General features: G+C 37.8%; 2 protein-coding genes across 2 annotated transcripts; one reads left to right on the plus strand and one right to left on the minus strand.

Annotated features, from left to right (window-relative positions):
• Positions 1–8,935: 8,935 nt before the first annotated feature.
• Positions 8,936–26,216, minus strand: MPHOSPH10 (M-phase phosphoprotein 10). The gene is made up of 11 exons (XM_046653615.1): positions 26,060–26,216; positions 23,715–24,393; positions 22,973–23,124; positions 22,280–22,451; positions 20,196–20,337; positions 19,317–19,384; positions 18,065–18,202; positions 15,511–15,621; positions 10,843–10,950; positions 9,541–9,771; positions 8,936–9,127 (listed from the first exon to the last, which is right to left on the minus strand). Exons 1-11 carry the CDS (start codon positions 26,146–26,148, stop codon positions 8,978–8,980), a joined length of 2,040 nt encoding a protein of 679 aa, XP_046509571.1. The 5' UTR covers positions 26,149–26,216; the 3' UTR covers positions 8,936–8,977.
• Positions 26,217–26,610: 394 nt separating this feature from the next.
• On the plus strand, positions 26,611–51,795 carry MCEE (methylmalonyl-CoA epimerase). Its single transcript, XM_046653616.1, has 3 exons — positions 26,611–26,720; positions 35,490–35,665; positions 51,385–51,795. The coding sequence occupies exons 1-3, from the start codon at positions 26,675–26,677 to the stop codon at positions 51,535–51,537; spliced, it is 375 nt and encodes a 124-aa protein (XP_046509572.1). The 5' UTR covers positions 26,611–26,674; the 3' UTR covers positions 51,538–51,795.
• The last annotated feature ends 20,294 nt before the right edge of the window (positions 51,796–72,089 follow it).

Here is a 72,089-nt window from a genome sequence, read left to right on the forward strand (position 1 = left end):
CCTAGCAAGTCTGAACACCGAGAAAACCACAAAGCCTGGAGCAGAAGGAGAGTGAGAGAAGTGGCAGACAGCAGATTGCGGTGGGGGGGGGGCAGGAGGCAAACTTTTTCCGTAGAGGGCCAGGAAGTAAATATTTTAGGCTATGCTGGCCATAGGGTCTCTGGTCACACTCTCCTCTTCACACTCTGCTGTTATAATGTGAAAGCAGCTGTAGACAATATGTAACAAATGAGTGTGGCTGTATTCCAGTAAAACTTTATTTACAAGTATAGTCAGCTGACCAGATTTGGCCTCTGCCTATAGTTTGCTCACACCTCATATAAGGCCATTCAGGTCATTATATGGATTTTAGCATTTACTTAGAGTGATGTGGAGGGACCACTCTGCCTGTTGTGTTAAACATGGATGATGAGGGGAGGGCAAAGGGTGAAAGAATGGGAGCAGGGAAAACAGAAGGCTAATGAAGTAATCCAAGGAGAGATGATGGTGGCTTGGGTCAAAGTGCTAGCACTGCAGTTGATAAGAAGTAGTCAGATTCTGGATACATTTAGAAGGTATAACTGACAGATTTTGTTCATGTTAAAGGATGTAAGGTATGAGAGGAGGATAAAACTCAAAGGCTACTCTTAAGTCTTTGGCCTATCAACTGGAAGGATGGAGGGGAAAGAGCAAGAGTTCAGACATCTGTCTTAGTCCATCCAGGCTGCTCTAACAAAATACCACAGACTGGGTGGCTTATGAACAACAGAAATTTATTTCTCACTGTTCTGGAAGCCGAAAGCCCAAGATCAGGGTGCCAGCATGGTGGACGAAGGCCTTCTTCTGGACCCCAGACTTCTCACTGTATCCTCACATGGTGGGAGGGGCTAGGGAGCCCTGTGGTGTCTGTTTCATAAGGGTACTAATCCCATTCATGAGGGCTCCACTCTCATGACCTAAGCACCTCTCCAAGGCTCCGCCTCCTAATACCATCACAATAGTCATAAGGATTTCAACAAATTTGGGAAGGACATAAACATTCAGACCACAGCAACGTGTACGTTTGAAATGCCAATAAGACATTCTTGTGGATGAAAAGACACTTGAATTTATTTATTAAATCAGGTCAGGAAATAGAAATTTGGGAGTCATCAGGGTTTATATGGTACAGGCTTTATATGGCACCAAGGTGTGCCTGTAAGATAATCAAATGGTCAGAAGACTGAACAGTGCAATAAAGAGAGAAGAGGGAGATGAGGGTGAGCCAGCAAAGGAGTATGAGAAGTTAGCAGCGAGGAAGGAGGGAAACAGAGAGTTGGCATCCAGAAAACCAGGTGAATAAAATGTGTTGAGGATTAGGGGGGTGTCAGATGCAGCTAGAAGGGAAGTAAGAAGAGGACTGAGAGCAGGCATTAGACCTAGCAATGTGGAAGGCATTTGGTAACTATGACAAAAGCCACTGTTGTGGAATGGTGGGATGACTGAAGAGAATTCAGGAAAGAATGGGGAGACAGGGATTGGAGATAACGTCGGGACCCATTCAGAACCCCAGTGTTGGCATGAAGATTACTTTAAGCCAAAGACATTTGGAATTCAACAGATGCAGAAAGAAGCCTTCTTGGAGCTTCCCTTATACGACTAAAAGCAGAAATTTTTGGGAAATGATGCTACCATAAATTCCCTCTTTGGGGTGGCTTTCATTAGGGAAGGAGACCAAGAGTAAACCTACCATAACTTCCCTCTCTGGGGGAATTTTAGGACCATGAGGATGGAAAGACCACTTGCACCTATGTGAACAAACATCACAAACTTTTTTATCTCCCATTTGTTCTTCTAGAAACCCATTTGCTCTTTCCCAAAGACCTTTTCTCCCCCAGCTCTTTTTCTCTATTAAGTTAGATTTATAAACCTCTAACTTGAATCATTTATCAATTCTTGCAATTCTTTTGTAAGCTCTCATAATGTATACAAATAATTTTCCTGTTAATCTGTCTTTTGTTGGTTTAATTCACAGGCTCCCAGGCACTAAACCTAAGAGGGTAGAGGAAAAGTTTTTCCTCTTCAACAACAGGAATTACAGACAACTCTTTCAAGAGGTTTTGCAGTGAAGGAGAGCAGAGAGGTAGGGCAGAGCTCAAGGGGGAATTGGGGTTAAGAGTGTTTATTTAAGATGGAAAAAATAATATGTTTATATACTGATACGAATTATCAAGGAGAGTGAAAATTTGATGAAGCAGGAGAGAGAAAGGAGACTTGCTGGAGGAGTGTTCTTAGGTTGGTGAGAGGACGGGATACAGTTCACAAGGGGCTGGCCTTAATTAAGAGTTCATCCATAGTAACAGGAGGCAAAGTGTGGCCACCAGTGGTGGTAGGATGGGCAGATATAGAGCAGAGAACTTGAGGAAGTTCTCTGATTACTTCTGTTTTCTCAAAGTCATCTGCCAAGAGTCAAGAGGAGCAGAGTGTTTGGAGATTTTAAGAAAAGGGGAAAGGTATGAAGTGGTCATTTAGGAGTGTGGGAGAGGGAAAGGGCAAAGCAAAGAGAAAATGACTGCCAACAGCATTGAGGACCCACCCGAAGTTAATGATCATGAATTTAAAGTGAGATCTAGCAAGAGAGTTGCATGTTTTTCTTGAGCCACATTTAGCCACACAAGTGCAGACAGAGAGAGGTACAAAGGTAGATTTAATCATAGTTGGGTTTTTCACCAAATAAGTATGAAGCAGCAAGGGAAAGCAAGAGAGTTGAGTGTTTATACAAAGAAAGAATTAAAATGATGGCTAAGGATGGAGTGCAAACATGCAGGCGATGGTGGACAAGGGACAATGAACAGATGGTTGGATCAGGGGACTGGATGACCCAGATGGGTTAAAGGATCGCTCAACTGGGATTTGAGAGTGAGAGCGCTAGTGGGATAGGAGGTGATGGTCAGAGAGTGGGATGTTTGGAATTAGGATAATGGGGGAGGTGCAGTTATAGGAATCACATTAAACTAATGTAAGATCACGCATGTGTATAGCTGAAATGGGGTGCAGGACAAGATCAATGAAGAGGTGGTCAGGGAACTGAGAAGCCAGGATAGAGGGAAGGATCCTGTAGATGAATACTGAAATCATCAAGAATTAAGACAGGACTAGTTTAGAGAGTGACTGTGCAAGGAATGAGAAGAAGTGATTGTGCTGGTGGGAGGACAAGGAAGTGGTCGGTAAATGACTGTAACAAAAAGAGAGCTAGCAATGACCTAATGACTTGAGATTCAAAGATGGGAGTGGAGGGGTTTAGAGAGGCAGAGAGAGTGGCCTGAAGTGGCAATGAGAAGCAAGGGTAACTAATCTATCCGTCTCCAGGCCAAGTGAAGACTGGGGGGACAAAAACGAGCCACCATTTGAAAAAGCTGTTCAAGAAGCAATGTCCTTGGGAGAGATTCTGGTTTTTCTTAGTTGTAGGGATTAGCAGACGTTTTACGCCATACAATCTTTTCCTGGTATGGTGAATCTTACTTATGTTCCCAGTTTCAAAATAATATTTTAAATTCATAAAATAGGCCGACTTCTGCTTCCAGATAGGCCAGAATAAAAGGAACCAAAGTTAACCTCCGGCTTTAAACAACTAGAAGTCCAGACAAAATATTATGAAATAATGGTTTTCAGATATTTGAAAGAGGCAGTGCAGGATTGTGGTCCCTGAGAGAGGGGAAACACGCGAACCCAATGATTGTACAAGCTCACCGTTGGGAGGCAGCTTCCAGGCCACAGCACAGGGTCTTGCTGAGTTTAGAGAAAGACTAGAATTCAGGGAAGCCAAAGTGGCTGGAGTTTGTGGGGCAGAATCCCTGAGAGGAGGAAGCTGCACCTCTCCAGGGCTCCAGAGATCTACAGGGCAGGGCCCCTTGAGACTTTGGCTGAATAATGATCTACATATACTTAGAGCTAGAGAGAGAACCGCCAGAGAAAAAATAGGCAGACCAACTCACAGAGCCCTAGACTAAATTCTGCCCTGCACTCACCATAATTAAGCTAAAAGCAAGTCTCAAAAGCATACGACCAATTCCAAGTAATGGAACTGCACAGCAGAACAAAATCCAACACTATTATGGGAATGCAATGAATCCAGTACCCAACACAGTAAATGGTACAGTGCACTGAGGAAAATCTGGCTAGTCTATCCAATAAATGGCTTTTAAGAACTGGTTACCTACGTGGAAAAATGAAATTGGGTCCCTATCTCATACCAAATACAAAGATTAAGGCTAGAAGTATTAAAGTAACAAACGTGAAAAGCAAAACATCAAAACTTCTAGAAGAAAATATAGGAGAGTAATTTTATTATCTTGAGGGTGTTATAGGATTCCTGAAATGAGATAAGAAGTGCTAACCATAATATAAGAGATGGATAAACATGACTGTAGTTAAATTAAGAGCCTTCTAGTCATGGCTATTTCCATTTCTAGTAAATGACCAATGTAGCTTGTATTTCATTAGGCTAAAAATCTTGCCGATAACAAGTATAAACAATGTGTAAATTATAAGCAATATAAAATTATATAAACAAATGTCTGGCTACAGTTTTAAACAAATTATAAGGAATATAAAAATAATGTTAAAAAAAGCCTATTTGAATAATCAAAAGCAGGCAGACACTGGAGGGTAGTAGCAAAAATAATGTATGGTAGGGTTTATAACATGTAGATGAATTATATATGACAACAAAGCAAAGAGGATGGGAGTGTAAATGTAACTATATTGCTGCCAAGGTCTCATATTTTATATGAAGTGATAAAATATTAACTCTAAGTAGACTGTGATAAGTTAAGGATGCACATTGTAATTCCTAAACAACTACAAATGAATGCAAAGAGGTAGAGCTAATGAATTAATAGAGAAATTCAAATAGAATATTAACATATTTTATTAACTTTATTTGATTACAAAGTAGGAAAAAAGGAACAGAGAAATAAAATTAGAAGGGAAGAAGAGAAAATAAATAGCAAACTGGTAAAACCAAATATAACCAAACCAATAACTACATGAAATGTGCATGGACTAAATACTCCAATTAAAAGACAGATCTTGTTAGATTAGACTTAAAAAGCAATCCCTAACTTCGTGACATATATAAGAGACAGATGGAATTTGAAAGTAAGAGAATGGAAAAAAACATACTATTCAAACACAGATCAAAAGAGCTGTATCATCATATTGAAAGTAGACTTCAAGACAAAGTACTACCAGAGAAAAAGAGGTCATGTTATAAAGTCAAAAGGGTCAATTCATGAGGAAGACATAAAAATCATAAATGGGTATATACCTAATAAAAGGGCTTCAAAATACATGAAGCAGAAACTGACAAAATTAAAGAAACAGACAAATCCACAATCCTAGTTAGAGATTTTAACATCCTTCCCTAATTCATAGAACTAAACCAAAGAAAATCAATAAAGATAACTGAACAAAACTATTAAAGCTTTGAACTAATTGAAATACAGAACATTACATTCAACAATGGTAGAATGCATATTTTTTCCTTTTCCCAGTGGTATAAGTTTAATAACTCTGAAACTACTTGTATATTCTAGGCTTGAGCAAATGAATAAATATATTGAAGATAACGAAAGCAAGATTTCTCACTGTTGGAAAACGCATTACAAATATGGAAAGAGTGAAAACTGGAATATAATCTGCAGTGGTATTGGATTTGAACTGGAGGTAGCGGTATCAAGTCATGCATGGAATACATCACACACAAACACACACACACTCACACACACACAAAACCACAATTTCCTGTCTGTTGAGTGGGCCTAGAAGCAGTAGTAGCAATGAGCGCACCTAGCACCTAGATCTTTGTTTGGAAATACCATTCTCCACTAAGAGGAACCAGGTTCTTTGGAAAAATGGTTGATGTCAGGGAAAGTAAAGGATAAGCCTTTACTTAAGGAATATTTACTTAAGGAATATTTTGTAGCACCAGAAAATAAAGAAATGCTCAAAAGAGTGATGGGGATACATCAGAACTCAGGAATCGGCTTTTTAAATTGAAATATATTTGATATATAACACTGTGAATTTAAGATGTACATGTTAATTTGATACATTGATGGAAGGGCCTTCCATTTGACAAGTCAGGCACAACTAGAGCATCAAAATGATACGAAAGGATTATAAAGCATTGAATAATATAAAAATCTGAGTCTATACTGATAAAAATGAATGAGAAGGGAAAGCTCTTCCTTACAGTAGAATGTCAATTAATAGACATAGAAGAAATGATCGAGTGAGAAAATCATCAATAGATGCTAAAAGTTTTGAGTGAAAGTTTGGTAAGGAACAGGATATTTACAGCATCAAAGTATCTCCCTCACAAATTACTTACTAATTAAAAAGGAAAAGTATACTGGGGAGACGTGGTAGTCGTCAAACTGCTGCTTTTCCTCACCAGCTTCGTTGGTACAAACTGCTATCCTGAACCTCTGTATATGCAGTACTGAAGACACACCAGTGCTTTGGTGTTCCTGCCAAAATTGCATCACCTGAATCTAATCTTGAGAAAACAGATAAATCCAATTTTGAGGGACATTCTATAAAATAACTGGCCTGTATACTTCAAAAAGGTTACAGTAAAGACAGACAAAGGCAGGCTCAGGGCTGTTCTGGATTACTGGAAGCTAGAGAGACATGACAGTCAAATACAATGAGTGATCTTGGAAGGATCCTGCACCAGGGAAAAGAGCTATAAAGGATATTATTGGGACAACTGACCAATTTGAGTATGGCCTGTGGATTAATAGCATTATATCAATGGTAAATTTCCTCATTTTGGTAATTATTCTGTGGTTACAGAATTTTTTAATCCTGCCAATACCAAGTGCTGACAAAGATATGATTAAGTGCAAATTTGTAAAACTACTTTGAAAAACAACTTGGCATTATCTTTTGGACTCTACCCACCAATTCTACTCTAAAGTACATTAAAGACTAGAGTGTAGACTAGCACTGTGTGGGAAGAAGATGTTCAAAAGGCGTTATTCAATAGTGTAAAACTGGAAATAAATGTCTTAAAGAGAATAGGTAAATAAAACTGTAGTACATGCATCAAGTATTATGCAGCAGTGAAAATGAACAAACAGCATTATGGATGAATTTGAGGGAAATCAACAGTGAAGAAGCAAGCCATAGATGAGTACATATAGTACTGTTTTCATAAAATTCAAGTACTAGCAAAATTAAACAATACATTACTAGGGATACATGCATATGGAGTAAAATATATATAAATGTGAAGGAATGGTAAAACCAATGCAGAACCATGGTTCCCTCTGTACATAGGCAAGTGAAGCAGATGGAGAAGAGCATATATTGGTTTGTGCTTTAGGTAAAAGGTGGTTTCACAGATACTATATTATGCTTCTAATTTATACAGAAAAAGTGTGTACATATTCCACCAGAATGCACACTTCATAAGTGTAGGAATTGTTATGTTTTGCTCCATTATATCCCTGGTTCTTAGAACTGTGCCTGGCACAAAGCAAGTATTTAAAACAAATATAACCTTCAGAATGTATCAAATATTATCTTTAAAAAGTGAATGAACTGATACATCTCACCTAGATGTGGGGGAAAAAAGGGAAGATAAAAGTGACTTTTTTTTTAAAGATTGGCACCTGCGTACCATCTGTTACCAATCTTTTTTTTTTCTTCTTCTTCTTCTCCCCTAAGCCCCCTGGTACCTAGTTGTATATTCTAGTTGTGAGTGCCTCTGGTTGTGCTATATGGGATGCCGCCTCAAGATGACCTGACGAGTGGTGCCACATCTGCGCCCAGGATCCGAACCAGCGAAACCCTGGGTCGCTGAAGCAGAGCACGTGAACTTAACCACTGGGCCACGGGGCCGGCCCCTGATAAAAGTGATTTTAACTCTGCAATGATCAAACTGCCCTTGTACAAATAAAATGAATCATCACTCCAGGGTCAAACATCCTGATCCCAACAAATTATTATGAAAGAAACAAACAAGGGAAAGAGAACTAAGCTAGTAGTGAGATGGGACTGGCAAATTGAATTTAAAGAGAAAATAGGAACTGCTAGGGGCATATAATACTCAAATCACCACCAAAAAAAAGACCTTTCCCCTAAGGTTAGAGATCAGGGGGTTACTCAAACTGTTAGAAGACAAAGGCACACTGGTGAAGAGAACTCCACCTGAATACAACTCGCAATAAATCACCACTCAGTACTGACTGGGGCCCAGTTCAGGACGGGTCTACCCCAGGTGGCCAGCTTCTGAATTAGTAAGCAGCAATGCAGGGTGCAAACCTCCACGGGCTCCTCTTGACCACTGTATTGTCCTCGGTAGATGAAAACCCATAAGGGCTTGTCCTATTGCTTCAACTGAAGCTCAGTTCTCATTTTCTACCCATCTGGAGGAAGGCTTAAGGCATTTCCATCAAAGCACAATATGACATCCTGTCAGACAAAAGGCAGTTTTCCCTGGAAGGGGAGGTTGAACCAAAGAGCACCTGGGGATCCTGGAAGATCCTCCACAGATTGTCAGTCTACCTTCCTAGCTGTGTTCACCTCCTATCACATCAGGATCACACCTGTCCTCTATGTACCTGACTGGACAGTGCTCTACAGCCTAAGTGAAGCTGTGCTCAGGTGACATCAGATCATTTCCCAAGGGGAAGGATGTAAGGCCTCAAATCTCACTGTTTTGTGAAAGATAACAGGGGAGTGAGAGAAGAAAATCAAGACCACTGGCCTTCACATCGGCCCCAGTGAGAGCACACTGTGGGAAGGGCCTTGAGAACTAGGTCCCGCTTCACACCTAGAGAAAGCAAGACAGGGCTTTCCAAAGACAGTGTGGAGTTTGTCTTTTCAACCTGTGGAATTCTCAAATATCTGTCACCCACGCAAAGAAAAGTTCTCAAAAATTTTACTATAAAACAAAACAACAAAATATAAGCTTACACTTTAATATTTACCTTATATTCAACATATATTACAGCTTTAATTTATGAACAGAAATGTCCTGTCTTTTCTTCTTTTTCTTCTCTGTTTTCTTTGCATCATTAATTTGCATTTTGACTTGATCTTGTAACTTAGAAAAGAATGCTTGAGACGACTTTAAGGCTTTGTCTTTACCTTCATCCTGCAATTAAAAATAATACATGCTCATGCTATAAAATATGCTGAGTAAAAAAAAGCCAAATGATTACAATGTGTAAAAGTAGACATATGAAAAGGGACTAGAAGAAATCATGAGAAATGAAACCAGTGAGCATGGAGGTATCATATACATTCTATGCTGCTACACTCTTCTAGTTATTTAAGGGTGAAGGGAGTGAAGAAAAACTGCTGCCAGGACCCAGGAGACTGTGAGGACCCTCCATTAAAAACTCCAGACAGTGAGGCTGTTATTCCAGGCAGTCGCCAGTGGCCTCTCCGCCCACAGGTGGGCGGTGTCAATGGCTCAGTGGCTCCAGTGGAGCGCCATCACCTACAGCTCACCATCTGCTTCCTCCCAAAGGCCTCCTTCAGTAGTTTTCTCTCCTGCAGCCTTACCTTTAGCAGCAAAGCTCTGCCTGTTTTGGTCAGCTGTTTTATCTTCTCTGAAGCCACTGCCTTCGTGTATTTCCCTGCTTGGTCTGGGTTACTGTTTTCAAGCAGTTTTCTCCGCTTTTCCTTCTCCTTTATTTTCAAATGCTTTTGGTATTTCTTTTTCCTCCGTTCTCGTTTCTTGTCTGTAGCTGTTTTCTCAGCAGCTGTTTTTATATCTCCAGCTTTATTTTTTTCCTAAAAACAATAACCACCAGCATATTAGTTAATCGAACCTAGCATCAACTTAGGGAAGTGGAAGAGAAGCAATTCTACAGAATGTGGCCAAAGGGCTGTATGTCTGCAGCCAAGTGTGAATACACAGAGCAATCCCTACCTCTGTTCCAAAGAGCTTTGGTAACTCAGCTCTTTAAGATGTGGAATGCATTCTCTGACAGAACAGACTCTTACAGTGGCGGTTCAGTTCCCAAACTGCTTCATGAAGGCAGACGGGAGGGCTGGGTTGTCAAGATGACAGTCCTAGAGAAGCAAGCCTCCCCCAGCACTTAAGACTCCAGTCTGGGCTTCAGGGACATGCCTGAGGCAGCCCCAGTGCTAAGCTGCTGACAGCCACTGAGCTGACAGCAGGAGCTCCTGGAGACAAACAGGAAACACCTATCCAGTGAGATCAATTTCCTCTCTTTTCTCCTCAGCTGCCAGCCTAGCCTGCCAGGGCTGTCACCTGCAGAGATGGCAGAGGTTCTGAAGGGGTGGGTGTGGGTGTAGCAAAACAAGTGAGGAGGGAGAAAGAGGGCCGTGCTGCTTGGCCAGCCAGGAAGATGAGGTCCTGGCAGAAACCATCGTTACTGTGTAAGGCATGAGCTTCAATGTCCACAGGACAGGGACTGCCTGCAGTCTTCCAATACCCAAATGCTCTATTCCAGACCCTGATTCCATTACTGAAAATCACTAAATGGATAAAATAAGGGGGAAATGCTGATATTAAAGGATTACTAATATATAAGCAATTTATTTTAAACCTAACCACCACTAGTGTTCAAATTGGATTATAACAAGATACTGATATTAGAATATTTACAAATAAACTTCTATAATAATTCTTATACCTGAACCCTCATAATAATATCTGATTATAGAAGACTGGTATTCCAATATACATATTACATTATTAGTTTGATTATACTTAGGAACCACTGATACATTAGAATAAGAACTACAAACTCAAGGAAAATGACATTACATAAATGGAGATCTGGCTATAAACTAACTTTTTGACAGATACTTATTGTTTCAACACTGGGTTCTTACCTTGACTTCCTCTGGGGCCAGGAGAGCTGCATCACTAACGCTCACCGGGGCCACTTCCTCCATGGTTATGGCTGGCAGATTTGACACAACTTTAATCTCTGGAACAGGCTAGAAAAAAGAAACTACATTTAATAGGAAGTCAAAGGTCTAAAAAATATTTGTATTGTGAACCTATTAACTTATAACATATAAAATACTTTATGGAGATTATTTAAAATGTGAGATGTGTGGACAGCAAGTCTTAAGCTAACTGGAATGATGGCAGTGTTGGTGGGCAGCATGGGCTGCCTGAGGAATCTTATACCTGAGTATTTTAGGGTCTTCTCTGTCTCAATACTACACCAATAGCACTTATTTCTACACTTTTGCATGACATTTCTGCCATATTCAAACACTAGTTCTTCCATCTGTTACTAAACTATTTCCATCTGCCATGTATGTGGACATCCTCAAACAATCCTATCTACTGTTTAACAGAATCTATTGATTTCTGTGAATATTATCTTCCATTTGGTTATGGAAAAAAGCCTAGCTATAAAAAATATATGGAGGGGCCAGCCCCATGGCCAAGTGGTTAAGTTCATGTGCTCTGCTTCAGCGGCCCAGGGTTTCACCAGTTTGGATCCTGGGCAGACATGGCACCACTCACCAAGCCATGCTGAGGTAGCATCCCACATAGCACAACCAGAGGCACTCACAACCAGAATATACAACTATGTACTGGGGGCCTCTGGGGAGAAGGAGGAGGGAAGGGAAAAAAAAAGGATGACTGACAACAGATGTTAGTTCACATGCCAATCTTTAAAAAAAAAAAAAAGAAATATACGGAAAAGATGCAAGGAAAAATGTTTACCAGAACAAGAGTCAAAAAAGACTACAGTCACGCATCACTTAACAACGGGGATATATTCTGAGAAATGTGTCGTTAGGTGATTTCATCATAGTGAAAATATCAGAGTGTACTCACACAATAGATGGTACAGACTACTACACACCTAGGCTATATGATCCAGTCTTATGGGACCACCATCACATATGCAGTCTGTGGTTGACTGAAACGTTGTTATACAGCACATGACTGTACCTGATAAATTTTCTCATCTTCCAGCTAGTGAAAACGTATCTTTACAAACAGAAACGTGCAATGATGTTGAACTGTTTTGGAAAACTAAAACAGTATCAAAATAAATCCAACCTATCAATTATAAAAAGGAAAAAAGAATGCAACACTAGTCGAAGGGCCATTTTTTTGTTTTCCTTTTTTTGAAAGAACTGCCCAAGAAATTCAGAAATTAAAACAAGTTTCATACTGATCATGGTAATAAAAGGACAATGGTGACTATTTATCAAACACTTACAATAATGTCTTTACATTCTAACTCTCACACATCTCTGTGAGGGACACCCGGGGACAAGAACTGCTGGCCAGAGTAGGGTAACAGATGAAGTGTAGGAAAGAGCAGGTGTCCTGGAGAGAGCATGGGACTGAGACTCAGGAGAAAGGGCTCTACAGCAAAGCACATCACTGCCTCCTTCACAGACTTAGTCTCCTTGTCTCAGCCCTATGCTGTCCACATTCCAGTTAACTAGGCAGATATGTGCCCCAGGATACTTCAGAAGGAACAAAACAGCCATAAACACAACGGAATCCTGGATTCTAAATAAGAGAAAAACGGCAGAGTGTGGAGTAAATCATTTCTTCCACTGGACCACTGTTCAATTACTTATGAGGAACACTGTGCTCCATTCTAAAATTTAAAGAGAAATATGGAGAAAATGGAGACAACCCAAAAAAAATAACAAAAAAACATGACTAAGGTTAACAGAGTCTACAGAGATGGCTCATGAAATACCAACCTGAGAGGAAACTTATGCTCGAAAGTCTACATTTCTGAAGGGGAAAAAGGTAAGACAGGCTTTTAAAATGGGGCAGGTAGACACAAATACATTCACTTTTCAATTCCCAAGATTCCAAGGAATGTCTGAGTACTTCCCCACATCAGCCTCCATGCTAGTGTGACAAACACAGCAATGAAACAGCAGTGCTGGCTCAAAAACGAGTAGAGAACAATTAACAATCAACCAATGACTGCAACCGTACTATGGTACAATGAGGGAAAGGAGCATAGTAGTGACAAATGGAGGGAGAGAAAGGGAGGGTTTGGCCTGAGACTCCAGAGTTGGGAGGAGCCAGCCATGGAAAGGAGGAAGGGCAGCCTAAGGGGCCCAGGGAAGAGCCCAGCAGGAAGGCACAAGGAGGCACTGTGCCCACTGAAGGTATTGAAGACTAGTGTGGCGAGGGGATAGCAAGTTATGGAGAGCAGAGGGGCGGGAAGAAGCCAGATCACGTGGGGCCTTGTAAGGCACAGGAATGGATCAAGTCCTTCACGTCAGTAAGATTTTTTCACAGTAAGACCTGCTAGCCAAGAGAGGTTAAGAAATTCCTCTCTTCCCTTTATCTGTTTACTTTATACAGCCCAAACTAGACACTTTGGGAATCTAAAGATGGTTCCTGCCACCAAAAACTTACCATCATGTAAGTTACACTTCGATTAAACAAAAACAAAAAAGCAGGTGATAAAAGCTGATTCTGCTTGAGAAGACAAAATACTTGCACCGAAAAAATCACCTAGCCATCAAAGAATCAGAAAGGATCTTGGAGATTACTGCTTCTGTATAAATGAAATGTGGAGCAATTTGCCTAAATCACAAAGCTAGTTAGGGGCAGAATCAGACTCAGATTTCTAACTCCTAGACTAGTCTCTGATTCATGATATGCCATTTCTAGACAACAACACAAGAGACACCAAGGGGCAATAGGTAAGCAAGTACCAAAAGGATGGTACAAGCATGTTCTACGGGTTCAAAGAAGGTGTATGACAGGAAGCTCCAAGGGGTACACAGGCACTGAGCCAAGTCTGCGTGGGAGTCAAATAGGCAGAGAGGCAGAGCACTGGAGAGGTGTGGGCCTTGCCCAGGGAACATAAGGCAGTGCAGAGAGCATGGGCCCAGAGTTAGATCATTCTCTCCCACCTCCAAAGCCTTGGTCTCCTCATCTGCAAAATGGAAAGAGTAATATCTGCCTTAGTGTTTTGTGGATTAAGAATTAATGTACAGAAGCACTGACGTCATCAAGATGACGACATAAGTTAACCCCAACTTTAGCCCTCCTCACAAAAACAACTAGCAACTATCCGTAGACAAAACACCATTGTGAAAATCCCAGAACCCGGGTATGAGGCTGAAGCAACCCTCTGGACCACAGAGATTGAGAAGGACCCACATTAGAACCGTAAAAGGAGAGGATACACTGTGACCACATCGCCTCTCCCAGAGGCCGGCAGAGCACCCACTGAGAGAGGCCCCTGGGCCTATAGTTTCTCCAGAGGGAAAAAAGAGCACAACTTCCAGCTCCGCAGCATTGCAGGACGCTTCTGGGTAGGCCCAATCACGTCTGCCTCACATGGGTCACTGACGGAATCTGAATCTGCAGGGCTTGACCACTGGGGATCAGGTTGGGACAGAGAAGAGGGGCAGGGCTTATAGCAACCAGCAATCTGATCTTGACAGACCAAGTTCCTCCTCACAGCAGCATCAGAGTAGAGAGCCCAACCAGCAGCTTTGCCCAGCTGCAGAACCAAGCTGGAGGCCCTGTCTGGCTCAAAGAAATATCTGCACCTCTGTATTCACTGGAGCATTTTGCACAGTAGCCAAGACATGGAAACAACCTAAGTGCACATCGATGATGAATGAATAAAGATATGGTATATATACATAACAGAGTATCATTCACCAATAAAAAGGAAATTCTGCCATTTGCAACAACATGGATTGACTTTAAGAGCATTATGCTAAGCGAAATAAGCCAGACAAAGAAAGACAAATACTGTATGATGCCACTCAGACGTGGAATCTAAAAAAACTAAACTAACAGAAACAGAGAACAGACTGGTGGTTGCCAGAGGCGGAGCAGTGAGGGAAATGGGTGAGGTGGTTAAAAGGTACAAACTTTAGTTATAAGATAAATTAAGTCCTGGGGATCTAGTCCACCATAGCATAGTGACTATAGTTAACAAGACTGTACTGCACATACTAAGAGAGTAGGCCTTAAAAGTTCATTACAAGAAAAGAAAAAAATCGAAACTGTGTGAGGTGATGGGTGTTAACTAAACTTTAAACTTACTGTGGTGATTATTTCCCAACTGTACATATATTAAATCATTACATTGTACATCTTAAACTAATACAATGTTATATGTCAATTATATCTCAATAAAACTGGGGGAAAGGAGTTAATGTCCACAAAGGACCTAATATGGCACATAGCAGGTATTCAGTAAACGCAGCTATGGACATCACATGTCTCCACACCAATCACAGAATGAAAATGCAACTGAAGACTGAACAAGGAGAAAAGGTGAGGATGAGGAGACCCTGTGGCTAAGGCTGAGGGTCTGGGAAGGGCCCACTGGAGATCAGGCTGGATCAGCAGGTAGAAGCCAAAACTGTCACAAGACCAGACAGGAGCCTTTCTCAAGGCAGGCCCTGCCTGTAATTTAAAGGGAATTCCTGTAGGTTTGTACCCTAAAACCAAATAAAGAGCTAGACTGACAAAAGCTCAAAGATAAGGTCACACCTGCTCTATCTACAAGATGTTAACATACTTACCGGTTTAGGGATGAAGTGAAAGTTTGAGAGGGCATCCAATTTTAAGAAGAGGGAATCCATCATCTTCTGAATTTCTACGTGCTCTGGGTTTTCTTCTTCTGTTGTTTTTTGCTTAGGAAATAAATCCAACAACATCAGACTAAGCAGCTTAATATACATCACAGGACAAGAAGCTAAAGGCCAATGAGAGTATTCCCCATCTCTCATCATCAAAGCTTCAGCTCCAAAGAAAAACATTCCAAAGCAAAGTTATCAACACCACGATGGTGCCAGCCCCTAGCAAAGAAGAAATGTGATGTGCACTTCAGGAGCTGCAGCAACCATTACCTCTAACATTTAGAACCTACAATTTAATTCCCTTGGTATTTATTTCTGTCAAGAACCAAGGAATGCCCACTAGGAAGGCCATCATTAAAAGAAAAAAAGGGAAAGCAGCAAGTGTTGGCGAGGAAGTAGAGCAACTGGAACCCTTATGAATTGTTGGTGAGAATGTAAAATTGTCCAGTCAGAATTGAAAGAAGTCTGGCAATTCCTCAAAACGTTAGAGAATAAAAACAGGTACTCAAACAAATACACATGTTCAGAGCAGCACTATTCACAACAGCCAAAAGGTAAACAGCCTGAATGCTCATCAACTAACGACTGGATAAACTGCACTATATACATACAAATGGAATTTTATTTAGCCATAAAAAAGAAATGAAGTACTGACACATGCCACAATCTTGAAATCACTATGCTAAGTGAAAGAAGTCAGACACAAAAGGTCATATATTGTATGACTCCACTTATATGAAATATCTAAATTAAGTAAATCCATAGAGAACGAATGCAGATTGGTGTTCGTCAGGGGCTGGGGTGAAGGAGGAATTCAGGGAGCAACTGCTCAGTGGGTATGGGGTTTTATCATGGGGTGATGAAAATGTTTTGGAACTGGATAGAGGTAGTGGTTGCAGAACACTGTGCATATACTAAATGCCCCTGAAATGTTCACTTTAAAATAGTTAATTCTATGTTATGTGAATATCACCTTAATTAAAAAAAAATAAAAAAAGAACTATGGTGTTAATATAGACTTTGTTAAATTATCCAAATATCCATTTGGCTTGTAGAGACTTTTTTTTTTTATTTATATAAAATTTGTTGAAGATTTAATCTGATTAAATCAGACTGAAAAAATTGACAGCAGCTTTCATTCTGAAGAGAAAAGGCAAACTTTATACTTCCCTCTTCCCCCTGCCCAAAATGCTTATTCTAGAAGGCTGAGACCATGTTTTAATGCTTGCTTTTTCATTAAGACAGAAGCAAAACATACACACACAAAAATCCAGCACAGGGAAACAACTGGCTTTTTGCCTCCATGACCCTGGTGCCAGAGATACATCCAGGTCTGTGTTCCCACAGTCCGTCCTCAGAGCCCACCTTCCAGCTACGTCCAAGCACTCGCTACTACTTTTTACTATTTTAACTAGACTCACATTTTTTAGTCCCAAATTGTTTTTGCCTCATCCTAGGCAGTAATATCTATGAAATCACATACAGTCAACTAAGAGTAAAGATTCCATCATGTGCTGTTTACCAGCATCTTGCTTATTACCTCTAGTCTGGATACCAAACTATGGGAAATAGTGATCATCAACCCTAGACTAACTCTTAAGAGAATGGGTCTAGAATCAGCCTAAACTAAGTCCATATTCAAAAACTTGTCAACTGGCTGTTGACTTCCAAGATATAAATAAAACTAACATTTACAGAGCTGGTACAAGCTGTTGCCTTACATACTTAATTTTTAACTCTCATGGTTACCAAATACTTTCTGTGTTTACTGAATCTCCTCAAAGTAGTCAAATGATGTTCAATAAGCACCAACAGTATACATGTTCTTTCAACTACCACCTTGGGTTGCAAAGCAGCAGGAAAGAATCTTAATTTAAATCTTTCTGTTCTTCAACTTCACAGTGGCATCAAGGGCACTGCTGGCTGTTGCTGCTTAAGTGGAATTAAGTAACTAAATCTGGTAGAAATCTTAAATGGCTTTTGCAGAATAAAAATGCCATGTCATCCTCAAGCATGTATTGACCACATTCCCAATAAAACAAATGTGAAGGAATGATTCAATTATTATATTGTGAATATAATATTTTTGGAAATTGAACTTTATCTTATTTAACCAAAGATATTTTTTAAGAATCTAAGTAAAAAGACACAAAAACCTATCAGACCTAAAAATCTGAGTGAATTCACAGATAATCTTATAAAATACATCAGTAAGTTCAGAAGTATGAATAAGAAATGATTTTAAAATTGTAGCACTACTATAACAACTGCTAGAAGGTGACTAACTTGCTGTGAAAGTATCAGGCGACCAGTGACGGAGCGCAAAACAAACTCCCCAGCATTCAGTGGGAACATTATAAACCCTCTGTTCCCTAACAAGGTGACCCAAGAGCTCAAGGTTTCTGTGTTTGATGAATTCGTCACAGTAGAGCCAGCAGAGGTGGTTCTCCACCTCTCTTCCTTTAAGAACATGGCTCTGGCTTAGAGGCTTCCTTACCTGGTTGAGTTTGATGTATTCCTGTTCATAAATTTCAGCAAGGCTCAGTTTACTCTTCTCATGGTCTAACGTTAAACGCTTTTTATATTCATATGCATCCTCTTTAGGTTTTTCTTTACGTACGACATCATCCCATGCCTAAAATATGTAAGGCAGGTCCAACATGAATTAACAAAATCTATGATTATTTTCTACACTCACTTAAGGATCTTCCTCTGGAATAACATAAGTATTCCAGAGGAAGTAAACTGTAGCAAAACAAAAGTAATTTTTAATCTCTGAAACGACTATTCAAGGCGCAAAGAATACGTATCATGAAAAGGACAGAGGACACTACTTGAGCATCCATTTTGTTTTTGTTTTAAAGGTATCTTTCTCCTGGTTACCAACTTTAATTCCAAATTTCCCCATCAGTTTGTTTAAAAGTCAAGAATCGACTTTGTCTCATTTCATTTAAAATTTAAAGATACTCTCTATATAGTACCCACCTTTCCTATTTCAGACACAAAAGCGTAATCAAACATTATTCACGTTACAAAACCATCTCATATTGTACATGTCACGTACCCAAGTTTTAAGTTTACAAAATAAGATCAATTCTTTTTTTTTTTTAAAGATTTTATTTTTCTCCCCAAAGCCCCCCAGTACATAGTTGTGTGCCTTTAGTTCTGGGTCCTTCTAGTTGCGGCATGTGGGATGCCACCTCAGCATGGCTTGATGGGCGGTGCCATGTCCGCACCCAGGATCCGAACCGGCAAAACCCTGGGCCAGCGAAGCGGAGCGCGCGAACTTAACCACTCAGCCGTGGGGCGGCCCCCTAAGATAAATTCTTAAAAACTCTTTGCTAGGTTTTTCACATTTGAAAAAACAAACCCTTCATTTATTTGTCCTACCAGATACTGTATGTAGATCAACGGTCCTGGGTGTGACCATGTCAAATCAGACATAAGTCACCATACCTGCCACCCGCTTCATCCCAACAGTTCAGCAAGGTGCGGGGCAGACCAGCAAAAGCTCTGGTTACCCCTTTCTCCTCAGGCACAACATCTGTCTTTCTCAGGCACTAGTGAAGCGCAGTGCCTCACACAACAAAAGCTGAGAACAATCCTAGTCTAGACTTACAGGTTTTAAATGAAGAACTGTTACAAACAAAATTTCTATGAAAATAGAGTGTTATTCCAACTCTCAAAATACTCTCATATAATTTCCAAAAATTCCAGTGAATTCTACATTAAATTTCATTCTTACTGACCTGATCTCTTATTCTTTGCTTAATGATATCTTCTAGTTGAAGGGTGGTTTCCTCTGTGATCACAGGTGCTAAAGGAAATATAAAATGTACTCATTAGGTAGATATAAACTAGACCAGTGGTTCTCAGCAGGTAGTCCTTGAACCAGCAGCATCAACAACCCCTGGGAACTTGTTAAAATGTAAATTCTTGGGCCCCATCTCACACTTACTGAATCAGAAAAGTAGGAAGAAGGGGATACCTATCTGTGTTTTAACTGGCCCTCTGATGTTCCCTCCAGTCTGAGAGCCACAAAACTAGAGTAGATAGGGTAGTGAGTGCTAACACTTTTAACCCATGCACCTGGAACTCTTTCCCCTCTTTTCCATTGTAAGACTGACATAAAATTGAAATTCATTTTGACTTAATGGGTACAAGAAAGATATTTAATGAGATGACCAAGGTTTCTGGCTGGAATTCACAATTTAACCAGCAGACAATGACAACAGCATCATTAACGTATTAGTAATTCTTGGTGAATTAATGGCATTGTGGCTATATAGGAGAATGTCCTAATGTCCTAGTTCTTAGAAGATACACGTAAAAGTACTTAGGGGTGAAGTATCATGATACCGGCAACTTTCAAATGATTCAGGGCAAAACGTACACACACACAATCACACATATACATAGGGGAGAAAGCAAATATGGCAAAATGTTAAGAACTGGTATATCCAGCTGAATGGCTGAAAAAAATGTACTGTTTTTTCAACTTTTCTGCATGTCTGCAAGTTTTTAAAATAAAAAATTGAGGAAAAAGGAACATCCCCTCCAAATCTATGAAACAGAACCACAGAAAAAAGCACAGAAGGGAACACTTGCAGCCCCAAGGGCCCACATACCCATACGGACTGCGTGATCAAAGTGCAGCGTCTCCTCCAGGAGGCTGTTCTCTGGCCGCTTTTGTGCTGTCACCTCCCCTTGAAGCTGCCAAGGCTTTTTTTCCAACAACTCTTTTTCTAAAGATGCAATTTTCTCATTCATCTAAGAATGAGACAAAAGGAGTTATTATACATTTAGCAAACAATACTAGACTTACAGTTGTGTAAAAGCAACTAATATTTTTAAAAGTGGGAAAGCAAGAAATGTATTTATTGTTCCTCAATACAACTCTGGTTTGCTCTTGTCACCTCTTAATTATGCCAATAGTGCCTTCCTATGGCCGTTGTCTGAGGTGGAGTGAGGAGCTGCACATGACCTCTTTCCCCCACTGATTTGAAATGTCATGTTTATAATATAGTAAATTCCCCCAGAAGCATTTGGGTATACTTCTGGGCTCCATTCCAGCCAAATGATCTATCTATGCACAAGCTACTAACAATTTTAGTTATTAGAGCATTCCAAGATTAAGTAATATTTTTGATTAGAACATTAGTATCTAATGGTGCCTGACTCTTTTGACTCCACACTCCAAATTCTATCTCCAATTTCTAAAAGACAGTATCTATAATGACTTTTCTGTATAAAAGACCAACTTTTTCAGCTACCTTACTGAATTTTCTCATTTTTCCTATTAGCCTTTCAGTCCACCTGCTTGGTTTTTCTACTATCCACCGCAAACATTAATGCTTTCGTCTCAGTTTTTCTTACCTCTTACCTTTTCTTTTCTTTTGTAGTTGCACTGGCTAACACTTCTAAAATAATGTCAAATAAGAGTGCTTAATAGTAAGAGTGGACATTTTGTCTTATTTTTTATTTTAAAGGGGTATCTCTAGAAGTTCACCATTAAGTATGATGGCACCTTTTGGCTAGATGTATTTGCATTTCACTAGGAGTGAAAAAAAATTAGGAATGGATATTGAATTTTATCAAATGTCTTTCTGACACATATGGAGGTAACCATATAGTTTTTCTCCTTAACAAAGATTTAAATTAACAGATTTCCTAATACTGAATCAAGAGAATGAGGCCCACCTGCTTCTGGTAGCATGATTCTTTCATTGTGCTCTTTTGGATTTTTGAATCACTATTCATAAATGAGACTGTGTGTGTGTGTGTGTTTCAATGCTATCTTTGTCAGGTTTGGTTGGGTATTCATGCCGTAATAGCTTTACAAGAAAAAAGTTTGGAAGCTTTACCTTACTCTTTATATGTGGGAATTGATTAAATAGCATTAAATTATCTATTTCTTCAAACTTTGATATAATTTCCCAGTAAAACTAAACCTGCTTTTCTTTTTGGGGAGGAGAGGGCTACACAGGTAGAGGAGAACACTAACTCATTGACAAATTTCTTAAATTTTCTTTACAGTGCTTTTTTTCCTTTAGACCTTCTCTTCTGGGGACAATGTGACAATCACAGATTTAATTCAGATTCTCTTTTTGAAGAATTCTTTTGATATCCTTGGTATCTTTGGTTATTTGCCTATACTCATTTCTAATTGTGTGATATAATTCTAAAGTGCTTAAATGATAGAGGCAAATGATTGGAGCTAGACTATATCTATTATTTTCAAGCGACCTTTCATTTGTCTGAAATTATGTCACAATGAAATAATTTTTATCAACTTTGAAAGATGAGTTTGAGATGTTATTAATTAAAATTCGGGCTATGTGGCACTCACAAAAGCCACCTGCAGAGCACCCTAATATTCTTAAGAGCAGCTGAAAGTTATAAAAGAGAGGTCCACAGGACAGATAATCAGAAAAGACATGCCAGAGGTATAAAGACACTAGGAGCCGAGAAAAGAAAGAGGTTTTACACGTGGGCCCTGAACTGAAAGCAACAGGCTGGCAAATGCAGCACTGATTTTTGCAAATTAGCTGCTCTCCATATGGGCATCTCTACACAATGTGCTTTAGAGAATAGCAGAAGATTTTGTTTTGTTTTTTAAAGGATAATAAAGAGTGCCACCAAGAAGAACAGAGGTTAGTTAGTAGTCTGTAAGTTCTAGACTCAAGTTAAACTTTAAATTCCTAATAATTACCTTTTCCTGTCTTTTTTCAAAAGAGGATTTAACTTCATCAGAATCTTTCTTTACATTTAAGATATCTGTATCTTCAGTATCCTCGTCATCTGGCAAAGCAAAGGTCACTCTTTTCAAGACTTCTGTATGTCGTTTACTATCTTCACCTTCTTCAAAGTCATTATCTTCATCTCTATAATACCAAAAAGCTTATGACAGGAAACACTCCTTTTCGTTAGGAAAATAAAAAGAAACAAATTTTCTAATAATAAAAGTTCTTCTTTCATACACCTAATGCAACAAATACTCAGAACTTTTAAAGAGATTCAATTATTAAGGTACAACAGAAGGAATTACTTAGGTGAAATAGAACAAAAAGGGTCCAACATATAGAAAATAAATTATTCATCAATCTACAATACCAACATATCTCATAAAAATAACAACAGGGTATTTTTATTGGCACAAAAAATAAATCAAAGCTCCTTGTAATAAAGGTTTGATTGCTACTGCCAGTGATATTTACCTTCATGAGATGACCTCTAACATGCCTTTAAATTCAGACTTACTTTGGGCTATCTTGAGACTATCTGACCTTAGAGAATCCGCTAGAGAATCTAACTTTTTAGGACAAACATATTTGACAACTATGAGTACACATATATGAGCGGGCAGCTCCGGCCTGCAATGTAAAGGGTGATTCAGAGCACTCACGTTTCAGAAATGCTGTCTTCTCTCTCTTCATCAGCAATTTCTTCCTCTTCATTTGAACCTCGCTCATCATCATGAACACGTGCTGCGTCTTCATCACTTTCAACTGGATCAAAAAAATCTTTGTATTTCAGGTTTCTGGAACTTTTACCTGACTAAAATAAAAAGACTTTTAAAACTTTTAATTAATGATAGAAAACTGCATTAAAACACGCATATGTGCGTATGTGTATTGTATACGTATATACATAGGTCTCTAACACTATAAGCTAAAAATAGTCATTAGGGAAAATTGGCAACTAATAACACTACCATAAAACCATAAGAACTATCGGAACATACAACCCAAATCTACCTATAGATTCATTCATGACTTATATGACAGAGCACAATATTACATATATCTAAATCTGTTAACCACAGTTATTCTCAAAATATCCCTGCCTGAATAAAGTATACAAATGCCTTCCTTTTATTATTATTTTTAGTGCTTGGTGAAAATATATGTTTGAAGAAAAATTCTGAATATCTCTAACATGTGATTATGTTTCTTAAGCTACAAAACAAGTATTTTGTGATAAGGTAATGATGGCTTTGGTTTAATTTTTCCAGTCAATTCTTTTCAACTGATCTAAATATTTTACTTAAGTCCTACTGAATTTTAAAACTTTTTTCTAGAAATAGCACAAAATCTAATTTGAGGAGGCAGAAAGTGCTTGCCTTCTCTCATCTCCCAAAACTTTACCTTAACTTTGTGACTTCCAAACAGCCCTCCTTCATCTTCATCAGAATTAACATCTTCAAAAAAGTCAATATCTTCCTCCTCCTCCGCCTCATCTTTTTGTTCCTCTTCTTTTTCTATGTTTTCTAAAAAGGTCTCCATTTCAGACAGTTTGAAGAATTTATCATCTACTACGGACTTTTCTCTTGGTTTCCTAGGCACTTGGTTTTGTACCTTGCTCTGCTGTTCCAGTTTGCTGATATCAAAGTCAAGATCAGAATCCTCATCACTGAAAACTGGGCTTTTTCTTAGGGCAAATTTGCTCGAGTTTTTAGCGCTCTCACCCCCTTCAGGATCCTCACCACTCAGGTCTGACACTTCCTTCTCCTCCAAATCTTGTTCTAGGTCCTCCTGGCCATCAGCCTCCATCTCTGAGCCATCCTCTTCACACTCCTGCTCCTCACTCTCTGGGAGAAGAGTGATGTCTTCGTCTTTAATGGTTTCACTAACTGCATTCTGGAAGTACTGTAAAATTGGTTCATTTTGCAATTCCAGTTGTTGCCAAATCTGCTCATCATCAAAATTGTCTATCACTAGTTTTTGTAAACGACTTCCGTGGATTCTGCCATTCTCTAGTGTTTTATTAAAGTCATAAAGTACTTTTGTTAAAGAAGTGAAGTTTGATGCCAATTCATCTTGAATCCTATCAAGGAGGTGGGAGGAGGAAGTTAAATGTGATTTATAGTAGTAGGTAATAATTTCACAGCACTCTGAATTAAAACGAAAAAAAAGCCCAACTCTTGTGCGAAATCAAATCTGAATGAAATGTTAAGTATAGATTCCAGCCCCCAAGAGTGAATTATCTTGCTGATGAGCCCTATTAATGTAAAAAAAAGTCAATTGAGTATCTGTGAATCTGCTGTATTAGTTTTAGGCAAGGAAACAGTTACAGATCTATTTGCCTAGAGATATACAGTGAATCTGAGCCTTAAATTCTCAATTCTGCTATATTACATGCCACTCCATTCATTCAGTCAGCCAACGGTCAACACTTGTTCTGGCAAGAGTGGTCAGAAAACACATCACTGAGGATGTCCCATCTGAGATGAGACCTATACATAAGGAGACAATCTTACAAAGATCTGGAAACATGTATTCTAGACAGAAGAAACAGTAAGAACAAATTTCCCAAGACGGAAACGAGCTTGGTGAGTTTGAGGAACCAGAAAGGCCAGCATGGATAGAGTGTGGTGAAGGAGGCAGGTAAGGTTAGAGAGATAGGTGGGAGCCGAATCATGCAGAACTCAGAGATAAGAGTTTGCCATTTTAACTGTAAAGAGAAGCCATCAGGTTTTAAGCAGAGGAGCAAATGATATAATTTACACTTTGGAAAGATGGCCTATGGAGGAAAAGGGATGAAAGTAGGGTGACCAGGAGGCTGATGCAGCTGTCTAGGCAAAGGATGAGGGAGAACTGTCCTGGGTTAGAGCAGTGGATACTGTGAGAAGTAGCTGAATATAGTTTGGAGACAAAACTGACAGGATTTGCAAAGGAATTAGATGTAAAATTGAGGAAAAAAAGAAGGTATCAGGAAAGTAGCTTAGTTACATACCTGAACGGCTGGAAAGATAGAGGTGCTATTTACTGCGACAGGGAAGGCAGGTGGTGCAGCATGGGGAAACGATTTCAGGGAGGGCAGAGTACAGGGAAGTAAACAGAACCCACAGTTCGCAAATTTGAGATGCTGAGAGTATACGGCTGTCGTTGCTGTGAGCTTGGGGCTCAAGGGAGCGATCGAGTTTGAAATACAAATCTGGGAACCATAACTTCATAATTTTAAGGCCTTCAACAAAATACAAAGAGCTTGTGCCAGGAAGAGGGATGAAAGATAGTCCTAATTCTCAAAAAGCCCAGTCGCGGAGGTTGATAGACAACAGTTAATACTGTACGCTGTATGAAGTTAACACAAGTTAATACTGTATGAAGTTAATAGTGTATGAAGTCAATAACGTGTGATGATGGGTAAGTAAGCACCGGGTGCTTTGGAACATATGGGAGAAAAGAGCAACCAACAGCGTGCGTGTGTGTGGAGAGGTAGGGGGTGCGTAAGACTCAACAGAGGCCTCTGGGCGTTAATAACTGAGCTTAGACTGATTTCAATAGCACACGACTGGGAAACCCGCACTGTCCAGCTCTTAACAATTTTAAAAATTCTGACAGGCTAGAAAAGCGTAAACTATCCGAAATTTGGGGAAAAGGGATCTACGCTTCCCCTTACCTTCCCCCTACGCCAAGATTTGCTGGGAGCCCGCAAGCCGCGCCCACGGGAGACCTGGGTCAAACCCCGAGACTGGGCTCTGCGCACTTACGTGAGGAAGCACTCCGGCTGGCTGGTGGCTTTTCCAACCTCCTTCAGACACCGCTCCAGGGTCCGTCGACGCCAGACCCGCGGGGCCATGGCTACCTGTAACTCCAGGCACAACGCCTCATGCAAAGGAAGACGGCAATCCGGAAACCGCGTTACACAGACGCGCCTGCAGCAACCTGGAGTCCGGAGTAGAAGGTTCCGCGGCGCACAGGTTCCGGACCCACCCCCGACCAGAACCAATGGGAGCGCGAGAACTTTCACTGGGGTTGCGCAGAGGGGCGGGGCGAGAAACCAAAAAGAGCCACTGGGCAGCCCAAGCGCCTTTGAACTTTCTCCAAACTTTATGTTTTCTATTCCCGAGGGGCCCACAGGGGGTGACGCGTCCTCGCTTTAAGTTTCTGCTTTAAATACAGTAGGTGGCTTCAATACATTGTATTGTAAGAGAAGAGCGGGCCCGCCACCAGCACCCTCGAACGCAGCAACACTCGCCACGCCCCGAGCCTCGCCTGTCCCGCCCCTTCAGCCTTTGCCCCGCCCCCTGGCCAGGTCGCCCCTCCCTTCGGCCGGGCCCCGGGCCCGTCGGACGCACGCCGGACTCAACGGGGCGCTTTCCAAGATGGCGCGCGTGCTGAAGGCGGTGGCCGTGAGCGCGTTAGGCCTAGGTGAATACCCCGCAACTTCAGGGCTCTCCGTGGGCGGGACGCGCGGGACCGGAGGCCAGGGGCCCGAGCAGGCCGCGGGCGGCCCGAGCACCTAGACCTGCAGCGCCCCGCGGCCGCTATCTGCGCCTGTAGGCTGAGGGAATCTTCCAGAAACGCCTCAGGTTAGCGCGGAGATTTCCTTTTTGTAATTGAGTCTCACAGCCACCCTTGGAGGGGTGTGCAGTTGACGTTGCCACTTTTTATATGTGGCCCCAGAGAGGCGAGGGAACCTGTCCAAGGGGACAGCAAGGCTGGGACACAAGTACTGGCGGAAATGGCAGAGGGACAGTGTCCTAGTTTACCGCGCAGCATCAGAGACTGGGGAGAAACCAGCAAAAGGACAAGTCCTGTCAAAAGCGTGAGCTGAATTCCGAGCACCTCCAGTACCCCCCTGGGGACGCTTGAAGGTCGGTTCTGGAAAGAATACCAAGGGAGTGGTTTTTTCCCACGCGCCCTAATATATTTATTATCTTGTATATAAACAAGAAAGATAAAGGCAGACGGATTTGGAAGGTTCCTAGAGTTGTCTACATCTCCGTTAAAAAACAAAAAGGCTAAAAGGCTAGAGTCAGTGATTTCAGAAACAACCGTTGTGACTCCCCAGTCCACCCACTTTCTCCTCTTCCGGTTTCTTCTCTTCCTCCCTCATCAGAGGGCAGCTGTTGCCCTGAATCTGAAATTCCCTGTTAGGAAGGATGTGCCAAATGGTAATGTCTCAGAATGACTCCTGAGCGTTTGTGATAAACCCTCAGCTTAGCACCTTCAGAAAGTGTTCAAGGGGAGGAGCCTTCACTAATATTAGGCAGCTCTCCTGGAAAGTGCTCTCTCTGTTCCTCCTCCTGAAATGCACAGTTCCAGTCATCCTTTGACATGTCCTCTCAAACTGAGCCAGTTCTCTGTTGATGGCTGTCGTCCTTCTAACCAACCACAAAGTTTCTTCTGCATCTCTCATTGCGAGTCACCAGGGCTGAGTGATGATCCACATACGGAGAAGTGCACCATAGGGTTTCAGCTGTCTCAGCACTTAAGTAGTTTAGAGAGGTGATACGTACATGTGAAAAAATATTACAGGCCGAGCATAGCTTGTTAAAATGAATCTATACTTAACAGGTGGTACTCAAGTTTGATAATAACATGCTTTCCTGGCCCCTCTGTCCTCTCCCTGGTAAAATACGAGTCAGCCTCTTAGTTCACATACCATTGCAATAGCCCTTTGCAAAAGAACTCATAAAACCAAAAGTCTTGGGGCTGACCCGGTGGCATAGTGATTAAGTTCACACACTCCCCTTCAGCAGCCTGGGGTTCACAGGTTCAGATCCCAGGTGCACACGTACAGACCACTCATCAAGCCATGCTGTGGTGGTGTCCCACATACAAAATAGAGGAGGATTGGCACAGATGTTAGCTCAGCGACAGTCTTCCTCAAGCAAAAAGAAGATTGGCAACAGTTGTTAGGTTAGGGCCAATCTTCCTCACCAAAAAAAGCAAGTCATCTCTTATTATCTCTTAGAAAGTAGATATTGTTCATAGAATGAACACTAAAGATATTAAAAATTGAGAATCGAAAGAATGGTAAAACATTTCAGAGAAATGAGAAAACTAAATGTAATAGCTTAACAACATCAACTTTGCTGTAAGGCAGACCTGGGCTTGAGGCCCAGCTTTGCCACTTAGTGTGACCTTGAAGAAAATAGTCAGATCTGTTTTCCTTGTATCTAAATGGGAAAAATAATAATATCTGATCCGTAGAGTTATTGTGAGGATTAAAGGGCTAGTGAACTATTACTGTTATCTCACTTTTTTGGCCATGATGACTAATAGGCAGAGCTGGGCTATCACATGATTCACTCCCACTTCAGAGTTTGTGATTTCACTTTGCTGAGGCAGAGTTACAGGATTAGGCAAGATTACAGAGTAGTAATTGTTGCATAACTCTAATGATGAACTAAACCCATGGCTCTTTATTGGAAAGGTGAGGTGAAATCAGAGAGATGGTGTGCCATGGGATCGATCAGTCCTCCACTGCTGATAAATCCCAGCAGCATGGAGAATGCCTAGAGACTAATGGGGGCCGGTCTGCATTGGGGATAATAACCAGCTTATAGGTTCTTGAAAGGTATAATTATCATAAATATAGTTTCCACTTCTATATGATATTAAAAAGAGTTCACAAGTTACAACAACAATGGTCATGAGTAGTGTAAGTCAGAGAGTTACTATAAGCAACTAATCTTAACTTAGAAAAATTGTAAATCAGTATTGCTATATCAAAAAGCAAAAAGAATACTGTGCTTATAATGCCTTCTAGCAGCAGTATTCCATGAGGATGTCAGTAGTCACTAAATACTGAAATACTACCAAAGATATTCTAAAATCAGCCAGCCAATAAATTTTCCAGAGTGAAAGGAGACTAGTGTCCTTGTCATAAAATGTAGTAAGTTATGGATTGATGAAATGAAGCAGTTAATACAAAAACACTGGGTATGCCAAAACAGTGGCCAAATACAAGCAATCTTTAGTTATTGAAGAAGATTTTTAAGACAAGTGCAGTTCCGTGTCTAGGGTAGATGCACAGTCAACTGTTTCCTTTAAAAGCATAAAATGTATTAGAAGTCAGAGATGCTTACATTTATAATCAGGTTATTGATGTAACCTTTCTAAAAGTGCCAATAATGATAATTTTTGGAATTAATAATGTACTTTGTGCCAGGCACTTTACTAAAACCCTTTATTACCCATTTTACTCTCATGACAATTCTATGAGGTAGATATTACCTTCCTATATGAGAAAACAAAGGCACAGAGAGGGTAAGTAACTAGCCCAAGTTACACAGCTAATGGTAGGGTCAGGATTTGAACCAGGGCAGGCTAGAGCCAGAGCCCCCATTCCTAACCATCAGGCACACTGCCTCTTATGTGATACTTAGACACAAAACCTGAAGGCGAACATATAAATAATAATTTGAATATTAGAGAAGAGGCATTTTTATATATGCATTTTTAGAATTGCTAAATTATCCTATTTTTTTCTTTTATTGTGGTTAAATATACATCAGATGAAATTTACCATTTTAACCATATTTAGTTGCACAGTTCAGTGCCATTAAGTACATTCATATTGTGCAACCACCACCATCATCCATCTCCAGAACTTTTTCATCGTACCAAACTGAATCTCTGTACCCATTCAACAATAATTCCCTCATTATCCCCTCCCCCAGGCCCCTAGTAACCAGCTATTCTACTTTCTCTCTATGAATTTGACTACTCTAGGTGACTCATAGGTGGAATTACACAATATGTGTCCTTTTGTAACTGGCTTGTTTCACTTAGCATAATGTTTTCAAGGTTCCTCCATGTTGTACCATGTGTCAGAATTTCATTTGTTTTTAAAGGTGAATAATATTCCATTGTATGTTTATTCTACATTTTGTTTATCTTTTCGTCTGTCAATGGACACTTGGGTTATTTCCACCTTTTGCCTACTGTGAATAATACAGCTATGAACGTGAGTAGGTAAATATCTCTTTGAGTTCCTGCTGTAAGTTCTTTTGGATATATACGCAGAAGTGGGATTGGTGTATCACATGGTAATTTTATGTTATGACCCCACTTTTAAGAAACATAAAACTTCACAGAAAAACAGGAGAAGCTCAGAAAAATGAATTGGATTAAACACACAATAAGTTCCAATTCAACTTGCAAAGGATTGGCTTCATGAAAAAAGTTAGTTTTCAAAATGGAAATTGAACCTGTTAAGAGACAAGAGTGGCCAAGTTACATGACTATGAGGAAAGATTTACTTTTATTATGGAGTCATATGTAAGTGAGGTAACAGAAACATGGTTTATTTATATAGTGCTGTGAAATCCACTGGTTGAATGCTGAAAACGTATGGGTTTCTTGCCAAAGTAACTTGAAGGCACTTTTCATGAATGGCTAAGTATGTTATGTCTCCTCAAACCAGATGTGCAAAAATTCAGACCTAAAAACTTATTGTATGTTCTAATATTCAATTATGTGAAATTTTCATGACTGTGCAAATATACAAAAAACTGAATTGTACACTTCAAACAAGTAATCTTTATAGTATATAAATTATATCTCAATAAACCTGTTAAGAAAACTTTCTTATTCACAGTTTTATGACACTTTATGTACTAGTTTAACATATAATTTCTTTAAACAGTAAGTACCCTTATTATTAGTGTATTTGAGTCTATAGACCTTTGCAGCTAAACCTTTACTTATTTGGAGACAATGTTTAGCAAGCCTGGTCTGAAATAAGTATAATCTGAATGGAAAGACATGCAATGTTATTTTTAAGTCAAGGCACTAAAAGTGTTTAGCAGGAACCAATATTGAAGGAAAGATAGGAATTAGAGTTAATATACAACACCAGATTTGGTAACATATCTATTTCTTGTACATCAGATTCCTGACGTGTGAAAGTCGTGTATTTCTTAAGTTTGTAGATACTCATCTTTACAATCCTCTTTTTTTAACGCTCCTGTTTTTAAGTATGTGATACATTTATTCACACATTTATACATTGTAGTTTATTCATGCAAAGTAACTTTTTAGAACAGTCACAAATTACACATTATGGAGTTCAAAGTAATGCAATTCTGCTGTATCTTTGTGAGATAGGAGGCAGAGAAACCCAGAACTAAAGAGTTGTGAGTTCCTACCAGTTGGATAGCAACCTAAAATACAGATATCTTTTAAAAGTTGACAAAAATCAAAGGAGAAACTACAATTTTTTAAAGGTTGAGTTCATAAAAAACTTTTGAGGAGCACAAGTTTTTTATTAAGGATCTATAAGGATCTATATCATTAGCCTCCTTATTCCATGTTTCATAGTCCAATTTGCTTGGTCTACAGGATTTCACATTTCACACGTAGACTTTTACTGCCAGGATCATCCTTTTTTTTTTTTTTTAAGATAATTCACATAACATAAAATTAACCATTTTAAATAAAATGTACAATGAGCAGCATTTATTACATTCACTGTGTTGTGCAACTATCACCTTTAGTTCCAAGACATTTTCATCACCCCAAATGGATACCATATGCCAATTAAGCAGTCACCCCCTGTTCCCTTCTGCTTCCAGCCCCTGACAATCACTATTCTGCTTTTTGTTTTTATAGATTTACCTGTTCTGGATATTTCATATAAATGGAGTCATACAACATATGACCTTTTATGTTTGGCTTCTATCACTTAGCGTAATGTTTTTAAGGTTCACCCATATTGTAGCATGTATCTGCACTTCATATCCGTTGTGTGGATGATATTTCATTGTACACATGTGAATAATATTACATAGTTTGGCTATTGGGAATAGTGCTGGTTTGAACATTTGTATACAAGTTTTTGTTTAAGTGCCTGTTTTAAATTATTTTGGGGGCGGCCTGGTGGCATAGCAGTTATATGGTCTCAGCAGCCCAGGGTTCCCCAGTTTGGATCCCGGGTGCAGATCTACACACTGCTTATCAAGCCATGCTGCGGCAGATGCCCCATGTATAAAGTAGTGGAAGATGGGCACAGATGTTAGCTCAAGGCCAGTCTTCCTCAGCAAAAAGAGAAGGATTGGCAGTGGATGTTAGTTAGCTCAGGACTAATCTTCCTCAAAAAGAAAAAATTATTTTGGGTACATTGAAGTGGAATTTCTGGGTCATACGGTAATTCTATTTGAGGAACTGCCAGACTGTTCCATGGCAGCTGTATCATGTTACATTCTTACCAGCAATGTACAGGGGTTCCAGTGTCTCCACATCCTCATCAACATTTTTTTTGTGGGTGTGAAGTGATAGCTCATTGTGGTTTTGATTTGCTTTTCCCTAGTGGTTAAGGATGTTGAGTATCTTACCATGTGATTTTGGCCATTTTTATATCTTTAACCTTTCTTTTTAAAGAAGTTGAATTACTGAATTCTTACCAGTATCACTGTATTTATTTTCGTCTTATTCCTAGAACATATGCTTTAGGAACCAAATAAAGCCAATAAAGTGATTTTTCCTTTCTCAAACTAATTTACATTTTTAAAGATAAGATAAACCTATACAGCTGTAAAGTCTTGATTTTTACTTTTATAAAGATGTTATTATCTTTCTGTTTTCTTAACATATAAAAAGATTTTGTGTTCTATTAAAAGGAAGAAGAACCAGTCATTTTAGTAAACTGTTTCCTCTTCTTCCACTTCCAAATGATAAGGAAGTTACGGAGATAGACTGCAGTGAAAATTCCAATAACGTGTTGCTTGGGCTTCCTTTTTAGTGTCAGAGTATTTGAAATGTCCCTAAAGTAAACTGACATAATATATAAAACTACCTTCACTTGAACCTCTCATTTGTTCCTTTGACATTTCTATATGTTCCTTTGCTGATAATAGGACATCTGCCAAGGAACCCCCAGCTGCCCCACCTCTAGTAGCAAGAACACTGGTAAGGAGAATTCAGAAATACCTAGACTCAATATTTGACATACGCTTAAAATTTCACAGAGCAAACTTATAAATGTGCGTATTACTCTAAAGTTCATTGATCCTATCTACAGGTTTTTTTTTTAATACAAATACATTCTATATTGAACTTTCATTGCAAATTGCACACATAGTTGAGATGCAAGGAAAGAAGGGAAAAGCAGTTTGACCAATGATTTTGTTGGATGTTAGCATTTTTAAAATTCACTACCACCATGCCCTCAAGATAGTTTCTTACTCTCCGCAGATAACCCTGCATGCCACTCAACTAGCAAACAATCATTGTATGTCATTAACAATAAGAATGACTGAATTTATTGTACACCTATTATATATGTCTGACATTGTATTATATTTTTTTTACCAAATATGTAATCTTCATAGCAAACCAGCAAGGTATACATTTAGTGGGAGGTAGTACCAATATATTTTTTTAACTGAAATAAAATAGTATAGAAAATATCAGCGCACATCACATTTAGTGAGGATTAGGTATTCTTTTTATGAAGTTTACTTTCAGTTGTACATTGACACATGTGTGTACTGGGTTGGAATACAGTTGAATTTCATGATAATAAGTAAGTGCATAGAACCAGGCTCTGTCAGCCTATTGATAATGAGAATCTTTGGGTATTTTAGTTATCAATAATGCAGGCTGGAGGATAACGAAAGACCATCTTAGGCTGAATATTGCCTTCTCCTGAGCTATGATGTATCAGGTTTGTTGAGCAGAGTACCATGCAGCAGTTATCAATCTCAGGGGAGGAATCTAAACACTTCTGCCCATTGCGTCTTGGTATTGGAGTCACCAAGGAGAACACAGCACTGAATGGAGCAACACTTTACTACATAGAGAAGAGACAGAGCAAGATCAGCTTCAGTAGTGGGTATCAGTCCCCCATGGCCAATAGGTCTTTCCCAGTGGCCAGCACAGGACAACTGGCCTACACACACCCTTCTTGTGCCACAATAGAAAGGACCCTGTCCCTTCCCAGTGGAGGACACATATAACAGTGGGGTTGGCCATATGACATGTACCCTTTAAGCAAAGACAAAGGAACATTCATTGAGCCTGAAAGAGGGAAAGATATTCCCACACAAGGTGATAAGCCCGGTACGGGCTCTGTGAGCTCTTTGTCTCTTGGCAAGGAAGCGTTCCAGCCTGAAGGCGCATCTTTATGTGGCTAAGTGGAGGTTGAAAGACTGAGCATAAGACTGCCTTTCCCAACAAGGTTTATGGTACTAAACAAAATCAAATAGTGTCACTTTAATTTCCTTGTTATCAAAAATTTTAGTAAATTGGAATTAATTTTATGTTAGCTGAAGCTCTGTGATACTAGCTACTGTTTAAATTGTTTTTCATTAAGAGCTAACAACCTATTGTTTAAAATATGTGTTCTTCAAATTGCTATTTCACACTTTTTTATTAAGTGATGTGGTTTTATAAGATTATATTTAGATCTTGTACGTGCGCATAATTTTCATCCTGGGGAGAATCTGGTTCTTAAAATCCAGTGTTTTGGGGACTGGAGAAATAGAATAACACACGAGGAGAACACATTGTAGGCCTCTTCAGTTTCCGGATGAAAGAAATTTCTTCACATTCAAAAGCAGTTCTGCTTCTTCTCCTTCAAAATTGTAGAAAGAAACAAACAAATCTGGTCTCAGAGGAACTTCTCATAAGTTTAAGAATCCTCTTGATCTTTGCTTCTTTTTCCCCCAACAATCAGATATTTTCCTTAGTTGATAATCATTCAAATAAACTACACATTAAAAGGTACCATTTGGTTATGGCTTTAATGAACCTATTATAGAATATAATGAAAAAAAATTGGCTATAGGTAGGGAATAAAATTGTTTGTTCTCATCACTAAATATACGTTGTTTCACTGTCACATTCAAACTTACCCTTTGTGAAATGCAGAGAAGAGCAAGTAATTCTTAATGATATGCAGCTCTTCTTTAAGTGTTATCAGTAAATATAACTTACTATGGAAAATGTCATTCTTTGTTCTGAATCTAAAAAGCTCAGAATTAGCTTTTTAATTTTAGACAGTTATTTCAGAACAGAGTGAGTAATTTTAACATAAGTTTTTCCATTTGTCTCCCCGATTTAATTTCAATAATAAAAAGATATATAAATAGTTTTTACATGTATAAGTTATGTAGTTTTTTAAAAAATTAATTTTAGAAGTACATTAATTTTCAAAAGAAGGATATCAATGGCTGTTTAATTTTTCAGGGCTTTTTTCCAGACTTCAAATTCCATTTCCAACAGTAAGAATGTTTTCCACATCACAGTCCTCGCATCAAGTGGCAGGTCCTGTGTGGAACCTGGGTCGCCTCAATCATGTAGCAATAGCAGTGCCAGACTTGGAAAAGGCCAAGGCATTTTATGAGAATGTACTGGGGGCCCAGGTAAGTGAGGCCGTCCCTCTTCCTGAGCATGGAGTATCTGTTGTTTTTGTCAACCTGGGAAATACCAAGATGGAACTGCTTCATCCATTGGGAAATGAGAGTCCAATTGCAGGCTTTCTGCAGAAAAACAAGGCTGGAGGAATGCATCACATCTGCATTGAGGTATTTTCATTATTTTAATGCTTTCTGTTTTAAATTTCTCTTTTCCAAAATATCTTTTACTTTTTAAGACTATGTGTTGTCACTGTCATCAGAAACTTTTATTACATTCTCTAAGGGGAATGGTAATATTGGTCCTACTCAAAGATGGGTCCATAGATATGTTCTCTTTCTTGAAAACTGCAAATAATAATATATTTAATTGGATTATGGATTCAACAGCCACCTTAAAGGCCACTGAAGTTGACCAAAACAGATTTGAGTCTTTACTATAGAATTTACTGATCACTTATGACCTCCCATGTAATGAGAATACAACTGCTTTCACTATCACAAGGCAATTAGAAAAAGCAAGTGAAAAGACTTGATAAAGTAAGAATTTCTATATATATGCTAAGTATTCTTATGATTATTTTCTATCCTTAAAATTCTAATAACTGTTCCTTATTACAAAAACCATACATTTTCAATTACCGACTGTGATTTTTAAGATCTTCTCAATTGCATCTGCTAACAAGTCCCGAAAAAACATGAAATGTTAGATAAGAACTTTCTCATTAGAGAGCCTTTATCTGTAGATGTTCATGTTCAGATAACTGCCTTTTGGAACATCAGTACGGATTATGCTTCAATTTAAGTTATTTTGATAGGACAATTCTTTTGATAGAAGGAATGACATAATTAATAGTTAGGCCTCATTCCTAATACAGAAGAGAGAAGAGTTGATTCTAGAGTGAATTCAAGGATTTATTCAGTGCGTATTGCAAACATTTGAGAACCTACAATATGTACTTTACTGAGTACTTGGATTCATCAGGGAATAAGACATGGACCATGCCCACAGGGAGGAGGGGCAGCTATTTAAACAGGCGATTACGGTGTACTGTGATAAGCAGAATTAATATATGTGTCTCCTCAGTAGCACAAATGAGGGAAAGATTAATTGCTCCAGGCAGGCCAAGGAGGTTGGAGGGCACCACGGGGCATGTGTTACAGTGAATATGAAGGAATTTCCCAGTTGGACAAGAGGAGGAAGGTATTCTAGGCAAAGAGAATAGCATGTGGAAAGGCAGAATGTTATCATAACTAACAGAGTTGTCTGGCAATATATGAAGTACTTGACGTGCATTATTTTCTTTAATTCTCATAGCTACTCAATGAGGGCTCTATTAACCCCATTTGATGGGTGAGGAAACTGAGTCTTAGAATAGTAACCTGCCCATAGTCACATGAGTAGTAAGTGCCAAGGCTGGGGTTTAAACCGGGATTTGTTCTGATTCCAGGGTCTGCACTATTAGCCTTGGTGCCAGATTGCCTTCATTGCATTAGCTGAGTTTAAAATTTGAGGTGGAAGAGCCGTAAGATGTTAGGCCAGGGAGCTAAGCAAGGCCTAATATTTAACCTTTATCCCTTTTTTAGGAGGTTAATTTTGGCTGTAAGTCTTTATTTCAGTGGACTTGAGGGTTTGTCTAAGACCCTCCCAGGATGAGAAGCAGGATCTTCAGCCTTTGAATCCACTCTTCCTCTCCCACACTACACTGGCTGTGTTCTACATCAGAGAGCCATGCCTTCAAAGGAAGCTGCTATGTGAGTTAGTTCAGTTAAGTAAAGAAAAGTGGAAGTTCAGTAATGTAACAGCAAATTCAAAAGTAGAGATTAAAATGGGGAAGTGAAAATGTATGTCAGTATAAAATGAAGGTAGATAATAGGAGAAGGTGTCAAAAGTGGTTAGTTAGTTGCTAATTAGTATGTCATTAGTATGACACCCCCCCTTCATTATTCTCTGTTCTCCATAAAAAATAAAATGGCTTAACTAGATAGATTTTATTTTTCTGTTCTCAGTCTAATAGTGAGCTCTCCCAGGCTAATGGAGCAGTTCTGCCATCCATAACATGACTTACATGGATGCTCCAGGCATCACCATTTACCAGCCAGAGGGGAAGGAAAGCAGAGAGAGAATACAGGGAAAGTACCTTTACCTTTAAGGAGATGATCTAGAAATTACACGTATCACTCCTGTTCGTGTCCCATTGGCCCCAGCTTAGTAAGTGATACACTTGGCTGCAAGTATAGTCTGTAGTCAGGCAGTTATGTGCCCTTCTAAAGTATAGGGGTTGCTATAATTAAAAGGAAGAAAGGGAGAGTGGGTACTGGAAGCCACCAATCTATGCCCCACTTGGTAATTTTTAAAAAATAGTATTGCCAGGATAGCGTGACACTTTTTCTGAATGAAGATATGCTGTAAGATGGAAACATTTGAGAGTTAGTGTTGCCTGCTGCACAGTCGGTGAGATGAAGTTGTTACCATATGCGACTCACCAGATACAGAAAAATTCCTCACCTAGCCTTGAACAGGAAATACATTTTTGTTGAATGAAGCTACAGAGATTCCAGGGTTAATTATTTTCCCACAGTATAACCTAGTCTTTTCTGGCTAATACAACTTGGGTCTGAAATTGGCTTCCACTGAAAGAACGAAAAGAGATAGAACTAGTCAGAAAATACTTCTTTGGTATTCATTACTGTTGCTGTATCACACATTATCCCAAAACTTCAGGGTGTTAAACAACTATTTTATTTTGCTCAGGATTTTGTGATTTGGGAGTTTGGGGGAGGGCTCTGCTGGGCAGTTCTTGCTTAGGACCTTTCATGTGTTTGCAGTCAAATATGGTCTAGGGGTGCAGTCATGTGAAGGCTCACCTGGGCTGGGTGTCCCACATGCCTCATTCACATGCTGGTGGTTGATGCTGGCTGACAGTTGGGAGCTAAGGTAGGTCTTCTAGCAGGAGTAACTATAGGTAATATCTTCAGCTTTGTAAGCTGAGAGTAGTTCTAAGGATAGTTGGACTTCTTGCTGGGCAGCTGGCTTAGTGACTTCTTACTAGCCAGAGTGAGTGTCCCAGGAGAGCTAGGTGGGACCACGTGGCCATTTCTGTCCTAGCCTCAGAAGTCCCACAGAAGCACTTCTGCTGCCGTCTGTTGGTCATAAGTGAGTCTTCAAGACATGAGGGGAGAGGACATAGATCCTGAATGCCTCTTGATGGGAGGAGTAGCAAAGAATCTGTAGACACATTTTGAAAGTGCTATAGCCATCAATGTATTAATGTTAAGCGAAAGGAAATGTGTGAAACTTCTAAAAGCTCTAGGACACTTTATTTTCAAATAGCCAGAGTGGGAACCAGCAGCATTTGCATATGCAAGAGGAGGCAAGCTGTCTAGCCTTTGTAAATATAAGGAGACTCAAGAGATGGGTATTTAATAAGGTAGAAGGTGGTAAATATCACATACACAAAAACCAGTTACTTCAGCTTTTCCTGTTTTGGGAAAAGGCAACTTTCAGAAATGTGTCTTCTGAAAATGCTTACAATCTTCTCCAGCTTTATGGTTCATAGCTATTTATTTTTTAATGCTAATCCTTCTTTTAAAATGTTAAATCCACCCATCAGAGAAATGATTTTCCTCTCTGTAAGTATCGCTAGGATGGATGCTTTATGTTCTTTCTCACTGGGACCTCAAATAAAACCTCTGGTTTAGCAGTGGGTCTGTTATGGGCATGCGCCGTAGCTTTTAGCTGACACAACAAGAATTTTAGACAGAATGTCCTTTTTCTCATATGCGCAGTGGTATCACATCATTTATCAACATTTTTCTGTCAAAGTTCAGTTTGGATTTCCATTTTCTCTCGTGAGGTTTGCCCAAGTTTCTTATAGTTGTGTGTTTGCCTTTCACCAGCAGGAGTTTAGAAGTTGTCTGGTTCAGTCTCTTCTCTTGCTTGTGTGTGTACTGAGGAACCTGCTGTTTTCTGGCCCACCTTGTATTGAGGCTACCAATGTGTGCTTCCTGCCTTTTGCAGGCCTCTCCCTGAGGAGATGGTTCTAGTATTGAATAGAACTAGCCATGCTTTCACTAAATAACTTACCCAGACAGCAACATATGTCACAGTGAAAACCTCAAGGGCCACTGAAAATATTTACTTATTCAACAAATTGTTATTGAGGTTGTAAAAATATTTAAATGCTTTCATGCTAGTTGGTAAATAGCTGCTGCTCTAAACCTCCTGAGTAACATCCTACTTCCACAAGGACCCTTCCCTGGGACCTCTCAGACATAACCCCAACACATACAAGTCAGCAAGTCAAGGGTTGATATTCAGCGTAGCAGGAGGCCTCCAGGACTCTGCTCCTGGATAAAGTCCCTTCTATTCTGTTTGGTTGCTGCACTTTGTCTATATTATGTTCCTAGTTGTTAAGTACTTTCAGTATCACTCAGACCTTCTCTGCATTAGGTGCTGGGGATATGTAGCTGAACAAAATCCCAAGTCCTTGTCCTCTTGGAGTTACCTGCTTGCTTCATTTACTCACACATGCCCTACATTTTCCACAGAGGATAGAGGTGACTAACCAAGATTCAGTCTGTAAGATACAAAAGGATAAACCTAAGTAACAGTGCCAATTAGAGCAAAGACGAAATGTAAGTCAAAATAAAACTAAAGGTAAGAGTGGTATACCTACTAGTTCTGCCAAATATTGCTTTCTAGTTGCCAAGACAAAAGGGAAAATAAACGGTATTAGAAATAATGATACCCCTTCCACCTTCCTATCTTTCCCTTCCCTTCTTGAACAATTCAATCCTGAAGACTTTAGGTAGGGCAGAGCAAAATAGTTGTCCACGTTGGTGGGGAGAGCCAGAGTAGGGTGAGGACGGCATTCACAAGTGGGGATGCCAGAGAAAGCCAGAGGGGACTGCCATAGGAAAGCCAGAGACCAAGTAGGGTACCTGTGTGGAGGGAGGTCCAGCGCAGGGTATCAGAGTTTGGAGCAGGGTGGGGTCGGAAAGTTGTACCTGCAGAAAGGCAGCTAGGCTTGAGGTGTCAGAGTGAGGAGGGTATCAGCATGGGAGGCCTGCCTAATGCAGGGAGTTGAATGCCAAGCATGTTGAGGGGGGCATCCATATGTGTATGTGTGTGGGATGGGCAGCATGGAGTATAAGAGGCTGAACAGGGCAAGGGAGGCATCAACACCGTGTGTGTACATGTGTGTGGTTGTGTGTGTAGGAAACACCCACATTGCAGAATCAGGGCCTGAGTTGTGTGAGGAGTGCATCAATGCAGTGGGAGATTATGACTTGATGTTGGGAATTGAATCTAAGTGGGATTGTGGATGTCCTTGCATGGGGTGGCCTGAGATGAGGAGTGAGGGCCTGAGAAGGGTGAGATAGACATCCACCTGGGGTGGGAGCAGGTATGGGGAGTCAAAGCCTGAACAGGGTGAGGAGGCTGTGTACACATTGGAATAGTTCTTGCAGGAGGTTGGGACCCAAGCAGCGTGAAGAGGACTTGAATACATGGAGTGGCCTAACCCAAGTGGGGTTAGGAGGCCTTGATGCAGGGGCTTGAGTGGCCTGGCATAGTGAGTAGGAGCTCAGATAGGGGTGACGAGGGCAGTTGCTAAGTTCTACAAGTGATCTGTGTATCACTGGTTCCCATATGTTATCATTCATGGAATGATAACATTTCCAGAGAACAAAACAAAAATTGGGGAGTTTGATGAAGTTTTTAACTTTTTGTGCTCATAAGTAAGGAGAATTTTTTAAACTTCTATCTACTGTTAACATCATTTTGTAAAAGAAAGGGCATTTTATTACTGAGAAAAAGTAAAGAAGAAAAAAAGGAGAAATCCTCTTGGAATAAAAGAGTCCTGTCAATTAAACAAATTTACTTTTTGTTTTTTGTGGGTTTTTTTAATGTTTTAATATCAACTAGTAAAACTTCAGTAGAAAGCAGCATTTGGGAAACTTTTTACCTAGCTACCACCAGACAATAGCAAATATAGAAGCTTAGGTAAAGTCTGCCCTTCTGAAATAATTCCCAAGAATACACAGGAACCTTCTGAGCCCCATGCAAAGTGAGAACAATGTTAGAGTTGCACAATTCACTTAGTTTTGACTTTTGGGGGAAAAGACAATTATAACAGATATTTTATTCAGACTTTTAATTTTAACTTTTATGGATTTATATTGGAGAACTAAGTTCATTCATTATTGATACCAACTAGCACCATTATAATTTTATATAAAATAGCCTATATTCTTGAAATTAATCAAAATATGCACCATTAAAAGTAGCATATTATTATTGCTTCGTAAAATTTGGCCACTGAGAATTACATATCTTAAAGTTTTTAAAAAGATGTTATTTAGTTCAACTCTGTACCTTCAAACAAACAAGATTGCATTGCTATTTTCAGATGAGGGAGCTGAGGACCGATGAAAGTATAAGATTTACCTGAAGATTCTGAATTCTGCTTATGATAGTCCAAACATTTCCTATTTGGAGTACTGTCACTCTTAATTCTCAAATGACAGAAGAAAATCAAAATAAATTTCCAGACACAGATGTATAGCCCAGATTTTCACCCATGGTATTCAAGGTCTTACAGAGCTATGTGATGCACAACTGTAATTGTGCAAAGGACCGGAAAAGAAGGGTTTTTTTTTAATGGGTTGTTGTTGACTGTGTTATTTTTATTACTTAAGGGGACAGACTTAGTTTCTCAAATCAAATTGCCTGGCATTTATTATACCCTTAAAGTAGATAATGCATCTACTTTCAGTTCAGAAAATTAAGGCATTTTTATTTCATTCTTTTTATTATTGCCAAACAAAACATTAAGAGTACTCTTAAAGAATTGTAAATTTTATAGCAAAATTTTAACAAAAAAGATGACTATGATACAAGATCTTTTTTTTTTTTTTTATGATTTTATTTTTTTCCTTTTTCTCCCCAAAGCCCCCCGGTACATAGTGGTATATTCTTCGTTGTGGGTCCTTCTAGTTATGGCACGTGGGACGCCGCCTCAGCGTGGTCCGATGAGCAGTGCCATGTCCGCGCCCAGGATTCGAACTGACAAAACACTGGGCCGCCTGCAGCGGAGTGCACGAACTCAACCACTCGGCCATGGGGCCAGCCCCTATGATACAAGATCTTTAAAATTAAAGTCAGTGATAGTACAATGTCAGGCATTTTTCAAAAAATCTAACATTAAATGTTAGAAGTGTTTCTTAGATTGAGATATTGAAGAAGCAGTATACTAAAAATTGAGATGCAACATCAGACTTGTAAATATTTGTACTTAGGATGAGTGTTCGATAATAAAAATATCCATGATCATATATAGAATAGAAGTTATCAAAAGGGCACTATGAAAAAAGTCATGATTCTATTATGAAAAACTTCAAACCTACAAGAGGTAGAAAAAAGAATAAATTACCCAAACTTGGTGGCTTAAAAGAACAGAAATTTAGCCTCTTACAGTTGTAGAAGCTAGAGTCCAAACTCAAGAGGAAAAAATATCAAAGGAAACAAACAGGAGCATAAGAGAGATGTAGAACATGGTCGAAAGTTTTAGCAGAGTATAGTTGGAGTCCCAGAAAGAGAGGAGAGAGAGCATAGAACAGAAGCAATAATTGAAGAAATAGTGGACAAGAACATTTCCAATCTGGGGTAAGACATCAGCCCACAGATTCAAGAAGTTCAGCAACCCCGAGCAGGGAAAATGCAAATGAAACCATACCTCAGCACACCATAGTCAAGTTGAAAACCAAAGATGAATAGAAAACCTTAAAAGTAATCAGAGGAAAAAAAAAGACAAGTTATTAAATGACATATGTAATGACATTTTTTCAGGTAGTGACAAAAGCCTGCCAATTTAGAATTATCATCTCAAGATGATATAACAGAGAACAAATTTATCCTTTTGCCTTAAACAAAAAATCTAAACAAAATATATAAAATAATGATTTTCTGGCTTTGGCCATCAGGCAGCACAACACATTGATCCCTGAGAGGAGGGAAACAAAAAAGATGAGCCCTGAAATTTCCTCACTTACTGGCTGGAGGGTTTCCATGCTGGAGTGTGGGACGGAGGAATCCTTGTGAAGTTTAGCAGTCTCTCTGAGTTGAGGAGGTAGGAGTTGGGAGTCTTGAGAGGCCACAGTGATTTGAGTTTGCAGTCTAAAGTACTGGAAAGGAGAGAGCTGCATAGGGAGTGTTCTCCAGGGGTCTGTAGTACCTCTCAAGTCTTCATCTGAATATTGAGCAGTGCATGCATGTGAGAAAGCTCCCTGAGGCTGGGAATAGAACCCCTTGAAAGTATTAGAGGGAACAGTCTTTACACAGAAACTGGAATCGTTTGTGTTCTTACCAACCACAGTGGAAAAACCTTGTGATTTCTGGGACATTAGGTAGAGTATTCAGAAGGGTTTTGCCTTAGTAGTGAGGAAAATTAGTCCTAGACTAAAGGCTACTCCAGTCCTTCAGTAGGTAATGGGTAAATAAACTGTTAAATCCAGACAATGGAATATGTTCAGCACTAAAAAGAAATGAACTATCAAGCCATGAAAAGACATGGAGGAATATTAAATGCATAATACTAAGTGAAAGAAGCCAATCTGAAAAACTTATATACTGTATGATTCTAAGGAAAGGAAAAGAATGAATAGGCAGAGCACAGAGGGCTTTTAGGTCAGTGAAAATACTTTATATGATACCCTTAATAATGGATATATGTCATTATACGTTTGTCCAAACCCATAGAAAGTACACCACCAAGAGTGACCCATAAGATAAACTGCACTTTGGGTGATAATGCTGTGTCAGTGGATGTTCATCAGTCATAACAAATGTACCACCCTGGTGGGGGATGTTGATAATGTGGGAAGCAGTGCATGTGTAGGGGCAGAGGTTACATGGGAAATCTGTACCTTCCCCTCAATTTTTCTGTGAACCTAAAACTTCTTTGAAAAAAAATAGTCTAAAAAAAGCAAAGCACAAAACCTGTTATCCTGGAATCCTAAACTTGATGAAAATATCCTTCAAGATGAAAGTGAAATGAAAACATTTTAAATTACACAAATTTAAATTTAAAAAAAATGGCAGGATTCATGTCCAGCAGACCTGCACTACAAGAAATACCAAAGAAGTTCTTCAGGATGAAGGGAAATAATACTAGGTGAAAACTCAGGTCTTTAGAATGAGTGAAGAGCACCAGAAATGGTAAATATGTAGGTTAAAATAATAACTTTTTTCTTACCTGATTATGTAAGAGACAACTGATCGTTGAAATTTTAAAAGTGTGCTGTAGGGTTTATAACATAGAAATAAAATTTATGATGATATAAAGGATGAGAGTTGGGCAAATGGAAGTATACTGTTGTAAGTTTCTTACGCTATACATAAATGTTAGACTCTGATAAGATCATACTGTATATTGTACACTCTAGAACAATCATTAAGAAAATAAAAGATAATTAAGGAGATAATCAAACACTACAAAAGTACATGTTTAAACAAAAGTCAGGAAAGGAGGAAAAAATATTAATGAGACATAAAAATATGGTGATGATAGACTCAAACTCAACTATGTGAATGTTACATTAAATGTAAGTGGATTAAACATTGAAATGCAAAGATCATATATCTGTATTAAAAAAACAAGACACATCTGAAAATGAAATTAAGAAAGCAATTCCATTTACAGTAGCCTCAAAAAGAATAAAATACTTAGAAATAAATTTAACAAGATAACTGCAAAAATTGTACTCTGAAGACTACAAAACACTGTTGAAAGAAATTAAAGAAGGCTCAAATTAATGGAAAGCTATCCTGTGTTCATGGATCAGATGACTGAATATTGTTAAGATGGCAATATTTCCTAAATTGATCTACAGATTCAGTGCAATCCCTATCAGTTTCTCAACTGGCATCTTTGCAGAAATGGACAAACTAATCCTAAAATTCATATGGAAACACAAAGGATCCCAAGTAGCCAAAGCAGTCTTGAGAGAGAAGAACAAAATTAAACGATTCACACTTCTCTATTTCAAAAATTACTACAATGCTACAGTAATCAAAATGGTGTGGTACTAGCATAAGGGTAGACATAGAGATCAATGGAGTAGAATTAACAGTCAGACATAAACCTCATATTTACAGTAAGTTGATTTTCTTAAAGGATATCAAGACCATCCAGTGGGGAAAGAATAGTCTTTTCAACAAATGACATTGGGACAACTGGATATACATGTACAAAAGAATGTATTGGAGCTCTTACCTCACTCCATATGTTTTATAAGATTTAAAGATTCTTTTGATGTCCAAACACAACATAGTAATACTCAGATAGATGAAAGGCAAAACTCTTTGTTACTTACAGCTCCAAATAAGAGAAGGCTGTCATATAGGCCACATGAGGTTTCACCTGAGGACAGGGTAACAGCATTCTTGAGCTGTAAGGTGCAGCTTAGTAGGGCAAGTGGAGTAGGGTTAGCTAGGTTTCACAGTCTCCCTCTAGATTGGCTAATTTGAATTATTCTCTGGGCTCTAGGGCATAGGAACTGTACCATGTTATCTAGTACTTGTCTCTGGGGCAATTAGGATGGGCGTGTACTGGCCCCAGAGTGTGAGAGCCTGATAAGGGAAGTGGTTGGGTGTGGACTTAAATCAGTTGCTCAAGAAGGAGAACTGATCAGTCTCTAGCCAGGGCTGCAAAACTGAGTCAAGACAGCATTTCAGAAAAATCCAAAGCTGGGGCTGGCCCCGTGGCCAAGTAGTTAAGATCGCACGCTCCACTTCAGCAGCCCAGGGTTTCACCAGTTCACATCCCGGGCACAGAAATGGCACTGCTCGTCAGGCCATGCTGAGGCGGCGTCCCACATAGCACAGCCAGAGGCACTCACAACTAGAATATACAACTATGTACTGGGGGACTTTGGGGAGAAGAAAAAGAAACCCAAAGCCAAATTACACCATATAAAGAATTTAACTCAAAATGGATCAAAGACCTAAATGTAAGAACTAAAACTGTAAATCTCTTAGAAGAAAACATAGGCATAAATTTTCACAACCTTGAATTAGGCAATGGTTTCTTAGATATGACACCAAAAGCACAAGTGATAAACAAGAAAGTTGATAAGTTGGGCTTCATCAAAATTAAAAACTTTTGTTTTGGGGCCAGCCCAGTGGCACAGCAGTTAAGTGCACATGTGGCGCTTTGGCAGCCTAGGGTTTGCCAGTTCGGATCCCAGGTATGGACATGGCACCACTTGGCAAGCCGTGCTGTGGCAGGTATCCCACATATAAAGTAGAGGAAGATGGGCATGAATGTTAGCTCAGGGCCAGGCTTCCTCAGCAAAAAGAGGAGGATTGGCAGCAGATGTTAGCTCAGGGCTAATCTTCCTGGAAAAAAAAAAAAAAAAAACTTTTGTGTAGACAATCCACATAATGGGGGATAATTTTTGCAAATCATATGTCTGATAAGGGACTTATATCCAGAATATTCAGAGAACTATTAGAACTTGTCTTTCATCCTTAATAATCTTTTGTCTGCTTGATGTGTCAGATAATGAGGGCTATGCATGTTTGGCTTGCTTTTTATGTTTCAAGGCAATACTGTTAGGTACATGCAGAATCGAGTTTGTTGTATCATCTTGGTGGATTGTTCATTTTGTTTTATTTTTAGGTTTAATCTGTTTTTATCCTGTTAGTGTATTTTACCTTAAATTCTGCTTTATCTGATATTAATATTGATATATCAACTTTCTTTTGGTTAATATTTGCCTAATATATCTTTTTTCCATCCCTTTACTCATTTTTTGTGATTTTGCTTAGGTATATCTCTTCCAAGGGGCATATAGCTGAATTTTCTTGTTGTTTAGATATATCTTTTTCAATCAATAAATATATTTTTAAAATTTTATATTCATTCCTATAATGTCATTTTACAATTAATAATTTTAATGTCTCCATTTATAACTACTAATTTATTTGAACTTATTTTCTACCATATTTTGTTTTTTACCTTTCTTGTTTTGTTTTTTTCCCCCTCTTTTTGCCTTCTATTTGGTTGGGAAACTTTTTTTTGCATTCTTTCTCCCTCTATTATTTTAGAGACTACAGAATTTAGTTCTATTTGTTTAGTGGTTAGCCTTAATTCTTTTTACAGGAAATTTTGAACATAAAAAAAGACAATATTGAGGCCAGCCCAGTGGGGTAGTGGTTAAGTTCACGCACTCTGCTTCGGTGGCCCAGGGTTCACAGGTTCAGATCCCAGGCGTAAACCCAGCAGCGCTCATCAAGCCACACTGTGGTGGCATCCCATATAAAGTAGAGGAAGATTGGCATAGATGTTAGCTCAGTGACAGTCTTCCTCAAGCAAAAAGAGGAAGATTGGCTACAGATGTTAGCTCCGGGCTAATCTTCCTCACACACACAGAAAAAAACAATAATGTAATGAACTCTCATGTACCTAAACCCAATATCCACAGTTATCATTCATGGACAATCTTATTCCATATATACTCCCTCCATCCCATTTCCCTCTTCCTATGTTAATTCGAAGCCATTCCCAAACATCATGTAATTTCATCCCTAAATATTTTAGTTGTGTGTGTGTGTAGCATTTGTTACATATTTACACAAAATCATAATTACACCTCAGACAAAATTAATGGTAATCTGGTAATCATTTAATATCGTCAAATATCCAGTAGATATTCAAAATATTTTTTTTTTGTCTTATGTAACTTTCCTTTTTATAGTGTGTTTGACTTATATAATAATGTGCATATGTTGCAGTTGGTTGTTATATCTCCTTTGTCTGTTTGTTGTCATTTAGGGGTATGTGTGTAAGCAAGGGTCTTAGATGATAATTTAGCTAGTTTAAAATTCTAGATTGAGGTAATTTTACTTCAGCACTTTGTCATTACTCCTTTGTCTTTTGGTCTCTGTTATTACTAGTTAAGAGTTTGTTGTCAGTTCAATTGTAGGTAGTTGTTTTTTCCCTGAGAGCCCTTAAGATATTCTCTGTATCATTGATGTTATTCAGTTTCTCTGTTATATATATAGTTATTGGTTTATTTATTCTGCTTCATTCTCAAGTGTACTTTTAATTTGAGGACTCATGTCTGTCTTCAATTATGGAAAATTATCAGTTTTATCTCTTTAAATATTGCTGCTGTTACTCCATCTTATCTCTTTTTCTTTAGCTAAGTTTTGTTAGAGTGTCTCAATCTGTCCTCCATATCTTTTAATTTTGCTTTAATGTTTTTTAATCTATTTCCACCAGTCCCTGCCATGTGCATATACCCTCAAATGTCAGTGGAATCTTGTCCATGAACTCAATCACCAAGCTCTCTTTTGTTCAATTGACAACACCAGGGAAGGCCAATTTAGCATCTAACCATTGAGAAGAGTTCAGCTTTTTATAACCTAAATGTTTATTAGTAGGGGAATGATTAGGTCACCTTTTGTGTTTCTATAAAGTAGTTATTTAGAACACTATGTAGTAGTTAAAAAGTTGTTGACCTATATTACTGACATGGAAAAGTTGCTAAGATATATTACGAAAAAAGCAAATACAAACAATACATACAGAAGACGTCATAGGTATATAACTTTAATTTATATACTTATTAGTCAAGTTTAGAGCCAACTATCAAGTTTAGAGGACACTAGGGTCCTCTAGAAGACTACCCTCACTTCTGATACCATCTGCAAATTTATGGGGTTTCCAAGACCACCCTCATGCTTACTAATTTTCCAGAAATGCTCACTGAATACTCAATGAAAGCTATTATACTCATGGTTATGGTTTATTACAGGGAAAGCCTACAGATCAAAATTAGCCAAAGGAAGAAACACATAGGGCAGAGTCTGGGAGGGTTCCAAATGCAAAATTTCCACTTTCCCCAGGGCACATTACCATTCTGGCATTGATGTGTGACAATACACATCAAGTATTGCCACCCAAGGGAGCTCACACAAACTTCACGTTTGAGTTTTTATTGGGGCTTTATTACTTAGGCACGATTGATTGATTGATTGATTGCCCACGATTGAACTCAGTCTCCAGATCTAACTCATAGCTCTTACCCTGCATCACATGGTTTCTGGCATGGCCATTCCCTACCCTAAGACTTGGGCAGGGCCAGCTCTACTTTAAGACCCAGTTTGGTCAGCTACACTCCTATCAGGTCACATAAGTTATCTCCCAGAAATCAACAGCAAAAGACACTCCTGTCAGGTTAGATAAATTATCTCCCAGAAGTCAAAGCCAGGCGTCTCTTTAGACAAGGCCAAATTCTTTACTATTACACTTATATGCAAGGATTACAAATATATTTTAAGATTTGGAAGAACATATGTCAAACCGAGGACAATAGTTATGTCTGGAGAGGGAAGTGATATTAGTGGTAGTCAAGGGGTACTTAGTGGGTTTTGTATGTTTAAATTTTCAGTACTGTATAATTTTTAAATTATTTTTAAATGGAAAGACTGATATTAGACCAACTGGGAAAATGGGAAAGTAGGTCAAATTCAATAAAATGAAACTCATTATGTCCAGATACAAAAAGGTGAGCTGTCAGGAAGAATCCTACTGTTCTGAAAAAGATGAGAATAGACCAGCTATTTCAAGATAGCATGAAATGACCATGGTCATAGTCTGGGCATGACTTTGGTATAGCTATCAGGTTTAACAGGAAACATCATCAGGAATGTACAAGTAGAATGTACACTTTGAAGAAATCATAGTTTATTTATAGTAACATCCCCATCAGTTGTTTGACCAGTTTTAGAATCCAGTATATATCCTTGGCTCTTTGAAAATAAGGTTGTATAAATATGAACATTTGTTACATCTATATTTGGGTACATGGGTGTTATTCTCTGTGCTTTTTTTTTTTACTGTTTAGAATACTATTAGATCATTAAACTCCAGGGTGATTTATGACTGCCTAGGAATGTGGGGATTCATGTTATACCTTTACATGGTTCCAAGTCTAAATGAATGACTTTCCAAGACAGAGGAGAATCATTTTTCCATCAAGTATATAGAGATATGTTTTCTCTTCTCCTAGACTGCCAATAAATATTAAAAAATGATTTAGAAGAGAGTTGCAAAAGTTATAAATGTTTGGGGTTTTTTAGAATGGAGAAAAGCATTTTGGTGATAGTAATAGTGATTTTCGTGTATATGAAGTTTTAATCTCAAAAGAAATAACCAAGTAGTTTGGCAAGTGGGAAGTTTGGGAATCAGGGAAGCACTCATATTTGTTGAGAACCTACTATAAACTGTGCCAAGAGCTTCTTATCTGTTATCTCATTTTAATCTCTTGCCCATTTATATGACAGGCCTCATCTCCCTGTTATGGATGAGGAACCCAAGGCCCTAGGAAAAAAACAATTTGTGTGATATCACCAATAGTAGTGCTAGGAGAAAATGTTATAAAGTATAGCATACGTTATGTACATTATAAGGAGGAATGTTTATTTACTAATGATGAAAATTCTTAAGCATTGTGGTTGCTCACCTAGGAAAATTTAGCAACTTTTCTTCCTTCTCTGGAAGTATGACGCTTATTTTCATGATAATAAGAATAGTTCTGTCCAAAGACAGAGGAGATAGACCACATGAGCTTGCGAAGTTTCTTCTAAGTCTTAAGATACTATAATTTAGTATTTTTATGATTTCAAGTGTGTTCTTACTTATTTCCTTTTTCTCAAGGTGGATGATATAAAAGCAGCTGTGATGGATTTGAAGGAAAAGAAGATCCGTAGTCTAAGTGAAGAGGCCAAAATAGGAGCACATGGAAAACCAGTGATTTTTCTCCATCCTAAAGACTGTGGTGGTGTCCTTGTGGAATTGGAGCAAGCTTGATATATATTTGCAAGAAACTAATTGGGCTGAAAAAGCCTCATCAAAATGTACTTTGGCATTGAGTCCTTTACTGCTTCTATCACTTTTCAAAGCTAAAAAGTAAATTGCACAAAGAGATTTTTTAAATTATTCATGTATATGTTCGTTAATTACTTTGGATTTTTTTTCCTGATTTGGAGAAAACCTTGATTACTGAATACTTGGGGAATATTATTAAAATCATATTCATAGAAATAAATTATTTCTGTTCTAAAATGAGGTAATTGAGTGTAATGTGTTGACTGTATGAAAGGATCTGTGTGTGTGTGTGTATGTATGAGGTGAGATAGATACACAAAGGAATTATGAAAGGACAGCTGACAGTTGCATGGCCATATGTTTGGAACAAAATGGTTTCTAAGGATGTTATGGAGAGTTTTTTAGAGCAAACTGTTTAAGGAGTTTTAACCTCAACATTTTTGCTCTTCTGGAACAACTCACGTTCACAAGTTCCTTATGGGCAGGTGCTTTGGGTGATAGTGCTAGATGTATGAATAGGAAGTTTTGTGGAAAACGTGGTGCATGATCTAGTGGGTGCATAGACAGCTGAATTATTGTTTTAATCAGTGGACATGGAGAGGGCAGTGAATTTGTAGAGTTATCTATTACTCAGGTGCCAGAACACCACCACAGGTCCTAGAGGAATATACAAAATGAATAGCAACCCATTTCCAAAAAGCTTATGGTCCAGTTGGGAAAACTTTAGTGAAATAAATGTAAATACTTACAAAACAACATGAATGAGTTGAAAATGAAAGGGAAAGGAATATAGATCTCAGAAAAGAGCTTAGAGGCATATCAGGTTTTTGGTCAGACTCCCAAATATAATAGAAACAAATGTCAGATGAATTTCAAGGATCATGGATGGATGTATGGAATGCATAGTGTACAGGAAAATGGTTAATGTCTTAAATTCATGGATGATTGGATGTTGAGTAAATGAGTAGGTGTGTATACATTGAGCTTGTTATGGAAGATAACTATAGCATCTAGTTATACTTGTCGTTTAAAAGTTAAAAGGCAAAATTATAACATTGGTGTTCTCAAAGTATATAGAGGTAATATTTAAGACAAGTGTATCATGAGGAGGATAAAAGGACTTAAATGGTGGTTAAATATCTACATTCCACTTGAAGAGGTAAATGTTGATACTATAGACTGTGATAAACTGCATAAGTATATTGCAACCCCTAAAGTAACCACTGAAAATATTATACAAAGAGGTATACTAAAAAATGTAGATAAATCAAAATGGAATACTAAAGAAGCTCCAAATAGCCCTCTTGAAGACAGATAAGCGGGGAAAAAACAGAAAACAGTAAAATGACAGACCTACATCTGAACATCATAATTACATTAAATATAAATGGTCTAAACACACCAATTAAAAGACAGTTTGGGAGAATGGATGAAAAACATGACCTAACCATATGCTATCTGTAAGAAATTCACTTCAAATATAATGGTATTGGTAGGTAAAAGAATAAAAAATATATATACCTTGCCAACACTAATCCAAAGAAAGCTGGATTGGCTGTATTAATACCAAACAAAGTAGACTTCAGAACAAAGGAAATTGCCAGAGACAAAGAGGTACATTGCATAATGATAAAAAGGGTCAGATCACAAGAAAACATAACAATATATATATGTGCACCAAACAAGACCTGCAAAACACTTGAAGCAAGAATTGAAAGAACTGAAAGAAAAAATAGACAAATTGAGTTATAGTTGGGGACTTCAACACCTCTCTTGGTAATGTATAAAACCGCTAGACAAAAAAAGTCAACAGATATGCTGAAGAACTGAACAATACCATAAACTAACACAGAATACACATTATTCTCAATGTGTATGGAGAGTTCAACAACATAGACCATATCTTAGGTCATAAAACCAGCATTAACAAATTTGAAATAAGTAAAAACATAAAATATGCTTTGTGATCATAACTCAATCAAACTAGGAATCAATAACAAAACAGGAAAATCTCCAAAAACTTGATAAATTACACAGCACACTTCCAAATAACCCATTGGTCAAAGACGAAGTCTCAGGGAAGTAAAAACATTCAGCTGAATGAAAATACATGATCTTTTTAATGAAATTCACTTTGTGAATTTAATTTATACCTAGATAATTTAATAAAATTCTGCTTTCATAAGCAGAATAAAATTAGGTAGCAATATAAGCAAACTAGTATGTGTAGTAAATGGTGTTGATAGCCTCTTAGCATCCATTCACCATTTTCTCCCTAAAAGAAGTCTGTTAGGTATCAGTGCTTGTTTCCCCCCAAAAGTACAGTCCCAAAGTTTTACTTAAATTCCATCCCCCTGCCAATGATGGGTTCGCAACATGTAATCTCTATCAGGAGAAAGAGCATGAATGATTTCCTAGAGGCTTCTGGGAATGTTCTTTCCCACTTTTAGGTGACAGCCAGGAAAAGTCAGCCTCTCTCTGTCCAGATGTGAACTAGCAAACAGATATGTTTGCCAGAAGCAACTATCCACCAACTATGAAAAAAAAAACCCTTAGATAAGGATGACGATGGTTGACAGAGCAGAGACAAAAGAAGTGTTTTATACAGTTTTATTTTTATTTTTTTATTGAAGTATAGTGGAAATACAATATTATATTAGTTTTGGGTGTACAATATAGGTATTTGACATTTTAAAACATGAATAACAAGTTCAACTTATTGGTGGGGTTTTTAAAATTTAGAAAAAATTTTTCACTAAAAAATAAAAATAATTATCCACTACATCTACCTAATTTTTTTGAAAAGCTTGATGTGGCTTTTATGTAAAGTAAAAGCAAAATAAGCAAAATAATTACTGTACTTATATCTTTTTTTGAGATTACATCTTTTTTTGTTGTCACTCTAACATTATATAAATTTCAGGTGTACATTGTCATATTTCGATGACTGTGTAGACTACATCATGTTCACCACCCAAAGACAAATTACCATCCATCCCCATGCACATGTGCCTGCACATGCACATTTGCCGTCCTCCCTTCCCCATTCCCCTGTAGTAACCACCAATCCAATCCCTGTCTCTGTGTGTTTGTTGTTGTTGTTTTCTTATATTTATGAGTGAGATCATACAGTAGTTGACTTTCTCCATCTGACTTCTCTCGCTTAGCATAATACCCTTGAGGTCCATCCATATTGTCACAAATGGCCAGATTTCATCCTTTTTATGGCTGAGTAGTATTCCATTGTGTATATATATCACATCTTCTTTAACCATTTGTCCACTGATGGGCACCTAGGTTGCTTCTGAGTCTTGGCTATTGTGAATAATCCTGCAATGATCATAGAGGTGCATCTACCTTTACACATTTGTGTTTTCATGTTCTTTGGATAAATACTGAGCAGTGGAATAGCTGGATCATATGGTAGTTCTATTCTTAATTTTCTGAGGAATCTCCATACTGTTTTCCATAGTGGCTGCACCAGTTTGCACTCCCACCAGGAGTGTATGAGAGTTCTCTTTTCTCCACATCCTCTCCAACACTTTTTATTTCCTGTCTTGTTAATTATAGCCATTCTGATGTGTGTGAGGTGATGGTGTAGTTTTGATTTTGCATTTCCCTGACCATTAGGGATGTTGAACATCTTTTCATCTGCCTGTTGACCATCCATGTATCTTCTTTGGAGAAATGTCTCTTCAGATCTTTTGCCCATTTTTTAAACTGGGTTGTTAGTTTTTTGATGTTGAGGTGTACAAGTTCTTTATATATTTTGCATTTTAACCCCTTATCAGGTATATGATTTGCAAATACCTTCTCCCAATTATTAGGTTGTCTTTTCATTTTGTTGATGGTTTCCTTTGCTGTGCAGAAGCTTTTTAGTTTGATGTAGTCCCATTTGTATATTTTTTTATTGTTTCCTTGCCCGATCAGGCATGGTACTTGAAAATAGGCTGCTAAGACTGATGTCAAAGAGAGTACTGTCTATGTTTTCTTCTAGAAGTTTCATGGTTTCAGTTCTTACATTCAAGTCTTTAATCCATTTTGAGTTAATTTTTGTGTATGGTGTAAGATACTGGTCTACATTCATTCTTTTGCATGTGGCTGTCCAGTTTTCCCAATACCATTTACTGAAGAGACTTTCCTTTCTCAATTGTATATTCCTGACTCATTTGTTTAAAATTAGCTGTGCACAGATGTGTGTGTTTATTTCTGGGCTCTCAATTCTGTTCCATTGATCTGTGTTCTGTTTTTCTGCCAGTACCACGCTGTTTTGAGTATTATAGCTTTGTAGTATATTTTGAAATCAGGGAGAGTGATACCTCCAGTTTTGTTCTTTTTTTCTCTGGATTCCTTAGGCTATTCAGGGTCTTTTATTGTTCCATATAATATATATTATAGGATTCTTTGTTCTATTTCTGTGAAAAATATTGTTGGAACTTTGATAGAGATTACATTGAATCTGTAGCTTGCTTTAGGAAGTATGGATATTTAACTTATGTTAATTATTCCAATCCAAGAGCATGGAATATCTTTCCTTTTCTTTGTGTCTTCTTCAATTTCTTTCAACAATGTTTTATACTTTTCGGTGTACAGATCTCTCACCTCTTTGGTTAAATTTATTCCTACGTATTTTATTCTTTTTGTTACAATTGTAAATGGGATTGTAGTCTTAATTTCTCTATCTGCTACTTTGTTGTTAGTGTATAGAAACGCAACTGATTTTTGTATGTTGATTTTGTATCCTGCCACTTTACTGTATTCTTTTATTACTTCTAAAAGTTTTTTGGTGGATTCTTTAGGTTTTTTATATATAAAATCATGTCATCTGCAAATAGTGGCAGTTTTACTTCTTCCTTTCCAATTTGGATCCCTTTTATTTCTTTTTCTTGCCTGATTGCTCCGGCTAGGACTTCCAATACTATGTTAAATAAAAGTGGTGAAAGGGGGCATCCGTGTCTGATTTCTGTTCTTAGAGGGGTAACTTTCAGTTTTCTCTATTGAGAATGATATTAGCTGTGGGTTTGTCCTATATAGCCTTTATTATGTTGAGGTACTTTCCTTCCATACCCCCTTTTTTTAGAGATTTCATCATAAATGGATTTGGGATCTTGTCAAATGCTTTCTCTACATCTATTGAGATGATCATGTGATTTTTATTCTTCAATTTGTTAATGTGGTGTATCATGTTGCTTGATTTGTGTATGTTGGACCATCCCTGCATCCCTGGAGTAAATCCCACTTGGATTGTGGTGTATGATCTTTGAAATGTATTGTTGTATTCAGTTTGCTAGTATTTTGTTGAGGATTTTTGCATTGATGTTCATCATGATATTGGCATGTAATTTTCTTTTTTTTGTGCTGTCCTTGTTTGGTTTTGGTATCAGGGTAATGTTGGCTTCATAGAACGAGTTAGGAACCTTCCCCTCCTCTTCACTTCTTTAGAAGAGTTTGAGAAGGATAGGTACTGAGGCTTCTTTGAATGTCTGGCAAAATTCACCAGGGAAGCCATCTTGTACTGGACTTTTATTTTTTGGAAGATTTTTGATTACTGTTTTGATCTCCTTACTGGTGATTGATCTATTCAAATTCTTTCTTTCTTCTCGATTCAGTTTTGGAAGGTTGTATGATTCTAAGATTTATCCATTTCTTCTAGATTATCCAATTTGTTGTATAGATTTTTGTAGTATTCTCTAATCTTTTGTATTTCTGAGATGCCATTGTAATTTCCCCTCTTTCATTTCTGATTTTATTTATTTGAACCTTCTCTGCTTTTATCTTGGTGAGTCTAGCTAAAGGTTTGTCAAATTTGTTTATCTTTAAAGAACCAGCTCTTTGTTTCACTGATTTTTCTATTATTTTTTAAGTCTCTATTTCATTTATTTCTGCTCTGGTTCATATTATTTCCTTCCTTCTACTGATTTTGGGCTTTATTCTTCTTTTTCTAGTTTCTTTAGGTGCACTGTTAGATTGTTTATTTGAGATTTTTCTTCTTTCTTGAGGTAGGCCTGTATTGCTATAAACTTCCCTCTTGGAACCACTTTTGCTGTATCCCATAAATTTTGGCATGTCGTATTTTCATTTTCATTGGTTTCCAGGTATTTTTTAATTTATCCTTTGATTTCTTCATTGACCCAATCGTTCTTCAGTAGCATTTTGTTTAATCTTCTCATATTTGTGGCTTTTCTGATTTTCTTCCTATAGTTCATTTCTAATTTCATACTGTTGTGGTCAGAAAAGATGCTTAGTATTATTTCAATCTTCTTAAATTTATCGAGACTTGATCTGTGGCCTAATATGTTATCTATCCTGAAGAATGTTCCTTGTGTATTTGAAAAGAACATGTAGTCTATGGATTTTGGGTGGAATGTTCCATATATATCTACTAAATCCATCTGGTCTAAAGTGTCATTTAAGGCCAATGTTTCCTTATTGATCTTCTGTTTGGTTGATCTATCCATTGCTGTAAGTGGAGTGTTAAAGTCTCCTACTATTATTGTGCTGCTATCTATTTCACCTTTTATGTCTCATAATAATTGCTTTATATAGTTAGGTACTCCTATGTTGGGTGCATAGATATTTACAAGTGTTTATCCTCTTGTTGGATTGTTTATCATTATGTAGTGCTCTTCTTTACTCTTGTTACAGTTTTTGTTTTAAAGTCTATTTTGTCTGAGATATGTATTGCTATCCCAGCTTTCTTTGCATTGCCATTTGCTTGAGGTATCTTTTTTCATCCCTTCATTTTCAGTTTGTGAGTGACTTTAGGCCTGAAGTGTGTCTCTTGTATGCAGCATATATATGGGTCTTGTTTTTTTTATCCAATCGGCCACCCTATGCCTTTTGATTGGAGAATTTAGTCCATTGACATTTAAAGTAGCTTTGGTAAGAAAGTACTTATTATGATTGTGTTACTTTTTTTCTGGGTGTTTTAGTAGTTCTTCTCTGTTCCTTTCTTCTTCTCTTGCTCTCTTCCCTTGTGGTTTGGTGGCTTTCTTTAGTATTATGTTTAGGTTCCTTTCTCCTTATTTTTGTGTATTTATTATAGGTTTCTGGTTTGTGATTACCATGAAGATCATATATAATAACCTATGTATATAGCAATCTATATTAAGTTGATGGTCTCTTTAGTTTGACCCCTTGCTAAAAGCTCTACTCTTTTACTCCCCTCCTCCCACATTTTATGTTTTTGATATCATATCTAACCTCTTTTTTTGCATGTATAGTCCTTACCCTCTTGTCGTGGAAATAGATAATTTTAATATTTTTGTCTTTTGAGCTTAATATTAGCTTCGTAGGTGGTGATCTGCTACCATTGCTATATATTTATCTTTACCAGTGATTTTATAGGGATTTTTTTGAAAAATAATTTTCTTATTCCTATTTGTGGCCTTCTCTTTCCCACTTAAATAAGTCCCTCTTGCATTTCCAGTAAGACTAGTTTCTTGGTGATAAACTCCTTTAGTTTTTGCTTGTCTGGGAAACTCTTTGTCTCATCTTCCATTCTGAATGATAACCTTGCCAGGTATAGTATTCTTGGCTGCAGTTTTTTTTCTTTCAGCACTTTAAATATATTATGCACTCCCTTCTAGCCCGTAATGTTTCTACTGAGAAGGCAGCTGATAGCCTTATGGGGTTTCCTTTGTATGTAACTGTTTCCTTTCTCTTGAAGCTTTTAGGGATCTTTCTTTATCTTTAGTTCTTGACATTTTAATTATAATATGTCTAGGTGTGGGCCTCTTTGGGTTTTTCTTATTTAGTGCTCTCCGTGCTTCCTGTACCTGGATGTCTGTTTCCTTCCTTAGGTTAGGAAAATTTTCAGCTTTTATTTCTTCAAATAGATGGCTCTGACTATTTATCTCTCTCTTCTCTTTTGGGACACCTATAATACGGATGTTAGTTTGCTTGATGTTGTCCCAGAGGTCCCTTGGACTGTTCTCGTTCTTTTTAATTCTTTTTTCTTTTATCTGCTCAGCTTGAGTGATTTCCTCTAGTCATCAGAGTTTCATAGTTTTCTTCATATAGATCTTGTACATATTTTGCTAGATTTATACCTAAGTATTTCATTTTGGGAGATGCTAATGTAACTGGTAATCTGTTTTTAATTTCAAATTGCACTTGTTCATTTCTGGCATATAGTGAGGGAGTTGACTTTTGTATATTGACGTTGTATTCTGTAACCTTGTTATAATCACTTAGTAGTTCCAGGAGGATTTTTTTTGTCAATTCTTTTTTATTTTCTACATAGATGATTATGTCATCTGTTAACAAAGACACTTTTATTTCTTCCTACCCAATCTGTATACACTTTATTTCCTTTTCTTGACTAATTGCATTACCTAGAATTTTCAATACAATGTTGAAAAGGAGTGGTGAGAAGGGACATTGTTGCTTATTCCTGATCTTAGCAGGAAAGATTTGACTTTCTAACCTTTAAATATGATGTTAGTGGTAGGTTTTTTGTAAATTTTTTAATCAAATTGAGGAACTTCTCTATTCCTAGTTTGCTGAGATTTTTTTGTCATGGATGGGTGTATTAGCCAGGATTCTCCAGAGAAACAGAACTAATGGGAGATAGATAGATAGATAGATAGATAGATAGATAGATAGATAGATATACACATATGGAGATTTATTATAGGAATTGGCTGACATGATTATGGAGGCTAAGAAGAACTGGGTGCTTCTGTCTGCAAGGTGGAGAAAAAGGAAGGACAGTAGTATAATTCAGTCCAGGTCCAAAGTTCTTGAGAATTGGGGCTGGGGAGGCCTAATGGTGTTCCAATCTGAGTCTAAAAGTTTGAGAACCAGAAGCACTGATGTCTGAGGGTAGACAATTGATGTCTCAGGTCAAGCAGAGAGAGTGAATTTGTCTTTCCTCCACTTTTTTTCTATTTGGGCCCTCAAAGGATTGGATAATTCCTCCCCACATTGGGAAGGGCAATCAGCTTTACTCAGTTCATCAATTCAAATGCTAATCTCTTCCAGAAACACCATCATACACCACCAAGAAATAATGTTTTACCAGCTATCTGCGCATGCCTTAGCCAGGCAAGTTAACACATTAAATTAACCATCATAATGGGTGTTGGATTTTGTCAAATGCTTTTTTCTGCATCTATTGATATGATTATGTGATTTTTCTTCTTTTGCCATTTGATGTGATGGATTATATTAATTAATCTTTGAGTGTTGAACCAGCCTTGAATACCTGGGATATATCCCACTTGGTCATGGTGCACAGTTATTTTTATACATTGTTTGGACTTGATTTGCTAATATATTGTTGAAGATTTTTGCATTTATGCTCACAATAATAGTTTTCTTGTAATGTCTGTCTGATTTTTGTATTAGGGTAATGCTGGCCTCATAGCATGAGTTAGGAAATATTCTCTCTGCTTCATCTTCCATAAGAGACCATAGAGAATTGGTATAACTTCTTCCTTAAATGTTTGATAGAATTCACCAGTGAACTCATCTAGGTCTGGTGCTTTCTGTTTTAGAAGGTGGTTAATTATTGATTCAATTTCTTTAATAGATACAGGGATATTCATATTGATTTATTTCTTTTGTGAGTTTTTATAGATTGTATTATTCAAGAAATTGGCCATTTTCATCTAGGTTATCTAATTTGTGGGTGAAGAGTTGGTCATAGTATTCCTGTACTATCCTTTTAATGTCCAGGGGATCTGTAGTGATGTCTCCTCTTTCATTTCTGATATTAGTAATTTGTTCATCTCTCTTTTCCTCTTAGTTAGCCTGGCTAGAGGCTTATCAATTTTATAGATCTTTTCAAAGAACTAGCTTTTGGTTTTGTTGATTTTCTCCATTGATTTACTGTTTTCAATTTCACTGATTTCTGCTCTAATTCTTATTATTTCTTTTCTTCTGCTTACTTTGGATTTTATTTACTTTTTCCAGTTTCCTAAAGTGGAAACTTAGATTTTTTATTTTAGGTATTCTTTTCTAATTTATGCATTCATTGCTATTAATTTCCTTCTAAACACTGATTTTGCTACATCCCACAAGTTTTGATAGATGATATTTTCATTTGGTTCAGAATATTTCTAAATTTTTCTTGAGACTTATTGTTTGAACCTTGTGTTATTTAGAAGCGTGTTGTTTAATCTCCATGTATTTTGAGGCTTTCCAGCTATCTTTCTGTTATTGGTTTCTAGTATAATTCCATTGTGGTTGCAGAGAATACATTGCATGATTCCTATTCATTTAAATTTGTTAAGATATGTCTTATGGCTCAGAATGTGATCTATCTTGGTGTATGTTCCATGTGAGCTTGTGAAGGATGTGTGTTCTGCTGTTGTTGGATGAAGTAACCTATAGATTTCAATTATACCCACTTGATTGATGGTGCTCTTGAGTTCAGCTTTGTCTTACTAATTTTTCACCTGCTGGATTTCTCCATATCTGATAGAGGGGTGTTCACATCTCCAACTATAATAGTGGATTCATCTATTTCTCCTTGCATTTCTATCAGTTTTTGCCTCATGTATTTTGACACTCTGTTGTTAGGTGCATACACATTAAGGATTGCTATATTTTCTTGGGGGAATTGACCTCTTTATCATCATGTAATGCTGCTCTTTATAGCTGATAATTTTCCTTGTTCTGAAGTCTGCTCTATCTGAAATTAATATAGCTACTCCAGCTTTCGTTTGGCTGGTGTTAGCAGAGTATATCCATCACTCTACTTTTTTTCCCCCGTACTGTTTTTTATCCCAATTATTTTATTGAGGCCATATTGGTTTATAACATTGTGTAATTTCACAAGTACATTATTATATACTGTTTCTATATAGACTACCTCATACTCACTACCAACAGTCTAATTTTTACCCGTCACCATACATACCACTAATTTTTACCCCTTTCACCCCCCTCCCAATACCCTTCCCCTCTGGTAACCACTAATCTCTTCTCTTTGTACACGTGTTTGTTTATCTTCCACACATGAGTGAAATCATATTGTGTTTGTCTTTCTCTGTCTAGCTTATTTTGCTTAACATCATACCCTCGAGGTCCATCCATGTTGTTAAGGGGACAATTTTCCCTTTTTTATCTCTGAATAGTATTGCATTGTATATATACCACATCTTCTTTATTCATTCATCCATTGACGGGCATTTGGGTTCCTTCCACATCTTGGCTATTGTGAATAATGCTGCAATGAACATAGCAGTGCATAACTTACTTTCAATTGTTGGTTTTAAGTTCTTTGGATAGATACCCCGTAGTGGAATAGCTGGGTCATATGGTATTTCTATTTTTAGTTTTTTGAGAAATCTCCATATTGATTTCCATAGTGGCTGCACCACTTTACATTTCCACCTGCAGTGTATGAGGATTCCATTTTCTCCACATCCTCTCCACCATTTGTTATTTTTCATCTTTGTAATTATAGCCTGACAATGTAAGGTTTTGATTTGCATTGTCCAAATAATTAGTGAGGTTAAACATCTTTTCATCTGCCTGTTGGCCATCTGTATACTTTCTTCGGAAAAATGTCTGTCCATATCCTCTGCCCATTTTTTGATCGGGTTGTTTTGTTGTTGTTGTTGAGTTGTATGAGTTCTTTATATAGTTTTGAGATTAACCCCTTGTTGGATATATGATTTCCAACTATTTTCTCCCAGTTGATAGGTTGTCTTTTCATTTGGTTCATGTTTTCCTTTGCCTTGCAGAAGATTTTTAGTCTGATATAGTCCCATTTTTAAATTTTTCATTTTCTTTCCCTTGCCTGAGTAGACACGGCATTCAAAAAGACGCTGCTAAACCAGTGACAAAGATTGTATGCCTATATGTTCTTCTAGGAGTTTTATGGTTTCAGCACTTACATTCAAGTCTTTAATCTATTTTGATTTAATTTTTGTGTATGGTGAAAGATAAGAGTCTACTTTCACTCTTTTGCAGCAGCTGTCCAGTCTTCCAGAAGCCATTTATTGAACAGACTTTCCTTTCTCCATTGTATATTCTTGTCTCCTTTGTCAAAGATTAGCTGTCCATGGATGTGTGGTGTTATCTCTGCTCTTTCAATTCTGTTCCATTGATCTTTGTGTCTGTTTTTGTGCCCAGTACCATGATGCTTTGATTACTATAGCTTTGTAGTATATTTTGAATCCAGGGATTGTGATGGCTCCAGCTTTGTTCTTTTTTCTCAGGATTGCTTTGGCTATTCAGGGTCTTTTGTTGTTCCATATAAATTTTATGATTCTTTATTCAATTTCTCTGAAGAATGTCATGGGATTCTGATTGGGATGGCATTGAATCTCTAGGTTGCTTTAGGTAATATGGACATTTTAACTATGTTTATTCTTCCAATCCATGGTCATGGAATATCTTTCCATTTCTTTCTGTCTTCTTCAATTTCTTTCAATAATGTCCTATAGTTTTCAGTGTCTAGGTTTTTCACCTCCTTGGTTGAATTTATTCCTAGACATTTTATTCTTTTTGTTGAGATTGTAAATGGGATTGTATCCATGAGTTCTCTTTCTGCTAGTTCATTATTAATGTATAGAAATGCAACTAATTTTTGTAAGTTGATTTTGTACTCTGAAACTTTGCTATAGTTGTTGATTATTTCTAATAGTTTTCTGGTGGATTATTCATGGTTTTATATATACAGGACATATTGTCTGCAAACAGCAAGAGTTTCACTTCTTCCTTTCCAATTTGGATACGTTTTATTTGTTTTTCTTGCCTTATTGCTCTGGCCAAGTCCTCCAGTACTATTTGAATAAGAGTGGACACCATTGTCTTGTTCCTTTTCTCAGAGGGATGGCTTTCAGTTTTTCCCCATTGAGTATGATGTTGGCTGTGGGTTTGTCATATATGGCCTTTATTATGTTGAGGTACTTTCCTTCTGTACCCATTTTATTGAGGGTTTTTTTAATCATAAGTGGATGTTGGATCTTGTCGAATGCTTTCTTGCATCTATTGAGAAGATCATGTGATTTTTATTCCTCATTTTGTTAATGTGATGTATCACATTTATTGATTTGTGGACGTTGAACCATCCCTGCATCGCTGGTATAAATGACACTCTATCATGGTGTATGATCCTTTTAACGTATTGTTGTATTCAATTTTCCAATATTTTGTTGAGGATTTTTACATTTATGTTCATCAGTGCTATTGGCCTGTAATTTTCCTTCTTTGTGTTGTCTTTGGTTTTCAGATCAGGGTGATGTTGGCCTCACAGAATGAGTTGAAAGCATTCCATTTTCTTCAGTTTTTTTTGAATAGTTTGAGAAGTGTAGCTCTTAAATCTTCTTTGGATGTTTGGAAGAATTCTTCAGAGCAGCCATCTGGTCCTGGACTTTTGCTTTTGGGGAGGTTTTTGATTACTGTTTCAATCTCTTTCCTTGTGATTGGTCTGTTCAGATTTTCTAATTCTTCTTGATTCCATTTCAGGAGGTTGTATGAGTCTAAGAATTTATCCATTTCTTCTAGGTTATCCAATTTGTTGGAATACAGTTTTTCATTGTATTCTCATAATCCTTTGTATTTCTGTGGTATCCATAGTAATTTCTCCTCTTTTGTTTCTAATTCTATTTATTTGAGACTTCTTTCTTTTTTTCTTAGTGACTCTGGCTACTGTTTGTCAATATGGTTTATCTTTTAAAAGAACCAGCTCTTATTTTCATTGATCCTTTCTACCATTTTTGTAGACTCTATTTCATTTATTTCTGCTCTAATTTTTATTATTTCCCTCGTTCTGCTGACTTTGGACTTTCTTTGTTCTTCTTTTTCTAGTTCTGTTGGTGTAGTTTAAGATTACTTATTTGAGATTATTCTTGTGTGTTGAGGTGAGCCTGTATTGCTCTAAAGTTCCATCTTATGACTGCCTTTGCTGCATCTCATAGGAGTTGGTATGTTGTGTTTTCATTTTCATTTGTCTTCAGATATTTTTTGATTTCTTCTTTTATTTATTCATTGATCCAATGGTTGTTCAGTAGCATGTTGTTTAGTCTCCATATATTCGTGACTTTCTCAGCCTTTTTCTTATAGTTGATCTCTAATTTCATAGCACTGTGGTCGGAAAATACAATTGATATGATTTCACTCTTCTTAAATTTATTGAGGCTTGCCTTTTTCCCAGCTTACGGTCTATCTTTGAGAATTTCCATTTGAGAAGAATTTGTATTCTGCTGTTTTTGGATGAAATGTTATATATTTATGTATACATATACATATATCATATAACATTTATATATATTTACAAATATATAATATATTTATATATATACACACAATATATATTGTATATATTAGGACCATCTGTTCTAGTGTTTCATTTAAATCCAATATTTCCTTGTTGACTTTCTGTCTGGATGATCTAGCCATTGATGTAAGTGGGGTTTTGAGGTCCCCCACTGTTATTGTGTTGCTGTTAATTTCTCCCTTTAGGTCTGTTAATAGTTACTTTATATACTTTGGTGCCCTTGTGTTAGGTGCATATATGTTAATGAGTGTTATGTCCTCTTGGTGGGTTGACCCTTTTATCATTATACACTGTCCCTCTTTGTCTCTCATTGTCTTTTTTATCTTGAAGTTTGCTTTGCCTGATATAAGTATGGCAACACTTGCTTTCTTTTGCTAGCCATTTGCTTAGAGTATTGTCTTCCATCTCTTCACTTTGAGCCTATGTTTGTCTTTAGAGCTGAGATGTGTTTCCTGGAGGCAGCATATGTTGGGCCTTGTTTTTTAATCCATCCAGCCACTCTGAATCTTTTGATTGGATAAGTCGATCCATTTACATTTGGAGTGATTATTGATATATGAGGGCTTTATACTGCCATTTTATCTCCTCTTTTCTGGTTGTTCTTTATTTCCCTTGTTTCTCTTCCTTTGTATTGCTGACTGACATTTCAGTTTGGTGGTTTCCTATGATGGTTTTCTCAGTTTTCTATTTATTTATGATTTTCAGCTCTGCTCTGATTTTTTGCCATGAGGTTTGTATAAAAGATCTCATAGATGAGGTAGTCCATTTTCTGATAGCCTCCTATCTCCATTAGCCTAAGCAAGTTCCATCCGTTTCCTCTTCCCCTTCTGGGTTATTGTTGTCACAAATTATTCTGTTTTGTGTTGTGAGTGTGTGACTAAATTGAAGTATTTATAGTTAATTTTGATGTTTTCCTCCCCTTTATCTTTTATGTTATAACTAAGTGTTTGATAACCTGTCCTGACAGAGAGCTGCAGTTTTCTGATTCTTCTGTCTATTTATCTCCTTGCTGAAAGCTTTGCAAATCTTTGCCTTTTTGTTTCAGGTGTGAGAGCTTCCATTTCTTGTAAGGTTGGTCTACTGGTGATGAACACCCTTAGCTTTTGTTTATCTGGGAAAGGTTTTATTTCTCCATTGTATCTGAAGGATAGTTTCACTGGATAGAGTATTCTTGACTGAAAGCTTTTGTCTCAGTATGTTGAATATATCATTCCATTCTCTCCTAGCCTGTAAGGTTTCTGCTGAGAAATCTGCTGAAAGACTGATAGGGATTCCTTTGTAAATAGTCTCTTCTGCCTTGTTGCCCTTCATATTTTTTCTTTGTCATTGAATTTTGGCAGTGTTACTGTCAAATGGCTTGGAGACGGTGTTTTTGCATTGATGTAATTAGAAGTTCTATTTTCTTCATGTACTTGTAAGTCCAGTTCTTTCCCCAAGGTTGGGAAGTTCTCAACTATTATTTCTTCAAACAAGCTCTCTGCTACTATCTCCTTCTCTTCTCCCTCTGGAATACCTATAATCCTTATATTGCTTTTCCTAATTGAGTAGGATATTTCTTGAAGAATTTCTTCCTTTTTAAAAAAATCTTAATTCTCTCTCCTCCTCCACCTGAAGCATTTCTATATTTCTATCCTCAAAATCACTAATTCTGTCCTCCATAACATCAGCTCTATTTTTTAAGGTATTCTAGATTATTTTTTATCTCATTAATTGTGTTCTTCATATCCAGAATTTCTCTTGGTAGTTTTTTTAGAGTTTCACTCTCTGGTGAAGAATTCCTTCTGCTCATTAATTTTATTCCTGAGCTCATTGAACTGTCTTTCTGAATTTTCTTGTAACTCATTGAGTTTCTTTATGACAACTATTTTGAATTCTCTGTCACTTACATTATCAATGTCTCTGAGTTCAGGATTGGTTTCTGGAGATGTCATTTTCCTTCTGCTCTGAAGTATTACTGTAGTTTTTCATGGCGTTTGGTGAACTGATCATTTGCTGGTGCATTTATGGTAGTATCAGGTTGCAGATTCCCCCTGCCACTGCTGGGGGATGCAGGAGCTGTGTTTCTGATCCTGCCCCATCTGCTGGAAGTTGTGTGGGTATGGCTGCTCTGTGTTCATGGACTTGCCTCAGCTGCTCAGTGGGTTGTTCTCGTGGGATTGGGGCCTCTCTGCTCAGTGGGTGGGTTTTGCAGGCTTGGGCCAGCCCTGTGCTCACTGGTGGTTTGGCTGAACCACTGTGCCTGATGGGTAGGGCATCTTTGCAGGGGTTGAGCCACGGCCACTTGATGGGGAGCATCCCCACTGGCAGAGTCATTGGGGCATAGTGGGTGCTCCCACAGGCTGGGCTATCACTCTGAAGGCATTCACGTGCACATCTGGCTGCCTCCACCTCCTCTTACATTCATGCTGGCCACTGTGTCAGGCTCTGTGACCTGGCTAACTCCTGTTGAGTGGGGGTGGGGGGTGTACCCACCTACTTCCACTGCTTCCTGGGGATCCAGTGCAACAACTTTCAGATATAGAGCTGTGTGGTTCTCTCAGGCATGCTGTTGTGCTGTGTGCATATCCTCTATTGGTCAATGAATGTCACTGTAGTTTTAATTTCGAGGGGGAGGGGCAAGGTGAACAGCACACTCTATGTTGCTGACATCACTCCCATCACTTTACTTTTCATCTATATGTGTCTTTATATTTAAAGTGGATTTCTTGTAGACAATATATAGTTAGTCTTGTTTTTTGATTCATTGTGACTTCTCACATCCCTTTTTAGTTGTTGTATTTACATGTTAATATTTAAAGATCAATATGGTTGGATTAGTATCTATAGCTACCATATTTGTTACTATGTTTTGCCCTTGTTTTTCCCCCTATTTTTCTCTTGTATAATTTTTCTACCATTTGTGGGTTTTGTTGAGTGTTTTGTTTTTCTTTTCTTTCTTAGCACATCAGTTGTACTTCTTTTTTTACTTTTTCTTGGTTGATTGTCCTAGAGTTTACAAAATACATTTAGAACTAATCCAAGTCTACTTTCAAACAACACTATTCCACTTAACAGGTAGTGAAAGTACCTTATAATAACAAAATATTTCTAATATTTCTAATTTTCCCCTCTTATCCCTTGTAACATTGCTGTCATTCATTTCACTTATAGATAAGCTATAATCACAAATACATTGTTGCTATTATTATTTGAACAAACTGTTGTCTGTTAGATAAAGTAAGAATAAGAAAAATAAAAGTTTTATTTTTATTTCTCTTATAACTTCTCTAATACTCTTTCTTTGTGTATATCTGAGTTTCTGGCCTATGCCATTTTCCTTCTCTCTAAAGAACTGCTTTTAAAGTTACTTGCAAGGCATGTCTACTGGCTAGAAATTCCCTCAATTTTTGCTTGAGAAAGTCTTTATTTCTCCTTCACTTTATCAGGATACAGGATTCCAGATGGGTGCTTCTTTTTCTGTTGACACTTTACATTTTAATTCACTCTCTTCTTGCTTGAATGATTTCTGAGAAGTCAGATGTAATTCTTATCTTTGTTACTCAATAGGTAAGGTATTTTTTCTTCTGGCTTCTTTCCAGATTTTTTCTTAATCTTTAATTTTCTGTAGTTTGAATATAATATGCCTAGGAGTAGTGTTTTTTTTCTATTTAGCATTTATTTTACCTGCTGGTCTTTGAGCTTCCTGGGTCTGTGGTTTGGTGTCTGACATTAATTTGGGGAAATTATTATCATTATTGCTTCAAATATTGCTTCAATTCCTTTCTATCTTTCTTCTGTTATTCCCATTAAACATATATTCTGTTACCATTTTTTAAGTCTTTGTTTCTTTGATTTTCAATTTTGGAAGTTTCTATTGACATATCCTCAAGTTAAGAGATTCTTTCCTCTGCCATGTTCAGCCTACCAAATAGCCCATCAATGGCATTCTTCATTTTGGTTACTGTAATTTTTATCTCAAGCATTTCTTTCTGATTCTTCCTTAGAATTTCCATCTCTCTTCTTACATTGCCCACCTGTTCTTGCAGTTGTTTTAAATTCCTGGTCTGATAATTCCAACATCCCTGCCATATCAGAGTAATTTTTTTGTTGTTGAACGCCATTTATGATGTACTGAGTAAAAGGAACTCCAACAAATAGGCCTTTCATTAATGTGGTGCTAAGGAATGGGAGGAGACAAGGCATTCACTAGTCCTTTGATTAGGCCTTTTAGTGAGCCTGTGCCCTTGGGTTGTGGACTTCACAAGTGCCTCTCAGTTCTCCCCACTTCTCCCTTAGATGAGACAGGATGGCTGGAGGGCAGTGGAGTTGGGTATTACCCTTCCCTCAGGTTGGTTAAGTTCTAATAAAATACCAATAGGTTAGGCCTTGGCAAAATTGTTTCTCTTGAGGGCAGGTCTTTTAAAAAAAAGAATAGAATGCTTTGGCATATTTGAAAATGGTTACTTTGCCCATCCCCCTGCCATAAGCCTGAAGGGATTTTTCTCTTATATTCACTGAGAGAACTTGGTAGAGCTCCAGGAGGTAAAATTCACAAAAGTGTGGGGATCTGACTGGAGTTTTTAACTCATAGACTGTCCACGCTGAGCCTCCAGAAATTCATCAGAGTTCATGTTTTCTATCCCAGTACTGGTTGCCACAGAGGTTCTGCCTGTAGGTTTCTGCTCTTGTAAGTTGTGATTCTCTGTATCTGCCTTTCTGTCTCTCCAATATTGGGGGCTGCAGTTTGCTCTGTGACCTCACTTCTCTGATGGACCTAAGAAGAGTTATTGATTTTTTAGTTTGTTCAGCTTTTTACTTGTTTTTATGATGGAGTGGCAACTTCCAAGTTCCTTACATGCCAGACTAGAAACTGCAAGTCTACAGTTTTCAATGACATTTTTAACTGATGAATTATTCAATTATGAAATCACTTCCCCTCTGAAGTGACTTTTATATGAGATAATTAATTTCCTTAGTTTTTAAGCCAGTTTGAATTTAGTTCTCTCCTATTTGAGGCTGAAAGCATTCTGCTACTGTACAATTGACCATAAAAATGAAACAAACAAACCCCCCACAATTACATGAAGAAGCTCTAATTAGTATCAAGTACAGAAAAAAAGACCAAGTGTTTATAACTCGCATCAAGAATAACTCAACAATGTATCATTGAGGAAAAAGCTAACGGGCTCATAGTTTATTCAAATAGATTTTTAAACATTATATTTTATCTTTTTAAACTACATTAAAAAGTTAATTAGTAGTGCTTATACTTGATATTGTGGGAAAGTTTTAAGGTGTAAGCTGTTTTGTTCAGTGTTGTATTCCAGTCCCTCACACTACATTTTGTACACAATCAGTGCTCAGTAAATTGTTGAATAAATTAATTTTGTTCGTTTAACCTCTTTAAAAAGAAGTTCAATAAAATGTAAAATTGTGGTTTCTTAGTCTTGATAAGTTTCCTTACAGCAAGTAGAAGCAAGTAAATCATTTCTTTGACCTATTTGAGCTTTAATTAGTGTAGCAGGTGCACACCTTTATTGCTGTAAATGAAGGTGATGACACTAATCTCAGGGTGTGAAGGTAGCTGAATTCAGACCAAATAAGACCCCCAGAAAAGACAAATACTTGTAAGCCACTCCATTTGACACTTTATTGATGGCTATCAGAACATTTTTCTCTCTGGGGAAATACATAAAGGCATCAGATTTTTGTAACAGTTTTTTTCAAACAAGTTTTTAAATATCTTGTCTGAGAATTACTAAAACAATTTCCATATCTTTCTTGGCTTTCTGCCTTGACACTTCAGAGAAAGCTAGCTGGATTAAAGATTCAGAACAACAAAAATTAAGGCATAAATAAGTAAACTAAACTGGCTCAGGAATAGTGAGATGTGAAGAAGCACAAGGTAGAGACTGCCATCACGTTGTTCTTACAATGGATATAAACAATACATATTGGTTTTGCTAAATCTTGAAACACATTTATTCAAGCTTTTTAATTTTGCAGAATTTTGATCACCAAAATCTAAAGAAGCTGTGGTGAAGCAGGAGGAGCATTTTAAAGACATGGTAAAATGGCTCTTGGGAGGAGACACTCGACTTGAATTTCAAAGCCCGATTCTGATTTCCTTAAGATTCTCATTACTGTTACTTTTTCTTTTTTAAAATTTTTAATTTTTTATTGAAGTAACATTGGTTTATAACATTATATAAATTTCAGCTGTACATCATTATATTTTGATTTCTGTGTAGATTACATCATGTTCACCATCCAAAGACTAATTATCATCCATCACTACACACATGTGCACTGCTACCCC

The sequence above is a fragment of the Equus quagga genome, chromosome 2 (genome assembly GCF_021613505.1).
Source record: "Equus quagga isolate Etosha38 chromosome 2, UCLA_HA_Equagga_1.0, whole genome shotgun sequence".
Taxonomy (NCBI): Eukaryota; Metazoa; Chordata; class Mammalia; order Perissodactyla; family Equidae; genus Equus; species Equus quagga.

Coding starts and splice junctions, on each gene's coding strand:
- MPHOSPH10 (XM_046653615.1), bottom strand. CDS start 26,148: ATGGCCCCGCGGGTCTGGCGTCGACGGACCCTGGAGCGGTGTCTGAAG. Junction 20,338..22,279: donor TTGAAAAAAGACAGGAAAAG/GTAATTATTAGG, acceptor TCTCATTCTTAG/ATGAATGAGAAAATTGCATC. Junction 9,772..10,842: donor TGGCCCCAGAGGAAGTCAAG/GTAAGAACCCAG, acceptor TATTGTTTTTAG/GAAAAAAATAAAGCTGGAGA.
- MCEE (XM_046653616.1), top strand. CDS start 26,675: ATGGCGCGCGTGCTGAAGGCGGTGGCCGTGAGCGCGTTAGGCCTAG. Junction 26,721..35,489: donor CGTGAGCGCGTTAGGCCTAG/GTGAATACCCCG, acceptor TTAATTTTTCAG/GGCTTTTTTCCAGACTTCAA. Junction 35,666..51,384: donor AGAATGTACTGGGGGCCCAG/GTAAGTGAGGCC, acceptor CTTTTTCTCAAG/GTGGATGATATAAAAGCAGC.